At 41.3% G+C, this 71862-nt stretch overlaps 2 protein-coding genes across 2 annotated transcripts in view; both read left to right on the forward strand.

The window, feature by feature from the left end:
- The first annotated feature begins 5323 nt into the window (after positions 1–5323).
- Positions 5324–39366, forward strand: MOV10L1 (Mov10 like RNA helicase 1). The gene is made up of 26 exons (XM_009979304.2): positions 5324–5408; positions 9629–9813; positions 11622–11779; positions 12195–12307; positions 13163–13353; positions 15528–15668; positions 16552–16793; positions 16924–17119; positions 19084–19278; positions 19969–20083; positions 21563–21740; positions 22375–22445; positions 22820–22911; positions 23684–23742; positions 24286–24401; positions 27139–27169; positions 28346–28524; positions 29036–29182; positions 29837–29958; positions 30753–30852; positions 31316–31480; positions 33171–33344; positions 34125–34274; positions 35320–35427; positions 38375–38512; positions 39271–39366. Exons 3-26 carry the CDS (start codon positions 11725–11727, stop codon positions 39364–39366), a joined length of 3174 nt encoding a protein of 1057 aa, XP_009977606.2. The 5' UTR covers positions 5324–5408; positions 9629–9813; positions 11622–11724.
- A 25279-nt stretch (positions 39367–64645) lies between these two features.
- The window catches only part of PANX2 (pannexin 2), a 25674-nt gene continuing 18457 nt past the window's right edge, over positions 64646–71862 (forward strand). The window contains exon 1 of the mRNA XM_086610670.1: positions 64646–64871. Coding sequence (XP_086466796.1) covers positions 64646–64871 — 226 coding nt within the window. The remainder of the gene's footprint in view (positions 64872–71862) is intronic.

Raw genomic sequence — 71862 nt, forward strand, 5'->3', positions numbered from 1 at the left:
CACAAAGGCAGATAAATAATAATAATGGAAATGTAAATGATGAAGAAAGACCAAAAATACAATTTAGTTCCTTTATATACTCAGAAAAGTGCTCAACTAGGTTTTCGCCTACCTAAGACAAAATAAATAAAAGCAGTATTTAGCAATAAGCTGTATTTGCATTTCAAAATATGTAAGCATTCTAACAACTTACTTGCATACAATAAGCAAATTACACCCTACAGCCACAGTTCATAATAATACAGTATAAATATCAACAAAATGAAAGTTTGTGTATCTATGATACTTCAATAGACTTTTATTTCAAGATCTAAGAACAAATTTTGGAGGTGTTTAGTTCAAGGACAACTCTATAACCAAAGCTTTTTTCTGTTGTCTTTTTTTTAAAAAAAACCTCTAGGATAGAAAATACATTTAAGCATGTTTAGATATTAACTATATTAACTTCCATTTGATTTTAACACTTCTTATCAGGTATCTAAAATGAAAGAGTTCACTATGAGTTCAATGAAGTCATATGCTCACAATAACTCAGCTACAGCAAACTTTTTCTAATTTACCCAATTTCAACCATTTTTCTTGTTCACTTAGCTCTTTTTTGTTGATGTCACTGCTTGCCAATCTGTTCAAATACCTTGAGGAGTATCTTATATTAGAATTAAGTTACTGCAGATTTTTCAACAGTTAAAAACCTTCATGCTTACCTTCAGCTGAAAAGTTAACTGTCAGTTTAAAACAGCCTTGTGAACACAGCTGCCTGTACACTTTGTGATATTCTCACCGTTCAGTGAGTCATGCCGTCTTTGAAAAGTTCTCCCTTACACTTTGGCTTTCAACAACATCTATTCAGATGTGGAACAAAAGCACAGCAAAAACTTCGGTTAAGCCAGGGAACAGGGAAATGCCTCCTGAATTTTAATTAACAGAACACACTAGAAAATGACTGTACTACATTCCCATAGGGCTGCTTCCAAATCAGACTAACAAATTAAAAAAGTTTCAAGTCTCTTCTATTTGAGTACTACCCCTTACTTGGCATCTTAAATAAAACCTTCCTCACAGTTTACCACTTTTAGTTATTATAATAGCCAGTGATTACAATATTCAACAATCTAGTTCTTGTTTCAAAACAGCAGAAACTACTTACAATGCAGTATTCTCCTAGAATGCACTATACATAAAATAAAGTATCCCAACAAGTTGGGAATTTATAAAGTTAGAGGTTAGAAATCTATCAAGAATATTAGCTTCACTGTAGAATTCTTCTTTATCTTTTTCTGCTAACCCTAGTCTTCTACAGTGTTCACACACACCCTGCACACTTCAATCGTGCTGACATTCATACTTACAGAACACTATGATGACTAAACAACATATTTTAAATCTAGCAGGCAGCAGTGACATGCAATGGCCAGCATACATTGGATCCAGTCCTCCTGCTTATTAGGCAATGAAAAAAAAAAAAGCAAGCTTTTATCTTGAAGATGTTGGCACCCTGACAGCTACAGCAATGACAGGGTCTTTTGTATAAACTTTAAACACTGTTGTAACCAAGACACAATTAAATCTTCAGTTCTCTGAAGGGCATCACCTTTAAAGTATGCTAGAAAAACTTTAGAGCAGCACTGCTTCTCAATTTGTAGGGACTGTAGATTTTGCTGTTCTCATAATGCCAGCCAATACTGAAAGAATATTAAAATGTTACAGTTGTTTTAGTAGACGGAAACATGGAAGTTAATACACCAGACACAGCATTAGACACAGCTGTAAACCGTGTTAGAAAAGGGAAAAGAAAGAGCCTGCGTAGCCAAGCGAACTGTCTTAAGCAATTAAGCCCTTCTGTTCCTCTGTTCATGGAAGAAACACTATGCAAACATTTCCATTATCTGTAACTTTTCAACAATTATGATTTAATGGAAAATGAGCAATACTTACTTCACATCTTTTTCAGTGAATGCTAGGTGCTGGTTCACTCTAACACAAATTACCATAGATATAAAACAGGATCATATTTTATACCTTTTGACCAATTTAGGAGATCAACTTATTTTTCACACAATATTGGTGAGATACTCAGGTATTTACTTGATCTAAACTCTTTGAAAAAAAAGAATTTATAAAAGTCCTGCGCCACTGAACAGAGCAGGGCTCAAACCCTAGAAGTTTCTGTTCACAATTCCAAGTGTTTCAGCAACTATTGTACCTGAAAGCTCCCTCTCTCAAGCGTGGCACTACAGTGTTTTCTCCGATTATGGTGAAATTCTTTCTGCCCTCTTTCCTGTGCACTTCCTTAAGGGCTAAAAATTTGCAATTTTCCTTTTTTTTGCACAGAGGTTCACCACACAATTACCATACCCTCTGCATTGGGCATCGGTGCCAACAAAAATACTTAAACTTCACAGTTCAGTTTCTGCTCTAAAAATTATCTGAGGCCCTTGTTTTAGGTTCCTTTAATTTCATATTCCTGATTCCATAAAAGTCTTGGGTCACTTTTGTGTATACGCAACCATAAGACAAGATCTGGTAGCCAGAGCAAAAGTCACAGGCCAAGACCTTAAAATTCTAGGTAAAGTAGAAAGGTGCTGTTCAAAGAGATTCCTCCCAATTCTAAAGGGTGCATAGGAAACCTACACAAAGACTGCAGGAAACAAAACAATGCCAACAGAACATTACTGGTTTCTGAAAACGATTTACAAATTAAGTGGCTTTATTCTAAGCTAGGCCAAAAGATGTCAAGGGATGACAATCAAATCCAACCAAATCATCACTTACTTCCACCACTGAAAATGACCACTGAACATGTTCACGCTGCCTGAAGCAGCTATAGCAGATACAAGGTCATTTGCCAGAGTTGTGCCATGCGAGAATCCTCCACAGTAACCGCCAAATGTGAAAAACAGATTGACAATTACAGCTGATCTGCCAAGGGACAACACGATAAAAAAGTACATAAACTTGTCATAGTCCTACTTTTGCATCAGTAATTAATAAAAAAGCATTCTGTCCTGGAACAGTTTCCCTAGCACTGAACCCAGGCTCATGCCATGTTCCCAAACACAAAAGCAAAAATATACAGCACCTGAAGCTCTGGTGAAATTTATTTTTACCATGCTGACCAACCCTCCCTTTTTCTGATGAGTTTTTATTCGCTACACTACATATGCATTCTCTTACACAATATTTAATTACACTACTTTAGCTCTTTACCTGTGTTCCTTGTTCAATATTTTCAGCTCTTATAAAATCAGCTCTTTGAAGCATGTTCTTTCTCTGGAGCTGATTTCTCAACCCTTGTTTCCCAGCTGATGTCTTGGGGCATGTACTGAACCAAGAGCATAATGTAGGCCAAACAGCTTCAAAGGGATGTCTTGCTCTCCTAGTATAATATAAACTTACTTGGATTTAGTCCTTCACGTGAATCATCATCTGGAGAGTTTAAACAGGTTCGATCCGTACATTATTATCCATTGTATGCTATTAAAATACAAAATACTTCTAGTTTTATGGATGTCATAAACACATCATGCTAGCATTTTAAAGGACATTCAGATTGAATACTGGTCTTTTCTATCAAGGTCATTTTCTTAATAAGGTTCCTGAGAAGCACAACAGTGAGAACACTGTTATAAACTACAGGATCTTCAGACAGGAATTTGTGCATGTGTAACTACTCCTCCCCTCCAGAAAAACAATTTCTTCACCTGTCACAGTTTTCCCAACCAACACTCCTTTGCCTGAACTCCACAGGAATCTTAGTGAAAGAAAACGGTAGTTAAAATGCTTTAAATCAACATATCTAAAGGTGGAGGCTGTCACTCCCTCACCACTTTTCTAAAAAGATCACTGACTACAGACACTCATACAGGTTTCTCCTCTCAACAGCGTCACCTCAGTTACTTCAGAGCAAGACACCGAAACCTGAGTGTAATTACTGGCAACCAAAATTTCTTCTGGTCTAGGAACAGTATAGAACTCTATAAAACAATCTGCAATGCGCTCCTAGCCCTCTTTGCCTAAATAATGCTGAACTAACCATACGAGTGGAAAATAAAAGGTTGCCAAAGACAACTGCTAGTTTAGTCTCAGGATCTAATCACAGACTATGCTGACTATGCTGCCTTTCTGCAACAGCCAGCCACTAAGTAGTTTCCCACAGAAGTATACACTCTGCTGCCCAGCTTCCTGAAACTGTCTCCTGTAACAGTCTTACACTGCAGTTCCCATTGAAATTACTGGGATACTGAGATCATCAACTCAAAAAATACACTTTATGAAACACTATTTGATAAACAAAATTTAAAGGAGGTTTATAGAAGATACCTAAAGTGCATTGCAGGAAGAGAACTGGTAAAAATACCAACTACGGAAATGATAAGCAACAGTCAGTAAAACTTTCTTTCCTCTAAAGCCACAGCAGCTCCTACATTGATGATATTAAGACAAAAATGCAATTTTTTGTGTTAACCAAGTTTATAATTTTCTATAGTTTATTCTATCATTTTGAAACTGGCTACTTCTGAAATTCAGTTCAACAAAATGCCATCTGCACGTCCACACTCTTTCATACACTCCATTTTACCACACCGGACAGACTCCCATGTCCGACCAGCGCCACAAAAGCACAGTGAGGGCCCTCAGACCCGGTGAGACGGCAGCCTGCCCGCCGGGTTTGCCCGCTCAGGAACCCTCGCTTACAGAAACCCAGAAAATCGGTCATACAGTACGACTGCAATTCCAGACAGCAGCATCAGCAACCAAGAGGCTGCACGCACCCCCGTGCTTCAGGCTTTTCGTGGTAACCACACGTCGCACCATCTTTAATGTCTCCGGAACCCCGCCACCCTGAAACCCTACTGAGCGACGTCCTCTCACCCTCCTTTCTGCCAGCGGTCCCACCACTTGGCCCTACCAGGAGAGGCGTCGGCGCCTCCCCCGCGAGGCCCTGTGCCGCCTGTGCAGCGGGGGTGACAACACCCCTCCCCTCCCCGGCTCCACAGACATCCTCCCCTCTGCCTCTGAGTCGGGAGCAAAGGCGCCTCAGAGAGCCGTCTACCTCCGGGCGGGGCGGACCGGAGCGATAGGCAAGCCGCCCCCTCACAGCGGGGTGAGCGCACGGACAGCACCTCCGCTCATACGAGCCACCCCTGAGGGAAGGCGCGAAGCAGCCAGCGGAGCGGGAAGGGGGCGGTCACCGCGGCGTCACGTGACCGAGAGCGAGCAGCGTGATTGGCCGGCAGCGCCACGAGGGCTTGAAGCGCGGCCGTAGGAGGGAGCGCTGGGGCTGCCTGGGAGAGAGGGTGGGTTTGCTGTGAGGCGGTCCGGCATGCTCGGCCTCTTTTCTAAGGCGCTCTCCTACTTCTGGAGACGTGCAGGTGACGAGGAAGGAGGTGACAGATGGGCGGCCTCAGGTAGGAGTTCCTTGGACCCATTGTGCTGTTGTGGTGCTGGATGCAGGGCCTGTGTGCAGCTTCAGAGCCTTGAGGGACTTTGTGGTCTCATCCCCCGTGTGAGTGGGGCTGAGTCAAAACCTGTTGCCTTAAGAAAGGAAATCAGGAAAAGATGGCAAGCGTTTGGTGGATGCTTTGGGCTTTCCTTTGTGCTACTGTCTTAATAAATAAACCTTCTTCATCTTTCTTGGGCTGTAGAATGGAGATGAAAGTGTAGCTTTGATGTTTTGAGGCTCCAAAATGGTGTACACTTAAGATACTTCTAGTAGCATTACTCAATATAGCAAAAAGTGCCTTTTCGTGATGATGAATACAGAAAGCAAAAGGACTACCTACTGTATTAATAGTATTGATTGTGAGTGTAACATACTATTAGGTATGTTAGAAATCTAAACTAGCATGCTTCAGTCCAGCTTTAAGCCTGAAGTTATAGTGCAGAGCTGCTTACTGAAAGTTTGTGTGATATGTAAGTAGATACTACCTTGTATCCAAAAGACTTGAAATTCCTAGATCTCTGGAGAAACAGCACCACATCTCAGTTTGGGGTGTATTAACTAGAATATTATATAAACAAATTGGAAGAGTTAATGTATATAGTTCATTTACTTTTTCTACTTTTTCAGTATAGCAATCTTAAATGTGTTGAATTCCCCATACAAACATTGCTGAGAACTTCCTTTTGCTATGGGAAATTTTAAAAATACTTGTTGGCCCAGTGCTTTTGGGAGAAGCTGTTTAGCTTACAGGTATTTTCTTTATCTCAAGTTTTTCAAGGTATTTGAAAAAAAAAATTTAAAAAATATATATTTCCAAGTGTGGCATTCTGTACCTGAAATGGAATTAAACTGACCTGGCTGGAACTCAGGGGGAAGAAAAAAGTTTATGACCTTTGGAAGAAGGGCAAGCAACTCAGGAGGACTACAAGAATGATGTGAGGTTATGCAGGGAGGAAATTAGAAAGGCTAAAGCCTAGCTAGAAATTAGTCTTGTTACTGCCGTAAAAGACAATAAGAAAGTGTTTCTATAAATACATTAGCAACAAAAGGAGGGCTAAGAAGAATCTCTATCCTTTATTGGATGCAGGAGGAAGCATTGTGACAAAGGATGAGGAAAAGATTGAGGTACTTAATGCCTTCTTTGCCTTAGTCTTTAATAGTAATAGCAGTTGTTCTCTGAGTATCCAGCCGCCTGAGCTGGAAGACAGGGATGAGGAGCAGAATGAAGCCCCTATAATTCAAGGAGAAACAGTTAGTAACCTGCTATACCACTTACACAAAAGTCTGTAGGGCCAGATGAGATCCACCCAAGGGTACTGAAGGATCTGGTGAAAATGCTCACCAAGCCACTTTCCATCATTTATCAGCAATCTTGGCTTACTGGGAAGGTCTCAGTGGACTGGAGGTTAGCAAATGTGATGGCTTTCTATAAGAAGAGTCAGAAGGGAGATGTGGGGAGCTACAGGTCTTTTGGTCTGACCTCAGTGCCGGGGTAGATTATGGAGCAGATCATCTTAAGTGCCATCACACGGCACATACAGGGAAACCAGGCAATCAGGCCCAGTCAGCATGGGTTTATGAAAGGCAGGTCCTGCTTGACTAACCTGATGTCCTGTGACAGGTGACTTGTTGTCGTGGTTTAGCCCAGCCAGCAGCTAGGCTGCACACTGCTGCTGCTCTCACTCCTCCCCCTTGGTGGGGTGGGGAGGAGAAAATCAGGAGGAAAGAGCAAAACTGGTGGGTTGGGATAAGGGCGATTTAATAGGCCAAAACAAGAAGGGATAATAACTGCAATAATACCAGTACAGGAACAATACAAAATGAGTGCTACAACTGTTCACCACTCAGAACCCAGAACTCAGCCCTCTCCTGACCTGTGATGTGAATGCCCCTCCCCCAGCTAGCTCCCCTGATATATATACTCTGAGCATGATGTCATATGATATCAAATAATAGCCCCCTCGACAGTCTGGGTCAGCTGCCTTTGCTGTGTCCCCTCTCAGCTTCCTGTGAAAAACTTAACTCTTTCCCGGCCAAAACCAGGACAGCTGCTTAATGGATGAGGGAGAGTCTGTGAATGTTGTCCACCTAGACTTTAGTGGGGGCTTTGACACTCCCACAGCATTCCCCTGGAGAAACTGGCTGCTCATGGCTTGGATGGCTGTACTCTTCACTGAGTAAAAAAACTGGCTGGATGGCCAGGACCAAAGAGTTGTGGTGAATGGAGTTAGTTGGCTGCTGGTCACAAGTGGTGTTCCCCAGGGCTCAGTATTGGGGCCAGTTCTGTTTACTATCTTTATCAGTCTTCTAGACAGGGGATCAAGAGCACCCTCAGTAAGTTTGCAGATGACGCAATGTTGAGTGGGAGTGTTGATCTACTTGAGGGTAGGAATGTTCTATAGAGTGATCTGGACAGGCTGGATCGATAAGCTGAGGCCAACTGCGTGATGTTCAACAAGGCTAAGTGCTGGGTCCTGCACTTGGGTCACATCAGTCCCATGCAATGCTGCAGGCTTGGAAGAGTGGCTGGAAAGCTGCCCAGCAGAAGAGGACCTGGGGATGTTGGTTGACAGCTGGCTGAATAGGAGCCAGCAGTGTGCCCAAGTGGCCAAGAAGGCCAAGAGCATCCCGGCTTCTACCAGAAATAGCGTGGCCAGCAGGACTAGGGAAGTGATCGTCCGCCTGTACTTGGCACGTGTGAGGCTGCACCTTGAATAGTGTGTTCAGTTTCAGGCCCCTCACTGCAAGAAGGACATTGAGGTGCTGGAGCATGTCCAAAGAAGGGCTGTGAAGCTGGCGAAGGGTGTAGAGCACAAGTCTTATGAGGAGGAGTTGGGGGAACTGGGCTTGTTTAGCCTGGAGAAAAGGAGGCTGAAGGAAGACCATATCACTCTCTACAACTACCTGAAAGGAGGTTGTAGCGAGGTGGTTGTCAGTCTCATTTGCCAAGTAACAAGCAATAGAATAAGAGGAAATGGCCTCAGGTTGTGCTAGGGGAGGTTTAAATTGGATATTAGGAAAAATTTCTTTGCTGAAAGGACTGTCAAGCACAGGCTGCCCAGGGAAGTGGTTGAGTCACTGTACCTGGAGGTCTTTAAAAGACATGTGGGTGTGGTCCTTATGGACATGGTTTAGTGGTGGACTTGGTAGCATTAGGTTAACAGTTGTACTTGATGATCTTAGTGATCTTTTCTAGCCTAAATGATTCTATGATTGTACATACAAATGGGAGGGACAAGAGGCAGGAAAGCAGCCCCACGGAAAGAAATCTGGGGGCTTGGGTTGATGGCAAGTTAAATATGAGTCAACAGTGTGCACTGGCAGCCAAAAGGGCCAGCTGTGTCCTGGGATGCATCAAGTACAGCATAGCTAGCCAGCTAGGGGAGGTGATTGTCCAACTCTACACTGCGCTGGTGCAGCCTCACCTCCAGTATTGTGTGCAGTTTTGAGCACCTCAATATAAGAAGAACATCAGAGTGTCCAGAGGAGGGTGATCAAGGTGGTGGAAGGTCTTGAGATCAAGACTTAGGAGAAGTGGCTGAGGTCACTTGGCTTATTCACCTTGGAGGAGAGAAGGCTGAGGGGTGACCTCATCACAGTATACAACTTCCTCCGCAGTGGAGGGGGAGGTGCTGGTCTCGTCTCTCTGGTGACCAGTGATAGAACATGAGGAAATAGAATGAAGCTGCGTCAGGGGAAGTTCAGATTGGATGTTAGGAGAAGGTTCTCCACTGAGAGGGTGGTCCGTCACTGGAACACGCTCCCCAGGGAAGTGGCCACGGCATCATGCCTTCCAGAGTTTGAGGAATGTCTGGACAAGGCTTTTAGTCATATGGGTTAGCTTTAGGTAGTCTTGTGAGGAGCAGGGACTTGGACTCAGTGATCCTTATGGGTCCCTTCAAACTCAAGATATTCTATGATTTTTTTCATGCAGCTTAAAGAATGCTGTTTTTACAATGTACTTTGTATTTAACGAGCTTTCTTAATTGGTCGAAACCATAACTTGCCATAAGACTTCAGGACTTAAATGTGAAACTAATTAGTTGGCAACTGTTGGTATTTTTAGTTGAACAATAGAATGAATTTTTGATAGAAGGAATCACTTTTAGTAGCTTTTATTGCTTATTGCATAGTTCTGTAATAAAGTGATTTGTTTTTATGCTAACACTTTTCCTCTGGATGTAGGTGATAAAGAATTAAAAACTGTACAAGGAGTAGTGACAAGATTTTGCCATGATTATGGGATGATAGATGATATGATAATCTTCACAAAGGATGCTGTTACAAAAAATATGCTGCTGACCATTGGGCAGGAAGTTACTGCCACTGTTGAAGAGGATAAAACATCGGGTGGCCTGAAGGCCATCAGGGTAAGAGGTGGAAATAAATAGTAGTCTCGCTTTCTCTGTAAATATCTTGAGACTTTCTTTTCGAAGTTACTATAGTTTTAGCCTCCTGAAGCCTACAAAATAGGAGAAATTGCCCACCCTTCACCTAATGGGGATAAGTTGGTTTGGTTTTTTATTTTTATCTTATTCCATCTTCTTTAAAATGTTCCTTTAATACTGGTTCTTTGAATATAGGTCTAGATGTAGTGAATATGAAACTATTGGTTGAGATAATGGCATCAGAATTTGTTTATTCATGCTTCGTTGAAATATGTGTGTTTAAATTTTTGTGAGCTACAAAGTCAATTTTATGTTATTGTTATATGAATGGATAAGAAATTAAAAACAGGGGCTGCAAGCTTACTCTTTTTGCACAGAAGTGGATAAGAACATAAATTTCAAAACTTCCTGTTGTAAAAGATCAGTAACTTAATGTCATGGAGAGTTACAGAAATGGAAATTTCGGTGTCTTTCTTTCTTAACACTGTATTTGTAAACCTGCTTCAAGCTTGATTATACATTGTCACAACTTTAAAGTACTGTAATTTTTTTTAATCATATAGGCTGAACTATGTGATAATCTAGCTGAGAAGCTGAGTTGAGAGGCCCTTCCCCGTTTACATATTATGTAAATGTAACTGGCGCTTCAAAGACTGACAGCAGTGCAGAAGCAGCTGATAACAGTGATACAGAACTCATCTTCTTGACTTGTATCTGCTTGGCTTAGCTCATCATACTCTTAAGTAAAGCACTAGATTAGTGTACTTCATCTATTAAACTCACCCTGACCAGAAGTCCAAGTCAAAGTTTAAGCTGCTTGTACAGAGCAAACCAGTTTAACTAGTTTAAAAGTTAACTTTGAGTTTTCTAGTAAATGTGTGTTTTATAATTAAGCATCTTACTAGCTCATGCCATCTGTAAAGAATGTGATCAGCAAACCTAGTGGCTTCAGGGATCCTGTTTAAGATACAGGATGGCAATGATTACCCAAAGTATTCTAATGTATGTAGTAATCTTATTAGTAAAGTTCTGATATGCACATTTAATAAAAGTGTAAGTTACTAGATTGAAGAATTTGTCATTACTGTGTTAAATTAGCTAAGGATACATAAATTGGGGAGAGGAGATCAAAATCCTACATCGATTAGTATATAGTGTTTCTGATTCATCATGCCTTTCTTTTATGTGCTGTTCTGATTTTGGTACTTCAGAGGCATTTTGTTCAGTTGCTGTTTAAGCAAGTAAACTGACGTTTGAAGTGGTGATAGGGAGAGTTTGTAACAAGCAGCTCTTTGGGGTTTTTTTATTCAAATTATTAAAGGAGGACTATGGGGCAGTCTGAAATACATATAGTGCTTATAAATAGCATCTTGAAAAATTTTTTACTTTCTGAAATAGTGATGTTCTAGTTCCACTTTTGTACAATCAGATTGCTGGGGCCGGTCCTCTTGTCAATATGAAGAAAATTCTTAAGTAGACCTAAAGAAAGGGAAGCATGAGAAAGATTTGTCAAATCAACGTGTAGTTATAGTAGTTGTCAGTGTTGCAGCAGACGACTTAAGAGTAGTTTGTAGCTGTTCATTTTTGTGCACAAAAAACATGAGTAGTGAACAGTAACTGTGAGTATAGAATATATATATTCTATATATATAAAATATATATATAATATATATATATAGCGCTTGACTTCCAAAAGCAGTTGAAATTCTGATATTTATTTTAGGAATATATGTTTAACATATAATTGTAAATATCAGCTGTTTGAATGTTGGAGTTTTTTGTGTTAATAGGTAGACGCCATCCAGAATACATGGAGAGACTCCAATCCTACTTGTGATGCTTCTGAACCAAATATGAAAATATTAATTGGCAGTATTACCTCTCTCTCTAAGGATGGTGGCTATATTAATCAGAATACTTTTTTTTGCGATGGAAGATGTTTGCGAAGGTGTGTAGGGGCTTTCTGGTTTCCTCTTCCTCATTTTTTTTAATCTGTACAATAGAAATATCTTCTGATAAACTTGCAGTCCACATACCAAGTAAGTTCTAATAGAGCATATGTAGTGAAACAAACATAGGGATTTGGGTGAAGAAAACTACTTGTTTCTTCTCACTGAGCATAATTTTCATGTGGTCATGTAAACAAGTTACATGTAAGTGAATGTATTTTTCCACTAGTGTCTCTCATGTAGTTTGTCATAACCTACTGGGAGAAGAAGCACGAGGAGAAGTTTGGATTCAGTGGATCTGAATAATGCATTGTTCTGGCTGGTCATTTTATTTAACTTAAACTAGTTCTGTATGGGAGTAATGCAAGTGTCATCAGTAGCAATTAAACTTGAGGAATGTTCTGTTTTACATAGGCTTCAAACCTTGTGAAGGTGACTATGTGCAAGCGAAATATTTTATTAACCCAACAACATGGAGCAGTGAAGCAGTTGCTGTAACGCCTTTGAGATATAAGCAAGTAGACAAGGTAAATGTTCTGCACATTGTTTTTGGCAAGAGGAATCTTGTGTGATGTGAAGTTTTGAAGGTGGTTTTAAGTTGCTAATATCAGTACATCTTCTATAACACATCTTTAATTAAAAGATAAAACATATCAACTAATCTATTTATAGGATTATTTCTAAGATAGCAAAGCTTTTTGAGAAAGCATACACATTTTGGTTAGAACAGGAAGAGTAACTTATTTACTGGCTATCAGTTGTTGATTTGGATGCTTACTGTTATTTTAGTTACATTGGTTGTAATGAGGATGTGTGGGTTTTCAGACTTTTTTTAAGAAGTAATGACTGTGGAATTTATTATTCTTATTTTAATTTATCTCAGTGTTGTAACTTAAAAACAACTGTTGTCCCTTTTTTTTTTCATTTTAATGAAAATATTTTTCTCTCTAGGAGTACATGTATTAGATTTATGGTTTATTCTATTTGCCTTAACTGTATATATTGACTAATACTTGCATGTCAAGCATAGGAAACAAACTTCTTGTCTTGTGACTGCTAGTATTGAAGTATACATTAGACAAGTTGGCAAGCCACAAGACAGATAATCATGATTAAGTCAAATGTAGGTATTGTAGTACACACTTAAGTGGAACCTAGTGCTTATCTGAAGTAGTTGTGTTTCTTTACACTTCTAAATCTAAAGACAAACACAGTGATTCTAGGTTAGAGCTGTATGTTTACCTCCCGGGGATAACAGAAATGTTGGAATGCCGCTCTGTTAATACTAGAATGACTGTTGCAGGAAAAAAATATGCAATGGTAGTATGCCTGTTACTTGATATTATCCTCTTAAGCTAACACTAAATAACAAACTTTTACAGGTTCGGATTTCCAGCATTTGTGGAAGAAGAGGTACAGTAGATGAGAGTATATTTTTCACTTTGGATTCATTGAGACTTCCTGATGGCTATTCACCTTGTAGAGATGATTTAGTGAACACGGTTGTGGTGGAGAGCAATCAATCGTGTTACGTTTGGAGAGCTCTCTGCTTGGTGCCAGTCAACCAGGATAGGTAATATTCATTCTTTCATTCTCCTTCCACTTAGTAACAACTAGAGATGGATTATAATTATGCAGCTTAAATTTTCTTGTATCTGTTAAGCAAGAAATACTGGGAATTCTTCACTAGCTGACTAGAAGGCACGATAGATCATTGGGAAAATCAGAGTGGGATGTGATTTGGCTCTTGGTTTTTCTTCCTTTCCAGAAGGTGGAGACACAGAAGAGTAGCAGAACTTCTTACTTACTTACTTACTTCTTACTTACTTACTTACTTCTCTCTTCTTACTAGAGAAGCAGAACTAGTAGCAGCCGAGTTCAGGGTATTGCTAGGCAAGGAAGGAGTTTTGCATGGTTTTGTTAGAAAAGCGCCAAGCTCATGCTCTTACCTTGTGTTTCCTCTAATCTGTGCTCTTCTAGTGAGGACTTTATTGTTTGAAAACCATACTCAGCAAGACTGATGTAAAATGGATGTTTCTTTAATCTATTTTGCTTAAGATGTAGTGATTCTTCAGATATCTGTCCTAAATGGAATAGTTTAGTGATGCGAATAATAGAGATTTGTTGGGCTTGCAAATATCAAGCTGAGAGGTTCTGCAGGTACTTTAGATGGTGTGTGTGATGTGAGAAAGATCTGGACAGCTTGCAGAAAAGGTTGGAAAATGTTGATGATGTTCAGTATGGAGAAGAAGCAAAGTTTTGTGAAATAATCAACTACACAAATGTAGAATGGGCAACAACTAGTCAGTAGCAGTTCTGCAGCAGCAATCCAGAGAGTGTCTGTCCTCTGAAAAACCCAAATACCACCCAAATAGATATAAACAGTGCTATTACCTGTAAAATGTGTCAAATCTGTCACTCTCAGTGCTAACAAGGCCTTGGTAGGATTACTGAATCTGATTCTGCAGGCCAAAAGTAAGCTGTCAACCAATTGGAAAGTCCAAAGGAGAGCAAAAAGGACGTTCTGATACCCCTCAAACGTAGTCTTTGGGACAACTTGCCTTGTTCCATCTTTAGGAAATATAGCTAAGGGTGGTACATATGTCTTCAAAGGAGCTATAAAAAACGGAACAAGCTGTTATCACTGGAGATAATGGATATAATACGTTTTAAATTGTACCTAGATGAAGCTTGGAAGTGTTTACATCACTTTGCACAACAGTAGAATTTGTTCACTTTTTTCAGTTGGACCCTTTTTTAGTGATGGATTTTATACACAAAATTATTACTAAAGCAGGTTATGAAAGTAGACCTTAGGGTTGATTTCTCAGTTTTAGTGTATTTCCTACTGTTCCAAGAAATTGAGGCAGCTTAAGCTGCAATGGGAGACATCTAGTGGGCTTTGCTAGTAAATTGGTGTAGCTGATAAAGACCAGCTGCAGTCATTTTCTACTTTATTATATTAGATAACTAAGGAATACTTAGGTTGTGTAAGTATTGTCAAGATTATTAAAATATTTCCAAGTTATTTTCATGCCACTCTAAGTGAATAATTTCTTAATTGTAGAATAGAAACAATTTTTTTAAAGGCTTCTACAGGTAGCTGACACTGAGTTTAGAGCTCTGGTCACTGTCTCAGACAGGGAAGAGCATGTGACTTTGGTTTCACAGGCATTTTTCATCTCTAGTATGTGTGATAGTAGTTTTTAAGATGGCTTTTTGTTTTTCAGCTTTTTTTAATTTCTTCTTCAGTTTGCTGCTTTCAGATTGTAGCAGTAAGCAGAAGACATAAGTGCTTGGGGTACATGTTGAAACACTTCCAGTCTAGTTATTTTATCTCTTAAGCTCCAGTGCTAATCGGGACTCTTGCTGAGGGGCTGCTCTGTGTTACGTCTTGGTTCAGCGCCCAAAGAGATCTGTAACAGCTTCGATCACTGTTTCATTCAGCTCTTCACCAAAGATTAGCTAGCTTCTTGATCATTTTAGTCTTGCATACGAAGTTTTATGCTAGTTTATTGTGCTGCTGACAGAAGGCTTGTGTTTTTTTATTTGCTGCTTAAGTTAGTAAAGGTAATCTAATTGTCCTGGAAGTATTAAGTAGCTGAGAAAAAGTGAATGCTCTCACCTGCTTCTTCCCAAATACTGTGACTATGCTGTGGTATAGTGATTCTTAAACTTGTGCCAAATCAAAGATATTTGCTGAATCTAGTTGGGTTTCAAAATAGCTAGCTAAAGTTATTTTTACAGACAATCTCACTCTAATGGAGTCAATCTGGATGAGCCTTATGAAGACTTAATGAAAGACAAAGGAGAGTTGGAAGTATCAAGAATGACTGATTTTGGAACTCTGAAGCAGGGGGAATCTAAAAGAATGACCATTTGGATAGAGTAAGCCTTTCTGATTGTTCTAAGCTTGCTTTCGTCCCATCACTCCATGGTCTGTAAACCTGTCTTTTGTACCAAAGCTTCTCATAGTTGAGCCTTGTGGTTTGTTGTCTTCAAGTAACCCTCAAATACTGTGGATTTAAAGATAATTTCTCATTGAATTTAAAGTCTTTAGAATAGTCTTTTTATTGAGCGTCTATCTTGCAGATGGTGCTTTGAGACTCCCCAGTCCTATGTCTCTTATCAATCCTTATAAAATCCTTTCTGGAATGAGAATTGAAGTAATTGCTTTCACTTGTAAGTGTGTTTCATTTGAACTGCAAATGTGCTGTTGTCTTCAAAATTTTAGAACAAGAGAACTGATACATACTTATGTATTAAAAGCAGACCAGATTTTTTTCTAATTTTTTTTTTTAAACTTGAATGCTGAAGAGCTATGTTGGTGTATCCTTGAGGGTTTTTTGTTTTGATGGTTTTCTCTTTTGTTTTTTGTGTTTTGTTTTTTTGTTTGCTCCCCCCTCCCCCCTCATCTGGGCATAGAGACTCAGATGAAGTCACACCTGAGTACCCTCTATTTGTTGCTATGTGCTCTTTCCTAAGATTAGTTACCCAATGATAAAGTTTAAGTTACCATAGGTTTTTTTATACACAATATTTCTATATGCTTCGTATGGTAGTTGACATGATCTGGAAATATTAACATTTAGCAGAGGTTCTAGTCTTTATGAGTTAGAAGCAGCAGTGCAATTTCTTTCTGATAGCAGTTATGAAATAATGGTGAACAAACCTGCTACAGACTGTTGTATTTGACTTGAGGTAGAATTAAGCTTCCTAAGAACATAAACTGTGCATTTAATTATGTAATTAATCACATAACTACTTCTAGGAATAAAGGGAATATACCACAGTCCTTAATCAGCTGCAGATTAGCTGGATGGGTGAAAGACAAGCAATTCAGTTTTCAAATTCCTCAAAAATGTGAGAATAGTCCAGAAGGATATCTGTCATCTTTTCCAATAAATCAAGAAAACCTCTCAAAAGCTGCAATTAATTCATATAACGACAGTGGAGGAACAACATATGAGTCATTGAATAATGCATCCATTATGAAGAATGGAGTCATTCCAGGTACAGTGAAATGTTAACATTTGAATACTGAGTGTTAACTCCTCAGAAGGCCTGTAGGTTTGTTTGAGAAGACTTGCCTATGCTAGCAATATCAACTGTGGTAACAATTATTATAATGTGTTTGCTACAGAAGGAATTAAATCTCAGGATACAAATTCATTAAGGACAGAAGAACACTTCTGCTTGGTGAAAGATGAACATCTACACAATGGAGAAAATAAGCAAAGAGATGATGTGGAACAACCAATAGAGCATGTCAATATTACTGGAGAAATTGTCATACCACCAGGTGGAAAAACATTCATAGTGATCAGATGCACAGCTGTGTAAGTATTTCTTTCCATTGGTTCTGACCAATACAATGGAAACAAGTCATAAAAATTGACTTAATGTTTCCCTTATTCTGGGCATAGTTCTTTTTTTGGCGTAAAGCTAAAGTAAGCCAGTATGTATTAGCAAATGATGTGGAGACCTATATTAGACCTTGAAAGTAGTTAGTATTTTAATGCTTGAGTCTGATTTTTGTAGAAAGAAAATGGTATTAGTAAATGAAGAAATATAGTAGGAGTACATAACTTTCCTAAAAAAAATTTAAAAAAACCCCACTACAGTAAGATGAAGATAATACATATGGCTGGTTATATTTTTTTTCAGAAAATCCATTGCTCTATGAGCACTAGAGCTAATGTAGATTTCCTCGGAACTTTTGTGTTATGTCTGATACGTTTCTTCCAGTCTTGGTACCCTGACATCATGTTCATGTTGCTGCATGCCTCAGTCTCAAGCTTCCCTGTCCTGTGATATTAAATGCAGGTTATGTATGCTGAAATAAAAAAACTTTCTTCCTTGGAGGTGTAATTTGTAGAGGAAGTGGCTTGCGGATCTTAGAAATCCCTTGAAAAAAAAAATACTTTGAACAAAATATTTTGTGAATTTAGTTAAGAATAAAAAGTGGCTTTGTGTGAGCTCTTTCAGAATTCAAGTAGGAATCTCATGCTGGAAAGCTCACTTTCATGTACTTTTCACTTACTTCCAGCTGTAGCTCTACAAATGTGTACCACAACCATTGGTTCTTATGATCATTCTCTAAAAGTTGGACAGGGAAAAACAAGGTTAGATGGTCTCATTCATCTTAGTAACACTGCATTAACTTTCACACTACTTCTGCTACCATTTAAATAGTGAGGCAAGGGGCAGAAATTTTCGTGGGTGGATGACTTAGCTGCAGTTTGAAAGATAAGCTGCAGACATGGCCTGCTTTTGTGGAGAAAGACGTGTAGAGAGAACGATTTATATTTCATTGGTGATCTGTAAATGCCACAAAGCCTGAGAATCTTCTAATAATAGAGAACAATCCACATAAAACTCTGTGGGAGGCTGCCACTTGAAAGTTAACAAGTGCTTGCTGGCCACTTCAGAGACCGTAGAGGCTGCAAATTTAGCTTATAAATGTGGACAGTGCAGTGTCTACACTGAGTTTGTGTATCAGAGAAAACCAGGCTATAATTTTAACCTGATCAGGTAGTGTTGGCATGAGAAAGTGGTAATCCTGCCAAAGAGAAAGTAATCTGAAATCCTTCTGAGATGCTTTTGTTTCAGGCACGTAGTAACAGTGTTGGACTGTGTAGTTAGTGCTGAGAGGAGAATTGGGCTCTGTGTAGCGCTGAGATGAGTTCATTAAGGGATTTCAGAGCAGATAGTGTGTGTTACATCTTCTGTGTTAAGTTCCTTAGAAATCAGTCTGAAGAAACTGTTCGCTCAGATCTTTCCCCTCTGTCACTCCCCAGGCACCACTTACCACATATAAAGCATGTTTTTCAGAAGTAGAGGATCTCTCCCACTTTCTCCACTTGATGTGTTTAGTTAGAGTTCAGTTCTGAGTAGCCTTAGCAAGATGGAGCAAAGCTGTTGCTGTGAACAGTGAACGGATATGCTTTGGGTTCCTCTGATGGAAATGTTTGGCTAGTCTTTTTCAGTAACAGTAATTCCAGGATGTCCTTGTGACAGAAATATTAGTTCTGTACCTAGTGTGTTGAGGGAAGGGGTTTTGCTCTTTATCCAAGCTTTTGATGAAATTAGGGGTTTGAGATTTTTATTATTTTTTATTGTTATTTTTTGTTACATGGATTGAGCTCGGGATGGGGAGTAGGGTAATTCCTCACACTTAAGTTAACCATTCTCATATGTTACTGAAATGAGAATCTAGAATTTTATTTTAAAGAATACTTAGGCTGGGGAAAATAAAGCATGAACTTGATGGTTTAAGAACATAACTTCTGCTTACTTGAAGGAATCCTGGGTACAGTAAAGAACTCCTGTTGCTTGGTTTTTCTGATTTTACTATTGGACGCTATATTGAAGCCACTGTAACAAATGAAGAAGAATTACTAATAGCACCTGTGGAACCATATTCTCCAAGAAAGGCTGAAATTATTCCAGAACCTCAGCCAAGGAAGACAACAGTGGCTGTCCCTAAATGCAGAAGGTACTGTGAATTAGAGCAAAAAATAACACTTACCTAATGCTGCTTTATTTGGTATTGCTACATCTAGTCTATAGTGCTGACAAAGAAAATGTGAAACTGGAAGAGTCTGTACATATTTATATATGTATGTTGTAAACAAGATAATTGTAGACATTACTGATAGAAGTAGTTGGTTTAGTAATAAACTGCTTGGTTTCTGTGCAGATTTGCCAAACAGGAGTTCTTTCTACTATATAATGTAATAAACACTGTTGCATAGTAATCTACAAGTAGCAAGTAAAATTAAGGAAAAAAAGATGGGAAATTGAAAATAGTTTTCCGAGGGGGTTAGCTTCTTAACTCCTCAAGGAACTTTGACATCTATATCTGATAAGTGTTTTCTGTCTTTCATTCAGAACTTTTCCTTTGAAAATAAGCAAAGCTCCCATTGTAGTATTTGCTTAGTTATAAAAAATATCCGTGAACTGAAAAATCAAACACATGAGGTTTTCAAATAATCTGTAACCGAAACACTTACCTTTCTTCCCAGTATAGCAAACTTCTCAATTGTTGTTTTGAAGGAATCATTGGGTCTGTCGTGTGTGTGTGTATATTTTGGTTTTATAGCCTTGATGATGTGGCATATTAATTGGCTATTTTTCACGTATATACTTTGAGAAAGCTAAATTGTGTCCTACGTTTTTCTTTTAGAAATCACAGAAAGCAGTTGCCAAGCTTTTTGCCCCATTATGTCATACCAAATGAGTTAAGAAAATGTGTGGAGCAGAAGTTAGACGTACTGACCTTTCAGCCCCTCCTAGCAGAGGTATGCAAGTGTAGGTTTATATAAGAAAATATATTTTATGGAAGTGTGTTGGTTCAAGCTGGCCTTAATTTAGCAAAACTGTGTAACCTTAGTGTAGTAGAAGATGATGTAATGCTGTTACCAAGTAGACTTAAGACTTTAGTCTGTATCCTGTAAGCTCCCTGGGTTTCAGTATGTCACAGAATCCAAGCTTACAAAAGGGTAAATGTGAAAAACTGAAAAGAGAGTAAAAGTATCCTGGGGATGGGGGATATTACAGAAGCTGAACAAAGATTCCTCTTCACTCTCAGGCATCATTGGAAAGGGTTTTTTGAGGTGTCAGAACAGTAGTCCAGCAGTTGTTTCATAGCAAATGAAAGCAGAAATTCCTAAGTTATTGCAATAACAGAGGATTGTTTTCTGGTTGTTCAAAACTTTTTTTTTAAAATCATCAAATTTAATTCACTACGGCTTTTTCAAATTCTTCCTGCAAGTATACAAGTATAGTGATTTCAGAATACGTACCAAAAAAACCCCTAAATCTGAAGTCTAACAAGAATATTAGTGATTTCTTCTCCAAAACTCTGTCCTAATTTCTGATAGAGCATTACTGCAATGCACTTGGTTTTCTTCCTAACTTTTTAAGGATTTATAAACTGGGGCTAATACTTAATTTTTCAAAAATGTAAAAGGCTATATCGTCTGCTTTCTAAATAGCTCACACAAAACCTGAGATCACAGCATTAAGATAGCAGGTTAGTGTTTCTCTCTCAAAAAGAAGATAAAACTCTAGTGGTTGAAATAATTTTATACTGAAAGCCTGCCATTAATGGTAACTCTTTTAAAGCACACCTTAAGTTCTGTCTGGTACTGGTGGCTGTTTTAAGTCTGCTCCAGAAAGCACTGCTCATTCACCTTGTCTTTGAGTGAGAAGATAGCAAACAGAGCATTCTATGTTTTCTTTCATTCTTCTGGCTGCATTCAGACATGGTCTAGATAGAGCTTTGTGCTGTTGGGAGAATAGCTCTTCAGTCAGATGCATTAAGCTCTGAGGGGAAAAAGTTCAGTTTCTTTCAGCTTGCCATAAGTTGTATAATTGTCAGCCAGGGCCAAGACTGATATGACTGACTCTCTTTGCCTGTCTCTGCCCAGTGTACTTAGACTTTATGCTTTCTGGGATTGCTAAGCATAAATTCACTTTATGGACTGCACCCGAATTCAGATGTTGAAACTGCCATTGTAGTAGGGAGAAACTTGGTTAACTCTTTAGCTGACTGGCTATTGTATCTGAGGTCCAAGGACTATATTGATTCTGCTTTGACTACTGGAGGAGTTGAAAATATTAGCAGGTGTATAGATACATGTATTTCGGTGCCTCAATTGACAACACAGTTGCTGTGCAATCTCTCTTAAGAGGTGTTTTGTATAATGTTAAGAATAGTGGGTTTCATATCTTAGCATGGAAGTTACAACAATAATGTATATTGGTTTATTTTTCAGCGCCTTAATCTAGATAATTATAAAGCAAACTTTTCTACTCTCTTGTGGCTTGAAGAGATCCATGCAGAAGCAGAGATAAAAGACTTTAACATGAGTGGGGTTACTTTGAAAAGGAATGGGAACTTGTTAGTATTGGAAGTACCAGGAGTGGAAGAGGGCAGACCTCACCTGATTGCAGGTAGTAATTGTAATGTGAAATAAAGCCAAATAGCATGTTGATCAATATTTTCAGTGCAATACAGACTCAGCTGCTTATTCATTTGTTTAAAGAAGTCTTTCACACATTTGAGCACAAAGTTATCAATCTACGCTACTGAACAGGTGAATTGCACTTAGTGTCATAGGGTGAGTCTTACAGTGACTGCTGTCTGAAGCAGCACCGCATGTGTCTGTTCTTATGCATGTTCCAATACTTCAGGATTTTTCATTTACAAAAATTGGTGGAGCTTTCAGCAAAAATAAACTGTGCAATTACAACTTAAGACAATGAGTGTATCAAAAGCTAGGAAAGTAACTGAAATTTAATTCAGAACCTCAAATAATATAATAAACAAGATACTGTTTTCAGGAGGTGTTGTCTGATGGCATCAGTATTGGATGCCTTTTAAAATGTAATATAGAACATTACATATCAATATGGCATTTCAGAACAGATACTCATGGATACAACAACTTTGTGGAAGTTAGTTAATATCTAACATCCAGCAAATTCCTCATTTAACCATGCAAAAGAGGAAGAAATTAAGTGCTGCAGTGAGAATTATGCTATTCTTTGTAATAGTATGTTGCCTTTTAACTTTGTTTACAACTAGGTGATAAGGTGATACTGAAAAGTCAGGTCTACTCTGAGCATATCATAGAGTACGTTGCGTATATTACTGAGGTAAGTGAGATGTATTTCCTGTTGAAAATACTGTAGTCCACAGGTTTCAAAGGGGAAGCTGGCAATTCATGGAGTTAGACTAGTTTAACTTGACTTCTGGGAAGCTAAAGTTTCTTTATCTACATTGAGTGGTGATTTTGTATTTTTATTGTATTTCTTGAAGACTTTGACTTCCCTATTCTTTCTAGATGATGATCTTTACCTGCTCTGAAAGCATTCATAACATAATCTAGATATGCAATATGTTGATAGTGGGTAAATCTCGGTGTTCCTTTTGGAGGTGATGGGCGAGTTCAGTGTTTTGAGATGCTTCTTTGTGTTTGAAGTACTAAACCTTCATCAGTAAACTGACTTTTTTTTCCTCTTCACAATAGATATGTAATGAAGATGTTACTCTTAAATGTAATGCAGACTTTGAACGGTCTTACAACTTGGAACCCATGGATGTGGAATTTGTTCATTGCAGGTATTTTTATAAGTTTTCAAAAAGCTGCATTTAATGTTTCCTCTAGTAAAGTGACTTTTAAAATATACATGGCTGTCAGTTGGTTATTTTGGTGGATACAGATAGGAGAAGGACATAATTAAGATCTTGCCAATTCTTTCACCCTTTTCCCTCAACACACATTTGCCTCTACATTCATTGGTAAAAGACTGCAACTGCAGTCCTGATGTACAAAGAATTCTTGTTTTAAGCCTCTCTAAACGATTGCACCAGTGCCAGGCAGTGAAATGGTGAGGGGGGAGTGTTTTGGTTTGGGGTTTTTTGGTTTTGGTTTTATTTAAGAAAAAAATACACCAGTATGGCTGCAAGACTATGCAAAAAAAAAAAAAAAAATTGCTGATATTAACCACCCTTCTTTTTATACTTTTGATTTATTCGTGGGATGTTACTATCTGTACAGAGTTGCTTAACCTTCTCTGTAAAATCAGCTTTGCAGAGAACTACCTTGAAAGACTATCTAAGTCTGGAACATCAGGCCATCTTTGTCACACTGAAGAGCTGGAAAACATATGTATCAATGTTATTCATAGCAAAGCTGTTGCTTGACACTCTGCAGCATGTTTCTTGATAGATGCTTTTTTAAAAAAACAAAAAGTGTTTTTCTGTAAAGCCTCTGTTCTTAGATGCACTAGTGCATAGTAAAAAATACCGGATACCCTGTAGGTGTGTGCTGTTGTAGTTTATGTAAATGTAGGCTCTTAGTTTAATCTGCAAATTTGTATTCTGATAACAGGATTAGTAGCAGGCGATGCCACTTGGCAGTTGAGCAAGCTATCTACCTGGGTGAAAAAGGTACACTTCGCTTAACTTAAGCTGTCTAGAGGAGTTTGTGGGGGTCTTGTGTTTTATATTGCTTTTACATCAGGGCATACTGAGAAGAATGTTTTGTAGTTTGTTCTTAGATGAGTTTTCTGTAACTTTTTTTTTTCTATTAAAAAAACCCACAAAAACCTGTCTGAATCTAGAGTAGATGTCATCAGAATGATTTCATCTGTTGACCATCACAGGGGAGAGGAGTGGAAGCAAACTGCTGAGAACTGTTTGAACCAATAAGAACCGCAGAAATCATACTGTTATAACAATAGGAAGTGAAATGTCAGCGTTTTGTGTTACCTTAGAACTTAGTAGAAAGCACTGATTTCCTATTTTACAGTTGAGTAGAACAATCTATATGAATTTCACACAGGTTTTTGCTACTTTTATGTTAGTTCTGATAAACCAGTTTTGGCAACTTGGAGCAAGCTGATACATCAGCAGTAATATTAATCAGTGAAATGTGCAAAGTTTTTTGTGTGGCTTTCAAACCTCTCTGCTTTTTCTCCTCTAAATTTGAAGTGTTATTTCCAGAAAGGCTTGTCTTACAGTCACCGCAAGCTATCAAGACCCAGAGTACTACTGAGTATTGCGTTGTTGATGATGGCCTTGAACAATGTTCCCAGCGGGAAAGTAAGGTGGTATCTATTCTCTAAATGTTCCTTAAAATGCTGAATACCATTCAGATTGCTAACATACCTACTGTATAGCTGTTATTCGAAAGGAATTGCATAATGGAATGTCAAAGAATCAAAGTTGTATTCTGTGGCTTTCTGAAGACCGAAGTTTTTGTTTGCTGCCTGGGGACAGGGGATTTTATGATAACTGATACTATAAAGCTAACACTCCCATTTCAAAGGGAAAGTGCTTGTAGAAAAAACTGTACGATTATAATTGGGATTGTCAGATTTGCCTGAGACTAGTTTTCGTAGCTACTGTTACGTAGATGCTTAAATCCTGTCACTGTGGCAGGGAATAATCTTATTGTAGGAGGCAATCATACTGTTCTGAGTAGATTTACCCAGGCTTCTTAACTGCCAGTTAAATGATGTGAAGAAAATATAGAAATCTTTCTTAAAAAGGACTTAAGAAGGTTATCTAGTCCTCCTTTCTATTTGAAGCAAGACTGTCACCAGCACTAAATCAAGCCATCTTGGGGGCAGGTAGGAGATGTTTCTTTAGTTCTGTCTAGAGGTTCCACAGCCTCTGCGTAACCTGTGCTTCACCACCTTTCCCCTCAAGATATTTTCCTAATTACCAGTATGAATCTTCCACCTGCAACTTGTCAATGTGGTGCCTAGTTTGTATCATATGTTACTACAAAGAAGAGTTTTTCCTTTCTTTTTGGAAATCTGATTTAAGCCATCATGGGACTGCCTCTTCACCTCCTCATGGCCAAACTAAAAATCCAAGCTCTCTCAGCCTCTCTAGTTCATAACAAGAACATGATATTAGCTCGTATACAGTTCTAGCATCCACAGTAACCCAGGATCCTGAAAAGGACCTGAGGAGTACTGCTCAGCCAGTGTGTTCTTGGCCTGTCTTGGTTCACAGAGCTATTCAGTCCCAGGTGTGGAGCTTTCCACTTCTCCTTACTGAATTTCATGAGTTTTCTGTTGGCTCTGTGGACAAGTTTCTTATGGTCCCTGTGAACTGAAGATGCACCATCAGCATTTGAGGTATGACTCTTGATTTTTGTGTTGTCTGCGAATTTGTAGAGGGTGTTATTTAGTCTTATCCTAGTCATTGATGAAGATATTGAATAATATCGCTCCCAGCAACAACCCTGAGTTGCTTAGTTTTTGACCAGCTTCCAGCTGAGTATCAAACACTATTGATTAATACTTTTTGAGCCCAATAGTTCAGTCAATTTCCAGCTCGTCTAACTGTCTGATCTAGGTGATGTGTCCCCAGGCCACTAATAACTGTTCAAGCAGTGCTTTTATATTTTGCTTGTCCTTCTTTCTGCTTGTAATAAGCTTTTTATAAATTCATCAAGAAGATACAAGCTTAGCTAAGCAGGCCTTCTGTTGAAATTCCCAACAATCTTGTGCAACAGGATGGTTTGTTTATGATCTCTCAATAAGCAACTTTTGGCTCTCCTGGGAACCTTTTTCTCCACATAGTAGTTTCCCAGACGACTTTGCCTGGTGATTCCTTACAGAAACTGAGGTTTGCTCTAGAAGGGCCAGAGTTCTGACTCTGCTGCTTTGCCTTCTTAGCCTTCCTCCAATCTTTCAGTCTCTGCAGCAAAAGCTAGTGTATGGACACATGCTCTTTGCTGTATACAAGCAGCAATTCTAGTAGAGTGTTATTTCTGATCAGTATGTCAGCCGTTTACGTTAGGAATCTGTCACCAACTCACTCTGTAGATGTTTCTGGGATAAATTGCGACAGATGTGTGAATGATTGAAATGTCAAGGAAGATGCACAACCTGTGATCAGGACACTGATGCCAATTGTTTGTCAGAAGTCTCATCCGTGTTGTCTTCCTTCTGGCGGGGATTTGTTACAGACCACCAGACAACATTGCTGCTGTTCTATTCTCTGCTGGTAACAACTCAGACGCATCTCTGGTTTTTGCAATTTAATAACGTACAGTCAAGGAGCTTCTGCACATAAATCCAGAGCTGTGCTCTGAGAGCAGCAGCACGACTAGTTAATGTTCTGCAAGATGCCTGCTTCTACTGGGGCCTTTCTATTTGACTAAAAGGATGGTGGAGAACATCACCTGGACTCCTTATGTTTACCCTAGAGCTATATGATCCTCCCCTTGATCTGTTCAAGGTGTCACTAGTACCCACATGGGTAAGCATCAAAGAGAGTAGTCAGAAGGACTAGATGAGCCTTGCAGTCTTTCCATGACTTCATGGCTCTGGGGAAGCAGCAAACATCTCTGGATGATATCTATCCTGTACAAGAAAGAGTAATCAACCTCGAACGCCCATCACTTCACTTGATGCATCTGGTCCAGAACCTTGCAGAGACCACATTCCCTACAAGCAGTTTTTGCCCATGCTGCAATCTGAAAGAGGTATTACCTTGCTTAGTGGTATAGAATGTGAATGTTAGCTTTTGTGGGACGAAACGAGTTATTCAGCCATGGCTTCAAAATCCTCATCTGAGCCTGCAGAGTATTTTTGAGATTAATGTTAACATAAGCCATACTTTTAGCAATCTTACGCTTAAGGTGGGAATTGGTAGCACCTGCTTCTACTACTCTTGTATTTCGGTCTTCACAGTAGATACTTTATTTAATGGAATAATGCTATTTAATGGGAGAAATTAAAACTTAGCAACTTCAAAGTGTTAGTGAAGATAGCTGTCTGTCATCTTAAGGTTATAAATGCATTTATCTTCACTTGCTGTTTTCAGGTCAAAAAACTGCAGAACAAACAGGCAAAGTGCATGGCATCAAGGGAGGTGAAAATAACAGATGCGATGAGAGTAGCTGCACAAACAAGCCAACTTGGTACACTTTAATACTTTATATTCAAGTATAGGCAGTTCAGGATTGCAATCACTTTGGTAAATCAGGGCTGAGTAAGATACCTTTTAGGTGTCCTCATGCTCTATCTTTTAGAGACAAATTCGCGAACAGTACTAGCAGGAAGTTTCATTGGAGTCTTTCTGTGGATTACTTGAACGTCTCCAGTTCATAGAATCGCAGAATAGTTAGAAGGGACCTTAAAGATCATTTAGTTCCAACCCCCCTGCCATGGCCAAGACAGCTTCCCCTAGACCAGGTTGCTCAAAGTCCCATCCAACCTGGCCTTGAACACTACCAGGGAGGGGGCAACAAACATCTAGTGATATATTTTGTACTCCGTAAATTATGATGTCCCAGTCACTTCCTGAAAAATTTTTGGTTATGTTCAAACTCTCCAATTTGTTACTGGGATGCTGTGTCTCATCTTCGGGATAGCTACTTTTCCAAAGATGCTAAAACTTTAGAAGAGCTTTCAGAAAGCCCAAATAATTCCTATGCTTTTCTGGAAAGTATGACTTGAAACATCTGTGTACTTCATTGACAGAAAGGGTGATTTTATCACTTTGTAGCAATAAGATGCCTAAATAAATATGGAATGGATTCCCTAGAATGCACTTCTGTCCAAAGATTAGTAAGAATCTGCTGTGGAAAGCTGAAGCTAGACTAGTTCAGAGAGGATTAAGAAAAAAACTTCAGTAGTTGTGACTTAATACTGGATATCTAGTACTGGTACTATCCCTAAAGTACCAGTTACTGAAAGCTACTGAAATTTTGCTGTTCTAGGACAAAAGAAAAAAATGAGCTTGGTGCTAAAATTACTGAATAAAGTTTTTACAGATTGTTGGGTTACATAATCATAGTCCTTCTCTGGCCTTCAGTTTTAGTAAAGATCCAATACCCTTCTGAAATATTAATGACTTATTTTCTACATGCTGTTCTAGGAAATCAGAACTTTTTAGAAATTCTTTAGTTGTTACCACATAAGGAAAATGAAATTTTTTTTGAAGCATAATGTGAATTAAAATTGCTTTAATCTACGTGTATTAGAAAATACTTATGTGGAGTTTTAATATATGCTTATTTTGATTATAGTTGGTGAAACTGTGACACTTAAACAAAGAGCTGGTGAATTTTTCAATCCTATGCTGAATGAGCAACAGAAACTGGCAGTGAAAAGGATACTGAGTGGCGAATGTCGTCCAACACCTTATGTTCTCTTTGGACCACCAGGAACTGGAAAAACATTAACAGTAATTGAAGCTATTTTACAGGTAGTGGTGGATTAGTCATCTCTAATCTTCTTAGTTTTGGAAGACTTACAGTAATTCTGTTAAGTACCATCATATTTTTTTTTTTTTTCCAAGGAGTTTTCAAAATACTCTTAAGATCATTTTCTATAGCTTTGTGAAAAAGGAAAAAAATCTTTATGGAATTTAACAGAATTCCTGAATGACTTATTTTCAAGTTGCCTTGTCTTTGTCTTTAAAGCTTTAGTGAACAGTATCTGACTTGTGATTCCAGTAGTGCGTGATATGCTCATGAAGCACAGGTATACATTAATATGAAAGCCATGAATTAATTCTGCTGTTGGTACACTCTGTTTGAGAGTACTTAGTCATGGCTGTCAAAATTAGCATTCCTGAACTGCAAGAGAATGGATGGATATAACATGTATGCAAAACTCTTCTCGATTCTGTATTCGGTGAAATAAAAAGAGCATGTTTTGAGCTATTGCTGCTTCTCTAAATAACCTTTTCTTCATGTCCGTCTTCTTTAATGTAGATACATTATACTCTACCACATAGTCGAATTTTGGTTTGTGCGCCATCAAATGCTGCAACAGATCTGATTTGCTTGCGGCTGCATCAAAGCAGTCTGCTAAAACCAGGAGCTATGGTCCGAGTTAATGCCAGCCTCAGATCAGCAGAGGTAAATATTATAGATACCTGCCAGTTAATATTTCCATTTTAATATCTTGATCTTAAAATACTGATGTAGTAATGTAACTGTCCGTGGTTATTAGGCTGATTAGACTTGCTTGGAATGCAACGTATGAACATATTACTTCAGGTTTTCCAGAAGATTAACTAGAAAATGTTGATAACAGTCCTTAATTTAATCATGTGAGTGTGAGTGCTTAACTCCACAAGCAGCACATACGTATCGGTGGGATTTTTTAATGTGGTAAGGTGCTTTGACTTACAAAGCTATCCTGAAATCTGTTACTGAAGTCAAGCCTTTGCCTCCAAATTTAGACTGCTTACACAGAAAAGTAAGCAAATAGAATTGTAATCTTTATATAGTACACACACATTGTGTGTGCATTTTATATATATGTATATGAAACATCCATATGTTCCATTTTGATCCTTACAATAAAGAAAACACAGGTGCCTTGGATATGTACTACTTTGTTTAGGCAAATTAATGAAGAATTCATTTTGGTGTATGAATGGGTCTAAATCTAAATGTTTTGCTCAGCTTCTAAAATAATTTTCAGTGGCCTTTTTTATTCAAATTAAAACATTTAGGTTTAGAGCGGCATTTTGTTTTACAAAATATTTTGTTGTTGTTTTTCTGCAGCAAATTGATGACATGGTGAAACCTTACTGCAAAGATGGTGATGATATTTGGAAAGCATCATGGTTCAGGATAGTAATTACCACATGCAACAGTGCAGGAATGTTTTATCAAACAGAAATACGGTAGAGTACTATAGATGGGAATGTCACTGAGATAGCTGGAAGTTACAAACCCACAACTTTTAGATACCCTCTATACTGTAACTCGAGCTATTTTAAGACAATTAATTGCTTGTGCCTTTATTTTGAAATCTTTTCCCTAGCAAACCATTTGATTTTAGTAATGTTTCAGCAGAGACTTGCTCTATGGTAAATGCAATAATTATCTTGAATAATGTTAAAGATTTTTGATAAAATAAGTTCTACTTCACTACCAGTGGGAGCCTTGGAAATTGTCTTGCTGTTGACAGTCATTTTGGCTCAAAGTGATTGTCACACAAAGTTATTCTATTTGGTTTTTGTCACATCACCTTTACAAACCGTAGACAACCACCATGTCAAGTGCTGTTAATTAAAGATTCCTCTGGTTTTGGTTTTAATTTTGAAAAAGGACACTCTGAAGCCTAAATGGGTCGAAACAGTTTGGTTTGGTAGAAACAAAGCCTGGCAATTGTCATTGCTATACAAGTGCATTGTCTAATTAAATAGCTGAAGGAAACTGAGAACAAGGAAAGCTTTTTTAAGTGCCTTAAGTGTTGTGTATATCAGAGTAAGTAAGCAAAATCAAAGATGACAAATTAAAGTTACTGGGTTGTTTTTTCTATATTTCATGTTGAAAATACCCATCTTTGCTCCGTGTGGAGTTGCCTGGCACACTTGACAAGGAAGTCGGCAGAATTGCTGAGGTCAACCACAGGGTGGCAGAATGAACTAACCTGAAAACTACCCTGTTTTGGGTTCATGTTGTTCAATTCTAGGCTTGGGCACTTCACTCATGTGATTGTGGATGAGGCAGGACAAGCAACTGAACCAGAGAGCCTGATTCCTATTGGGTTGATTTCAGAAGCTAATGGACAGGTAGTTCTCTTAGCATCATTGACTGAAAGGAAAAAAGTTTTGGTTTACTGTTTTTGGTTTTGTGTATGATGTAAAATGCAAGCAGCCATTTCCTAGTGATGAGTATGGAAATCTGAGTACTTGTAATAAATCTTATTCATGCACAATGTTCATTTCTCACACATAAATGAGTAGTTTTAAATTTAAAACAAGTCTTACTTTGGTAGGATGGGATTCAGTGTGTGTGTAAGATGTCAAAATAAAAATATGCTTTCTTAGTTTAAGACAACAATGTATTTCTGTCCTGGGCCTAACACTTATTCATAAACAGATTAGGTGTTTGGAGGAAAGCAGAATACTTGATATAAATTGACCTTTGAATTCTGAAGTGTGGGGAAAAAAAAAAAAAAAAACCTAAACTAAACAAACAAAAACCAAACCTGTTTTAATACAAGATGGATTTTTTTTTTAATTACATATACAGATAATTCTTGTTGGAGATCCAAAGCAGTTGGGGCCAGTAATAAAATCTAAACTTGCACTGACTTTTGGATTAAATGTGTCATTGCTGGAAAGACTGACATCAAGAGAGCTATATCTGAGAGATGAGGATGCCTTTAGTGCCTGTGGAGCATATAATCCTTTGCTGGTGAGTAAAACTACAATTTGAATTAATTTTTTTCATCTAAATCAAAAAAGGAGAAACTGGTTCTTGCTGTTTCCACCTTTTTGCCCCTGATGCTTAGTGATAAGTCTAGCTTGAGCATTAGTTCTCTAGGAAAGCTTGATTATTTTGAATATATACTCTGAATTGCAAGGCTCCTGAGCCCTCCAGTGTGTTAAAACCCTTCTTTGAAGGAATTCTCTGTTCTTAAGCAGAATTCTAAATAGCGTCTTAAAATTCCCTTCCATCTCTATTGTCCCCGTTTACCATAACTTAATTTTCTGCAAATGAACAAGTACAGCTTATATTTGTAACATAAAAAGACAAAGCCTCCTCTTTAAACATAATGATTAATTTTGCAAACATCATGTTTCAGGAAGGGGAAAAAAGAAACTGTTCCTGTTTCTTCATTACCTCTTCCTCTGAAGGATAGCTTTCCAAAACTCTTGTATGGTGAAATACCTAAAGTCTATGTTAAGTGGCAGAGGTAGCATAGTACATAAATGAGCACAGCTGCTTTAAATTATTGTCTGAATCTGAAATATAGGGCTAAAGTTAAATTTACTAAGATGCTTTCCCATTCTCATGGTAATACACTTTGAAAAATTAAACTCAGAGCAAAAGGCGACTAGATGACCATGAAAGCAGAGGAGAGAGGAAATCTGATGGCAGACTTAAGGGGGAAAGTGGGGGTGTTTGGCCCTAGGCTTTAGGTTGGCTTCAGCCTGCTGAAAAACCTGTTACGCTTTCTCCTAAAATCTGTTATGGCAAACTTTCATTGTTGTGTTCCTTATATAATTATAGAATGGTTTGGGTTGGAAGGGGCCTTAAAGATCATGTAGTTCCAACTCCCCTGCCATGGGCAGGGACACCTTCCACTAGATCAGGTTGCTGAAAGCCTCGTCCAACCTGGACCTGAATACTTCCAGGGATGCGACATCCACAACTTCTCTGGGCAACCTGTTTCAGTGCTTCACCACTCTCACAGTGACAAATTTCTTCCTTACGTCTAATCTAAATCTGCTCTCTTTCAGTTGAAATGCTTAAGGAGAATTTGCATAGAGAGAGAGCAGGAAGTGTGAGGGCTTTAAGGATACCTTTGGTCCTGAGTATCATCTTCGTCTTTTTACAGGACATAGGCTTTTTCTGAGCCTGGTTATTACTGACTGGAATGCTTCCTTAAGGCCATTCTTTCATTTAAAACCACATTCATTCATTTAAAACCAAATATATTTCTCTTTTCGAAGGCCAGCTTTTATGGGCTGTTCTGATGCTCCCTTTCTGCCCATCAAGACTTCCTCCAAAAAAAACAGATTATATCCGTGGAAACCCCATGCAAAGAATCTGACTCTCTTAAAAAAAAAAAAAGTGCCTATAGATGAAATATTTTAAGAAACTGGAGAATGACTAGTTCATCTATCACATATATTCAGTTCGTTTTTTCTTTTTCTTTGGAGGGGAAAGAGGTGGTCCTTTAAAAACCTGCTTTTGTTTAGTATTTACTTGTAGAAGATCACACCTGTGGGTTTTTGCCTTTAATACAGCTCTTGAGCAGCTTTAGGAAAGCGAAATGCTAGAAGATGGCAAAGTAGTTATCTGCTTGAGAGCTGTGTACTATGAAGTCTGATGAATAATTATCTGTTTCAGTTGCGGATTTTGGTTTTTGTCTTTGCAGATCACAAAACTCGTGAAGAACTACAGGTCACATTCTGCATTGCTTGCCTTGCCATCCAAATTGTTTTATCATAAGGAGCTAGAAGTTTGTGCAGATGCTTCAGTAGTAAATTCTTTGTTGCACTGGGGAAAATTGCCCAGGAAGGGATTTCCATTAATTTTTCATGGAGTAAGGGTATGTAAAATGCTCATGTAGCGAAAGGAGGCCTGATAGAAGTTTGCTGATGTTGTAGATGAGTCGTCTTTGGAATGAATTCTAGGAAGGATATGAAAAAAGGATAAACTTTCTGTTGCAGATAATGTGACTTCCTGACCATTCGGTTTTAGAAACAACTACTGAAGTCAAATGTTTGCTAAGAACTTGAGCAGCTGCCCATTGAAGTGCATTGTGGAGACATTTTGATGTCTCCACAAATTTAAATTCATAGCAGAATGACCAAGATGGAGTTACAGTCAGCTGCCTTTAGATTACTTTTGATGAGTTTGCTACGTTAGAATGAATACAAGCCTCTAAAGCTAGAGGATTATTAAGGCTTAAGTAGGCAGGGGAAAAAAATACACTTTGGGGGGAAAAAAAAAATAATTTTTCTTTGGTCTTCCAAGAAGTTAGTAAAAAGTGATAATATCCACTGCTTGTAGAGGCTTGGTTTTGAGCGCTTCTACCTTGTATAAAAGCAAGATACCAACTTAGTAACACATGTTATTCTGAGTTGAGATTTAACTTTTTTGTTGCACTCTGATATTATTGTTGTCCTATAAATTCTCTGGCTTTAAAAAAAAAAATATTAGGTGATACTTGTTCATTGGATAAGGTGTTTAGCAAAGAAGATAAATTCTGTGTAACACTACATCATTTTTTTTTTGCATTTAGGATGTATAAGAATAATCTATTAATAAATATGTAGTCACTTCTGCACCTGGTCTTCATCATCTCATTTCCTTTCCCCTAATACAGGGCAGTGAAACACGTGAAGGTCACAGTCCTTCATGGTTTAATCCGACTGAAGCCGTTCAAGTAATGCGGTACTGTTGCCACCTTGTTAAAAGTGAAAACGCTGCCGTGCCAGTGACTGACATTGGAGTGATTACACCATATCGGAAACAGGTATAATAACTGATGTCTGAGAGCTCCAAAGTTGCTGTGTTTCATCTGGGAGTTTTACATTGTGGCTGTGGTTTGTTAAAGCGTGGAAGCATATCCCAAATCTTCACTGTTGTGTGTCATATTACGCGGTGTATTGTCAGTCATTAATGATGGAAAGCTAAACCTGGAGAAAGACAGCAGTAATGGCATTGTACACGTTTTTGTTTTGGGGTGGTTTTTTTAGTTTTAAAAGTCAGGAAATTATTAAGGAGAGATCTACTTGCAGGTTTGGTGACAGAATCAGATTTTTCAGTTGTTGCAAGTAAAGAGTACAAGTCAAGAATTTATTATCCAACAGCTGGAACAGCAATCTGATTCTGTCACTCTCTGCACTGAGGAGTGGAACAAAAGGGAAATGTAGTGAAGTACGTGGCATGTCACCTTGTTATGGCTTTGAGGAAATTAGAGGAATGGGGACTTAGCTGTCCTGTACTCAGACTTGAAGTTTGTGCTGCTATTTAAACCTGTAGAGAATGTTGAATGTTAACTTCAAATGTGGTGCTTTATTTTAAAAACTACTTATATTCAAGTCTGTTAAGTATGTGATGTCTGCTTTCATTTTAAAACAAAGATTAAATCTCCTTTCATTTCCAGAGGCTGCTCTGGGCAATGTGCATGTTAGTTTTTCCTGGTGTTCACATCTCAGTATTCATGGCCTTGCATGCATGGGTTGGGGAAACATGGTTAGGTGTGTGGAAAAGAGAGTTTGTGGATCTAATGGTTCTTCTCATTAAAGTCTGGATTATTAAAAATTAATTAATTTCTGCTTAAACAGTGATAGTGAGTACTTCACTTTCTAAGTTGTGTAGAAAATGTGATACTTCTCAGGAAAAATTAATTATTTTATTTTAAAACCTTACTAGTGGATGACGGCTAAGCTTGGTGTAGGCATTCCCTGTGACATTTCTGTGTTAAATCACATACTTGGATATGCAGTATGTTTTCAGTTTTTAAGTAATCCACTCAAATGTGAAAATAAATTCCTTCCAACTTTTTTTTTTGGCAGGTGGAAAAAATTAGATTTCTTCTGAGAAGTATTGATTTGGCAGACATTAAAGTTGGCACAGTAGAAGAGTTTCAAGGGCAGGAATACATGGTTATCATCTTATCAACAGTATGTATATTTGTTGTGGTCCTGTGGAGAGTTTTTGTATGTGTCTTAATTCTCTGTTTCCATTTTGATATAGAGGTTTTAAATTAAAAATTAAAAGCTATATTTTTTGTCAGTCCGTCACAGTATTTGAAAACAGAGCTTATTTTTAAGTGCATGGAAATGGCGTCTGTGATTTTTTGAAGTAAACCTTAAATCTTTGTAGATATTCATGCTGAATTTACTTCAGTCTCATGCGGATAATGTAGCTTTTACTTAAGTGTCCATAGGGAGAATGGAAACTGGATGTGTTATAATATTAGAGCACTGTGTAAATCACAGTATTAAAAAGTAATTGCTATTTGACTTATAAAAGGTGATGTAGGTTCTTAAATTCTTTTTCACCTTCAGTTTGATAATCATCACTTAATGGTACATAGCTGACGACCTCCCAGACACCAACGCTGACTGTGCCTAGAAGCTGAATACCCTTTATCACTATTTATTTATTTATCTATTTATTTTGCATTGGTAGGAGAGCACTTGATAGTCTTTCATCTTGATGGTGCACTTCAAGTGCTGTGCTGATTGTGTTATAGGGATGTTGGTAAAGGTCTTTTCTAGGTGCTAGCTCTTTGAATCTGAAGCTATCAAATGCTTTGGAGAAAGGATCTGGGGAAATGAAAAATCCATGCTATGTTTCTGCTTTAGCAGTACGCTAGTCACAGGCCAACATTTTAACAGTATATCACCTCCTTGGTTCAGAGTTGGTTTTGGTTGGCTGCATCTATGTAAGTATGAAGGTATAGAGGCATAAACTGCATCACTAGAGATTTTCAGATAAGGATGAAAATGCAGAGGTATTTGGTTTTGCTCTTTGCAATAAATCGGTCTTTCAGAAAAGTGCTGACAAAAAGGAGTGTTCAGGTAATGTGGGAAGAAGTTGCATGTGTTTGGGAAGATGATGTTTGGATTTGTTGAGCCCATCCCTTTCATTTGACAAAGGGGGGAAAGAGAATATGGTGCCAGAGTACTGGGAGGGAGTTGCTGTTATTATTTGGAAGCTGGCAGCCTTTGTCTCTCACCTTCTTCCGCAAACTTGGTGACCAATATGCTTCAGCAGATGTCTGTTTTCTCTGAAAGTGCACGTTATCTGCAGATGGCAGACAAAGATATAGTCGTAGCTGTCAATCAGTTGACTGGGATGTGGAAGTCCTGTCTGTAGCAGCTGAGACATTGGGCTTCAGAAGACTCTGAGGTTGAGCTGAGGTTAGATGCAGGCATATGCCAGTTCTCTCTCCCTCCATGCTAGGTTATTACTCCACTAGGTACACATATCCCTGGTATTTGAATTCGCATGAAAGCCCCATAAAGGGAAAAGTACAGCAGCTTCTTTATGTCCTACTTTTATGTCCTTTGTCTTCTCAGGCGTGTAAGATTCTTGCCTGGGGCTCTTGACAGGAGACTTTTGTGCTTCTAGGGAGAAATCAATGCGGGGTTGAAAAGCAGCTAAATCAGCTGATAGCTGCTGAGGCTTTTTGCAGACAGCTTCTTGCTACCAGGATACATGATACCAATCCCTTGTCTTCTGAGTCAGCGTCTATCAAATGCACGCTGTTTGATGCACACTGAACTCTTGGACAGAAGTAAAAATCTGTGCTGGATCAGTGGAAAAGACAGTTGGGAAACTTTAGAGAAAGTCTAACTTAATACTTTGAACATCAGGAAGCAATACCAGTTCAGTGTATGTGATTGTGTTTGAGGGTTTAGACTTTCTTCTGGTGGGCATTACGAGCCCTACATAGCTGTGTTTCAACAGTGTGGAATTCAGTTTAGAATACAAAAACATTCTGCCTATGCTTGCTTTTTTTCCAAATGGTGATGTGGTTTTGGTGCAGTAAGTCTCTAAAGTAAAAGATTTAAGTGTTTGAAACACGGAGTTCCTGACGTGTTTGTGACCTGGGATCCCTCAGGGCTGTTCAAGAATGTACAGTGCAGGCAGAGCCTGTGTAAGTCTGAGTAATGGCATGTGAGGCAAACTGATCACAGGAGGAAGTATAGAACAGGAATGTGTAGCTGAAGGTATGACCGGTACTGGACTACTTTTAACAAGAGTACGTAGGATTTCCAGGAGAGAGGAGGATAAAACGGCTATGTAAACAACCAAAGCACTGGAAAGCAAGGTGAATGTGGGGTGGAGGAACAGTTGTTTTTGAGGAGTTCTTTCATGTCTTGGGGGAAGAGTTTGCGGCACTTTCTTGCTTGTTTTTTTTCCCTGACGGTGGTCTTACTATGCTTACTCTCTTTGTTCTGTGTCATACCATAGCTTTTCAATCCAGCATTGTATCTCTCTCTTAAAGTAGTTCTAGGTATGTACTATGCTCCTGTTCATAAGAACTCATTATTTAGGTCGTGAAAACTTTCTTTTACCAAAGATGGGTTCAAATATAGATGAAATAGATAAAGGTGAAAATTTAACGAGCACAAGTTATAGCACACTAGTTGCTTTGGCTGTGTTGTCTAAGCTAAGTCAAAGCACACTGATGAGGCTACTGAAGAAGGCTTGCAGGAGGACACACTCTGAATTGTCAGTCAACTGTAGGAATTAGAAAACCAGCAGCTCTAGCATTTCTTCTACTGAAAAGATAGTCACTGGTTTTTAGGAAGCAGTGTTGGTATCTCATGTTTCGAATTACATTGGTGAGTCCTAATGCTAAAATAAAAACTAGTACACCAGTCTTTTGAAATGGCTGAAGTTGCAGGAGCAGCCTGTTGGAGAACAGACCTTCTGTGGGAAAGCCAGAGATAGGAAATAGCTAATTGAAATTTGGATTATGAAGCTAACTTGTGCATTGCTGACACTGAGCTGTGGATTGCTGCAGTAAGCAAGTATTATGCTGAAGTTACACTATGGCTGGGTAAGTTGCTTTCTCCCTATTCTGTTTCTAAAATTATCCATAATTAATTTTAGGTGCGATCTCATGAAGGCTTCTTTGATGAGGACAAATACTGCTTGGGCTTTCTCTGTAACCCAAGGAGATTTAATGTAGCAATTACTAGAGCAAAAGCATTGCAGATTGTCGTGGGAAATCCTCACGTTCTTGTGAAGGTAAGTTTTGGGTTTATATCTTTCAATTTCATGTGGTATTTGCCACAGTGAATGAATGATTTGAGGGGTTAATCTGGTGTGAGGCAACATCAGATTATGTTGAGAACTGGTACGCTTGTCCTCAGTCTGCATTTGGGAATATCTGAACTCCATAGGTTCCTGTAAGTGTGGACAGTTCAGGCACCCACACAGTAGTCTTCTAAGCACATGGGAAATTGTAATGCTGATCTGTGCATGCAGGCTTCTACCTCCTTTCTCTCCAGAAGAGGTCAGAACCTCAATGCTGGAGTTCTTCAGCAACCTGCAAGTCCCGTAAGCATGTTCTGAATAGCCTTATGCAATCAGATTCTTCACAAAATGCAGTTGCTTCACTTTTTAAATGGAGGGAGATAGAAGTGGTTGTTCCCAGTTCATGTAACAGACTGCCAGGGATGGTCTCCTTGTGAACCCATGCATGGTCCTTCCATAGAAATAAGGTGAGTTTTTCTTCATCTGATAAGATGTTATGTCCAACTCTCCAGATGAAAAGAAAAGCAATACACCAGAAAGGGTCTGAATAGAGTTTAATCTCCCCGCACCTACGTGCAACAAGTGTAACTCAGAGCAGCTGTAGGTATCTTCTTCCCATGTTACACCATGCTTGCACCATTTGTAGAGTTCTGTTTCTGGAAAAGGTCCTATTAAGTCTCCTGCATTCATGTGCCATGTTAATTTGCTTGAAAATTCACTTTAAATTAAACATTAATCTTCTCTTGTAGGATTCCTGTTTTTGTGCACTGTTAGAGTACAGTTTAATGAATAGAGTTTATGTAGGTTGTGACCTGCCTCCGGAGCTGGAATGCCTGCAGAAGTGAGTGTCTGGTCTTTACTTTAACCTTGCTAGATATGGATCAGTTTACAATATTTTTAAAGCTAGTATCATTTGAAAAATTGATAAATACAACAACCTGTGATACCATAGAAGAATTTGATTTTGCATTCTTAAGTACTATAAACATAATAACATGTAACGTGACCATATTTTTCTCCCACCCCATAAGAAGAGCCTGAGCATTAAATATTAAATACAAGCTGTTGTTTACTTTGTGATTTTACATAACCCTAAATGATGCCTTATGTATTTGATGACCATAAGGATGTGGGGGGAGGAGGAGGTGCAAGGGAAATGTTTAAGGTGACTTGACTATAATTAAAGAAATATCTTTGAAGATTGATGTAAACATGTCCCTTCTAGTAACACATATACGTTGTTAAATGGGTATTATCTACTAGATTGAAGTATCTTTTTTTCTTTAAAAAAAAAAAATTGCTATTCATGTAAAAATATGCAAAATTTTTATCTTACTGCCTTTAATTGACAGGTGTGACTAGTCAAGATGCATTCAGTCCTCATTTGTTTTGAAACTAAGGATACTTAACAGAAATTTGATCCTGAGCAAATCTAGCAGCTTTTGTCCTGAGGGAAAGGTACATGTTCTGAAAATGTTGGAAGTTTCTCTAAACAAGATTTTTCATACATTTAAGAAGTGAAAAAGTTGAATTTTAACTGTATAAAATATTAGTGGCAACTTATTTGTTTTTCTGTTTAAAATGTACATGACTTTATGCATAGCATAACATGCCTGAATCTGTAGCAGTATGCGTGAATCCTCCAAGCTTCAGAATAAAAATATTGGTGAACCCTTAACGTTAGCTTTTCCTTATTCTATAACTTTTTCAGCTTCTCAGTTTTCTCAGACTTGTAATGCCTCTGAAAACAGGACTGTCCCAAGAACATATATTTATCTTGTAATTTTGTTCCAGGAGTGTTACAGTAATATAGTCACAATGTGAACTGGAATGATACATGAATATCTCCACTGATGTTGAGTATCTTAGGTCAAGCATACTTAAAAACCTTACTTTTCCAGTTTTTGAAGCCTTTGAATATACAGCTGAGATTACACAGGATTTTCTTGGTTTTCCACTGCAGTCCAGCTACCTGCTGCGTTGTGTGTCAGAACAATGCTTCAAATTACGGGTTTTCTTTTTCTTTTTTTTACCCATGTTTTGCGTTTCCACAAATACACTGTAGAATAAAGTATCTTGTTTTGACAAAATTAAAAATAACTGATGGGTTAGCAGTACTCCTGCTGGCAGCTTCATTAGGCACTGTGCTGTCCCCTTAAACAGTGTTTTTTCTCTTTTTCTTGTCCTCCCCTTAGTGATAAATCTTGCCACACGACGTTTTAGGTATAGTTGGACAACTAGCCACTGTGTTTAGGAACTGCCAGTACAACAAGGTGGCTTTCTGTAACAGACAAAAGTATTTTAGATAGGACTATAGCCTACAGAGGAACACATGGAGGAGGAAAAAAGATAGCAAGCTTTTGTTTGCTCGTTTGTAGTCCACTCATATCACTTCCGTTCCTGGGTATGCACTGAACTTCTGTCCTCTGCAACGCACAGTATGTAGATACTGCAGCTTTCTAAGACAGCAAACATGGTGAAACATCAAAGCCAGATACTGTGTAAGGGTGCGCTGTACTGTGAGCTGTGGTGTGGAGAACCCAGAATTACCTCTCACCTGAACTACGCTCTGTGTGTCCAGTCTGAGTCACAGCTGCATTGAGCAGCGCTCTTGACTGTTCAGCCCAGCTCTTTGGCGTGGTATTACGACCAGCCAGAATAGATGATTTGTGGTGTTGCAGTATGATGCTGAAAATACTGGCATCAATGATGCCATGCTCATATTCTACGTCAAACTCAGGAAGTTGTTTAACTAAAACTCTGTCCTGCTGAAAGACCTCTTGCTTCACGATTATGTTATGACATGCCACATCTCACAAACCACTGTTCAGATCTGCTGCTGCCAACTTTCCTCTGTCAGTGAGCTCATGCTCTCTTCAGAGAACAGTGAAGAGACTGTAATGGAGATGGATGATGCTTACTTTGTTGCAAGATATAATCCAGAACTTCTGATTGGTATTTGCATGACTCCTACATGGCAAAGTAGCAGAGGATTGATTATATTGTGATACGTAATAGCTACAAGTTAATAATCTTCTAACTGTAATAGTTTTGCGTGTTGACATCAATTTCTACAAAGATTAAATACTTGATTTATTTTTGAATGTTAGGCTTTTATTACTTGGCAAAAGTCAAATGATAAATCCTTATTATCATACATGGTGTTTATTTTTCTGTAAGACTTCTGAGTTTAAAGGGCGAGTACTCATTTTTGGGGGCAGGAGGGAGAAGAAATCTTTCATCCAAGGACTACATTTTGCTAGTGGAGAAACTCATATACTCTTTTCACTGATAGCTGCCCTTACTGTAACTCATATCATCCACAACTAAAATGTGGAAACCTTTTCCCTGAGTTACTAAGAATAGCCTCTGACAATGGAAGAAAGTGCTTCCAGAGAAGCACTTACGTCTCGTTGAGATGTAACATAGCAAGCTTGCGCTCTCTTTATGTTGAAGAGTGGGAAGAAGGGGTATTTCTGTTTCTGTTGTTGAGCATTTAAAAGTACAGTTTTTTTCTAACCCCTTCACCTCACCCTGTGGTGCTGCTTATTCATGACTTAGAAGCTGTACTGTACAATATGAAACAACTTTGTCTTCCTCCTCCTCTTGCAGTGTTTCTCATCTCTGTCTGTCTACCCAGCTGCTACTAAAAACTTTGCTTGAAGAGAGACCTAACCACCAGAATTGTACAGGGTTAAACAGTGTTTGCAACTTTAGAACAGTTTCTTCTGCCAGCTTGATGCACAGGCAGAGCTGCTCCTTCCAGAGGTGTTAGCTTCCATATTCTAGTCATCTCTTTCATGAAGACATATGGCCTGATGAGCTGGCATGAAGAAAAGGAGAGAAAACAGTTTGAGTTTCCACTGTTGATTAAAATCATCTTTCATTTTTACTGTGACAAAAACTTATATAAGTTTCTTTTGGGATCAGTGAAAAAGGAGGATCAGCCACTGCGTGCTAAAGTAGCAATGACAGTCAGTTGAGAGTCAGCCTCTTTCTTTTAGAGACAGTCAGTAAACTCTTACTTTTCATGAAAACCATGTTCCAGTTACTCAGTTCTGTTTACAGGAACAGTCTTTCCAAAAAAGAAAAAAAAAAAAAAAAAAAAAAGGAAAAACAAAAAAAAACACCTCTTTGTCATGGCTGTTTCTGATTTAGTAATTCCTGCCCAGGGCCGTGCTGATCAGGCCTCACGGATATGCTATGTGTATTTTTCCAGATAATGTGGGGTGGGAGCCCTGTTAATTCTTTCTATCCTTCTGAAAATCATTAGTCTATACCTGAAAGGAGAAAAAAAAATGAGGCTGTAGTTACAACTTGTATTCAATACCTTGTGTGATGGTGGTTTTTCCGTAGGGCCCATTATCCCAGTACGGACATTAGATCAATGCGGAAAGAAATAGAATTCAGACTGTGGGGCCAACTGCACCTGCTGTGTTCTGTCTTCTGCAGCCTTGATTTGACAATGTTATGAAAGTTTAGTAGACTTTTCCCCTTTAAATAAAATAGCTTCAAGGTGTCAAGGAGTATTGTGCTGCACATTTTGGAGCTCGGATAACAGAATAATGAGAATTCGAAATCTTAATAAGAAACAGACTCTTAGAAAAAGCAATATTGTTTTTTTGCAACTAACAAAAGAGAACATCAGCATTCATTCACAGATTCAGAAAGAATTAATTTGTCTCAGTTTTACTAGGCTTGGTAAAATTTATATACTCTGATTATTTAAACAATTGGCTTTTTTTTTTTAATAGTAATGGTAAGGAAAATGCAGTACGCCTCTAAGCTGTGAGGAAGGGCGTTCTTCCAGCACATGGTGAAGAGTGGGAGTGTAAAATAATCTTTTTAAGCTGCTTAAATTTCCATGCAGCTTTAAGCGTTGTTTTGTCTCATTATCTCTTTAAAGATATTTCAGTACAGGTTTCTTGGGAATTGCTCAACAAGAGCAAAAGGAAGCACTTCCATTGCAGTGTCTTGCAGGAGCACAGTAAGAGAGGAGGGAATGTGCTGTAGGACAGAAATCAAACTGCAGACTGTGGAATGAAGAACTCTATGTAAATAGAGGACAAAGTGCTGTTGAAATGTTAAATTTGGAAAGGCTTGGAATTTGTCCAGAAGGCACAAATCAATAGTTCTAGTCTAGAACTAATGGTTCTTTTAAGGAATGCTAATGTCAAGGAGGAAAAAATTAGGAGCGAGAAGAGACTATAGGTAACTAAATAATGCAGTCAACAAAGGGAAAATGGGGAAACAATTTGTAGTTTAAATATATATATGTATACATGCACAAAACCAAACAAAATCCCCCACAAGAACTGGTCACTTTTCTAATCTTTAGTTGTTTCTCTTCAATGCTCTTCATATATGACTTCTCTTCCTCTTGCCTGACTGGAAGGTGCAGATAATGTGGAAGTGCTAGAGCTGAATAGAAGATTCCTCTCTGTTATCTGGTGTGGACACAGCTGGTAATGTAAACACCTGAGAGTTGTTTCATATAGATTGTCTAGGCTACCTCTCTAGCTGATGGAAAGAAATTACTCTGGAGAGTGGTTTACTTCATCCTAAAACGTGTCTAGAATACGTGAATGAATCCCCAAAGGTGCCTGTCCCTCTCCACTGACTGGAGAGGGAGGCTGGAAGCTGAGGCAAGCTAAATTCTGAATAACTGAAGCTAGCTGAGGGGACACCTGCCCCAGCTGCCTGCGTCATCTTTTCCTAGAAGCACAGGAAGCAGCTCTTCTCCTGTAAGTTAATGAAGAGCCATGTAGCTTAGAGGGGATATGACAGCATTTGGGAAAATGACGCAAATAGAATCTTAATGCTCTTGCTGAGGAAGTAAAGGTTGCTGCTGTAGAGGTAAACTGGTTTACATCTGTGGAATACAGTAGCACAAAATGAAATGCTTCAGTGATCGCTGCTGTAAAGCTGCATTAGTAGAAGAATAATTCTGAGTCGTGAGGGCAGAGCTCGGTGCATCTGAATGCGAGGAACTATGTTGACATGAGGTGTTACATACAACTGATATCAAACTAGTCTCAATACCAACAACGATCACATGGAGAATAAAATAAGACCTATTTAAGTAGTCTTCCTAGGTTTGTGAATAAATATAAATTTACACAGCCTGGTCCCAAAGACCTTGGTTTATTGATAAATGGGGAGAGTTACTCATTATGACAGCACTCCTCAAACACCACCCACACTGCATGAGACTTGCATGAATTACCTTAGATCACTTTAGAATGAATGAATAGTTAAAAGTGTTTGCAATGCAGAATAAACATGGGAGCTCAGCAGCTGTTCAAATATACCTTTCCTAAAGGGAAATAACATTCCCATGTAGACAAGCACTGGACAGAACTTGGGTCCTTTTTTGTTTGCTTTTAGTACACTATGATATGGTAGAATTCAGTTACCATCTTCAAGGAAAATACTGCTGCTTTTCTTTTTACACTCTGGAGTATGCACAATGTAAAAGGTAAAAGTATGTAAATACTGTGGTTCACCGTTCACTCCTTGTAGTTCTTTCAGCTGGGAAAAAAGTGCATCTAAGCAGCATGAAAACTCTAAGGAAGGTGAGAAGTAGCAGAAGTTCAGAGTAGGAAGGACAGCAGAGCTGAATAATAGAGATGAATAATAGAACATTTCCATGTGCACTCTCCTTAAGGAGAGGTACCCGGCAGCAGTGTTGAATCTGCACAGGGGTATCTGAAGGTGCAGCTGATGCTCTTCTAGCCGGTGGCTGAGGGAGCAGGGTGGGTGGGTAGTGCGTGGTGGCTTCTCGGTTCTTTCATAAAACCATACAGGTGATAATGCAGGGAGGAGGCCCATGAAACATATCCTGTGTGTCAGGTTTTAACATGCCTGGGCACATCTTCAGTGGCATACAGTAAAGGTAGGGTCCCAAAAACCACTGTGCTTCAATAAAAGCTGGGCTATTTGCCTTTTTGTGCACAGACAGCTCTCCCTTAATGCACCTTTTAGTACAATGATGCTTAGCAGAAGCGTGTGTTTTCATAAGAAATCTATGTATTCCTACTAGTATGTCTCAAAAGCAACAAAACGTGTTCCTGTATGAACACCAGGAAGATGATCCCTGTCACTGTCAGCCTGGTGGGTGATCACTATCACAGTATTTGAGTGTTTTTAGAGGGGTCATAGCAACCAGAAGAGCAGCCCTGCTAGTGTGAGAGGTGAACGGGAAGCAGGGTTGTGCCTAGTAGGGAGACTTTTTAAGCAACCACATGTACCGTGTTGACCATGAACAAAACAAAAAAAAGGAAAAGCCCTAATGCTGCAACCTTAGTTATTTCTGTTGGTCCCCTTCAGCAGGGTGGCCCTGGGCCGAGGCGGGTGTCCCTCAGGGTGAGGGAGAGGGTGGTTGGGCAGCAGCCCGCAGCATGGCCGGCAGAGCAGCCGGTGCCAGCAAGGTGCAGTTACTGCTGCGCTTCAGGCTCAGCCCTCGGCACAGAGCGGGTGCAACCAGGCCGTCTGAATATTGCATGTTGTCAGCTGGTGGCAGTTTGCTGAAAATTTTTTTGGGGGGAAGTCTCCTGGTGGTTTCCATTCTCATGCTAACAGCCATGCCCTGGGGCAATGCAGAGGACAAGATAGTGAGGACAGAAGGGTAGTGAAAATTTCCCTTTTGGCTTCCCTTAAATTAACGAGCAAACAGCACAGATGGGATATGTGAGGCAGAAGAAATCCAGCATAAACATTTCCTATAGAGTGCCTAAAATGAAGACATTCTTTGCGCGGAACAGGACAGTGACCAAAAGACATTTTCGCAGCTATTGTTTCTTTTTTGGGGAGAGCTCTCTGAAGACTGTTCAGTCTTGCTGTAGAAAAGGACAGTAACTATCAGCCCTGTAACCCTCCAGATGTGTATTTCCATCCTTGAAATAGCATGCTGGTTTTCCCAGGCGCCCCACCGCTGCCACCGGCCCGGCAGCCCATGCTGGAAGGGGCAGGCGCTGGCATGGGCAGAGCCAGTCCAGTTCAGCGCGTGCTGTGCTGCTCTCCTGCCAGGGGGTGATGCAATTCATGTGACCTCTCCAAATTTCTGTAGTCTTGAGGCTGTGATGGAGTTGCCCGGCTGAAGACCTGATGTTTGTCAGATGTGGTGATTTTTAAGTTCAGCCCCAAGGAAATGCTAATAATTGGCTAGTAAATAGCGTGCAATTAACTTTCTCAGGCTGTTCATTAATTTTAATTAAGCCACCACCCATTTTTAAAAGTAACTTGTTTGCCAGTCTTCAGTCAGATTTCTTCATCCAGTATGCTACTATCAAGCTTTTATTCTAATTGTGTTGTACTACATACCACTAACTAGGTACTAAGTCATCCCAAGTACTTTCCAGGTGAGTGTTACCATCTCACTTGCACAGAAAATGTTAACTGAAATATTATCCCTTTGTACTTCAGCATGTCCTGAAATTATGTCTTAAAAATGACATGTCTTGAAATTATGTCTTAAAAATGCTATAAGCATATGTGGTCCTTACAGTCCACAGAAAAAATCTAGCAAGAGAAAATTTAAAAAATAGATTTTTTTAAAAAGTGACTCATTGCAGAAGTACACGGGAAAGAAACAGCTTACCAAAAAAAAAAACAGAATTAGTTTTTTACATTATTAAAAATAGAAATAAAAATAAATTAATTACAGGCAGATTAATGCTGCTGTTTGTAAATTGCTGTGTAATCTTTATCCAGATTAAACTGCAGATCTGCCTGGGATTGAAGTTAACGAGATTTGGTCTGGACTCTAAAGCCAATCTTTACTGTCCTGCTGCCTGCTTGTGGAGATATCCTGAAATAAAATAAGTTAGCATTGCTTCCTCGGCATGAGAAGAAGCGTTAACAGTTCCAGAGAGCTTTCCCTTCTGGTTTTCACTCTCATGTCCTAGTGTCTGTGTACAGCCAGGCAAGAGCAGAGTGCTACCGTTAGCCACAAGATGTTAAGGAAGGGCTAACACTAAAGGAACGAGCATCAGCCTTGCATACACCATACCTGAAGATAAGGTAGGGAACAGTCTGGTGACAGTGGCTGAAACTGCACATTAATGTGGTCTCAAACACGCTCCTTTTATAAATGATGTTTCAGACATTTTAAGAGTAAATTATTCAAAGAGCCAACTGGAAATCAACTCTTACCTCACGCAGTACGTACGTTTAGAGACAATTAAGTGCTTTAAAAGTACGTTCTCTCTTTTCTTTTGTTAGTCCCCAGTGCATCAAGCTCATCCTTGTTTCCTACAACGTAAAATTATGTTTGAGATCCTGGAGCAACTATGTTGCAAAAATGTCTATATTAATAATTCCTTGTGCTCCTGTTGTAAAAGGAATTTTCCATTTCCAAGTGTTTATAATGGGAGGTTTTGCACTGGACTTGCGACTGGAAACCGGTAGCAAGCCCTGCCTTGTAATCCACAAGCCTGAAGTAGCAGGTATCTTCGTTCAGACGAAATTCCAAATAAAATTGGCGTCAGCAAGTCTTCGGCTGAATGACAAAACCACTCTTGAAGGCATTATCTGATACAATCTGAAGATAGGGCCTAGACACAAAGAAGTAAATTCACTCATGTGAGCAATGCCATTGAAATTCAGGCATTGTCCTAGACAGTGCTGAGCACTCCGTGCACAAACAATAATGTAATTTAAGCTTGTGAGTAACTCCATGAACTTCACAGACTTTTTGAACAGGCTTGGAGAAGCAAAGGGAAACTGTACATGTGTTTATTTCAATAGTTTCAACTTTTTTTTTCCATATCTCCTTTTTGTGGAATAGGTTAGGGATGTATGCAGAAAGCTTCCATGTTTGAGGAAGACGTTGACTCAGCATCCTGAATGTCTGAATGTAAATGTAGACAACTAATGGTATGTTAAAAGTGTGAATTAGCCCACAAATTCCATGCAGTCAGACCTGTGGGGCTGTTGGTTTACTTAACTCGTTTTAAAGACTGGGAACTGTAGAACTGGTTAAGAACACGAGAAATTAAATCATCCCAGTTTCCAGTTAAAGGTTATCCCAAACGTTAACTTTTTAAAAATATCTGTGTACTGTTTGCCTCTGGAAAGTCAGGCTCTTAATGAGCATTTTTGATGCTTGGAAAAGCAACTGCTTTATGTAGTGCAGATACAGGCTCTGTATAAGGACATCATCCACTCTTCACTGACTTCCTTTACTAAAGGAAGGAATCCCATTAAAAGCTCAGGAGGTAATATAATTTTTTAAAAAAATAAAACTTTCAGGAAGCGCATTGTCTTTACATCAGTGTGTATTTGCACGCACTGGGGCTGAAAACCTTTAAATTATGACCTTCAGTCAAGTACTTACCAAATCTCTTTCTCCCCTTTTAACAGAATATTACAGATTTCATGCAAATTTTTGCACAGCTGCCCGAGTATTTTGTGGTAGGTGTATGCAGTGTAATAATCAACTAAAACGTGAGCGGTTCCATTAGCGCAGAGAGAAGGAGACAGGTACCTGAGCAATTCCTCCACCTCACGGACATCATCTGTGTCAGCAGTGCCCGAGGAGGTACAGACCTCCCTCTCTCTCCCTAACAGAGTAAGAAATTACCCCTCGCCCTCTGCAGTGCCTCAGACTGATCAAATCCATTGCATTTAAACAAACCGCGCAGCCTGCTTTAATTCCCACTGCCAGCAGTTTCATGCCATGTGTTCTAGACTTCGGTAGAGTTACTCCTGCTTTCCATTGGGTGATGCAGAGCAAGGTTTACACAGGCACCTTGTTTCTTTCTTCACATAATAGTCAGATTTTTGCAGGTTTAATCAGGATAACTGTTAAAGATTGTTGCCACTATGACATTCCTTTAACATTTTTTTCCAGTTTTAATTTATTTTACTAATCCAAAATGTAGTAAAAATACATTATTTTCCTAATTTTCCTTTTGCGGCTTTAGGATCATGACGAATGACAACAGCCCACAGACATTAAGCTGAATGCCTGAAGAGCAGCATCAGATTTTCTGCGGGTAGTACCGGTCTTGCTTGAATTGACTGTTTTTTACTTGGCTTTTTCTTCTAATGTGAAAGTGCCATTATATACTGATTTAGTTCTGCTCCAGCAAAAGTTTTATTGAATAACCTAAGTCTATAAGCTTTTTCCATCAAATATCTGTGCTGTTTTGTCATGTATCTAGCAGCTTGTGAATGAGAAGTTATTCATGCGCTGTAATTTGCTGTATCAAAAAGTTAACAAGTAGGTATTTAATATCTTATAAATGCCTTCAAAAAGTCTATTGCATCAAGTAATTACTTCAGAGTTTATCAACCAAATTTGTAATTTTGTCCAAATGTATTTGATACAATTTGCTTCAGATGTGGATTTCTGGGTTCCTGATGTAACACCTGGCCTTCTCTTGGTCTTCTCAGCAAAATACATCAGTTACAAGAAGCTGCAGAGACATTACGGCACTGTGCAGAGCGGGAAGGCCTTTGGTTCCCGCCAGCAGAAAATATTACATGATCTGACGTGAGCAGAGTTAGAAAGAAGCCACATCCACTCCATAGCCTTCACACCAGGGCAGTATCTGCCCTTACCTTGTGGATTTGCATTAGTTGTGATACTGTATACAGCATGTTCTCTACAGTTTCTCCTCCGGGCAGTCTACATGGCCTGTAGTTCCCCATGTCATGGCACCTGCCCATTTTAATTATGAGTAAAATGGTAGTTTTTTTCCAGACTAGACAGAACTTCTTCAGGGTTCAAGCAGTTAAGTTCAAAATTATTCAGATTATTTTTTAATTAACTCATTAATAATCTGTCTGCAGATTAACCACTTCCCTTCATGTCATCTTTTTTTTTACATAACTAGTTATATTTAACAAGCTACAGTAGATGATGACAGAATATAAAGTATCTCCCCTTTACTGCAATATATTAATTTTATCTTCCTGGTACTTTCCAAAGAAAATGCTAATTTAGTGTAACCTCATTTTCTGCATCATGACTGACAGCTTTACCCTCCCTGCCTGCTATCTGATCTGTTCGGCTGTTAGGGTTTCATCTGTTCCACATTTATGTAAGGAACTCCACCACTTGTCTTTATCCCCACAAACAAGAGGAGTTTGATCAACAACTTATTCTATGATTCTAATATTGGAGACCTCCATGTTATTACACCCAGATTACAGCAGCGCCCAGCAAGAGCTTGGCCAGACTGGAGCCTGCTTGTGCTAAATGCTGTACAAATGCAAACCCTTTGCAAACACGTGTGCAGTGGCTTAGCCTTACTAATGTGAGTATTTCCACTTTTTTTAGTATGGCTGACTGCGTAGGACAATAAAATTAAGAAAGTGTGTCAGAGTTTAGAGAACCGAGGACGCAACCAGCAGCACGAGCAGGTTTGCCAAAACTAACAGAACAGTACATGAATTAACAATGTTTTGCCTGAGGCTACATCAGTTACATTTATAGGATTACAAGCAAAACCTGTTACGTTGACAGATGAGAATACAGCTCTTCAGGAGATGTGCTGCATGTAATCTTACCCTAATAGCTCTTAGGGGTGACATCACTTAGAAAGCAAAATGTTTGCAGACAGGAATGCAGGGACGTGATTTTAGCAGCTATACAGCGCTTACACCACAGTAGCTCTCAAAGGCATATTTTCTTTCTGGGTTTGGGCATCTTTCCAGATGTAACAGAGACATGAAATGCTACCTATGTAACGTAAGGTTATAAAATAGGTTTAGCTTGGAAGTGACCTCTGGAGATCATCTAGTCCATCCCCCCTGCTCTGAGCCCATCCAGCAGGGTCAGCTTGCTCAAGGCCATGCACAATTGGGTTTTTAATAGCTCCAAGGATGGAGACTCCGCAACTTCTTCCAGTGTTTGACCACCATTATGGTAATTTTTTTTCTTACACCTAATTAGAATTTCTATTGTTCACACTTGTGTCCTTTTCTTCTCAATAGGAAGGTGAAGAGAAAAATGTTTCTTCAATAAGCTTCTGAAATAAGAAAAATAAAATAAAGCCAAATAAAAAAAAAAAATTTGTCTGAAGCAAGCAGAAATTCCTTACAACGTATCTGGGAGAATCTGTTTGCAGTTTTGTCCTTTATTGGATAACTGATAATTACTAACTATCTCTGGAACAAGACAGAATTAGTATGACTCCAAACCTTTATCAGTTTAGTTTGCCTTGTGATAATTTTAGGCCTAAAATTTGCTTGGATACCATTTTAACATTAAGTTAATAGTCAACAGAACTTCTCAGAGGATGTAAATTATAGAAAGTATGGTTTTTATTCAGGTTTTGAACTGTAGTTTTACTTAGTTGAATGGTGCAAGACGCTAGGATACTGCAGAGAGAGAGCCCAAAAATCTAGATAACACAGACGCAGAGAGCAAAAATGACAGTCACACTAATGACTCTGCATGGCATTGCCCAGCACTCCAGATTCCTGAGGAACTAGTTCCTGTCCCTCCTCAGCCCAGGCAGGTTTCTTGCCTTTGTCCCACACTACCCCTGAGCTACTAAGCCCTGTGGAGAGCTGGGACGAGGCTACTGAATGGACTATGAGGACTTTGCTGTTTGTCGCTTACTTCTAAACGTTGGGCAGTTTGGCTGGAGCAATGGTTCAGACCCAGCTGCTGGACATCCTGAAGAAAAGACTGTTGGACACATGCAGATCAGATCTGCATCTGGGGACGCTGTGAGTTTGCAGATGCAAACACCATGCTGCAGTGCACAGACAGCCTGCTGGCACACAGCAAACCTGACTTATTCAGGATATACAAGACTGCGCAGGCGATAGGTGAAGTGCGGACACGGACTCCACAACTTAGAAAGTTGTAAAGTAGGTATGTTTATTGCAGCGCTGGGTGCACGGGGGATCGCTCCACCACAAACGTGCACACCTGCTGTAGCAGTTTTCTTGTATTTATACAGACACGCTCATAACCCCCCTCCCCAAAAGGGCAGTCTCTCTCTCTCTCTCTCTCTCTCTCTCTCTCTCTCTCTCTCTCTCGGGAGATCATTTCCATAGTCCTCGCCTCAGGATCCGCCTCAGGCACCTCCTTGACACGCCTCCTGGTGGTCGTGGGCAGGGGTCTTTGGGATGAAGGCCGCAGGTCTTCCTTGCTATGTGTTTTTCACTTCTTCCCTAAATCTCTAAAATTCTTGTTTTGGCTGGGCCCGTAGAGCCAAACCGTTTCCCTGGCCTTGAGTGGACACCTGGCTGTCTCCTACTTGTTATTGCTTGAAGACAAATGTTAGTTCTTGTTAGTCCTTATCTCTCCTCTTTGTCTGTTTTTCTCCCTATGGGTCAGGAGTTACAACCTTGCCATCATTTATTTTGTCTCTCTTACCGACCTTCTTTCTGGATAGCATTCCACAGCCGGGATTAGTATTTGATAACTTCTAACATTTCACAGAGCTACTTCACAGAGCTATGTATTCCAGAGTTTTATGCAGTTTTGTGTCTACTCTTATACCTATCCATAGAAATAATAGTTAATATAGTTTTATACCTGTACCTATCTATAGAAATAGTAGCTAATATAGTTTTATACCTATACCTATCTATAGAAATAGTAGCTAATATAGTTTTATACCTATACCTATCCCCCTATCATAGGCACGGTGGGCATGTAGGTGTGAGGAGTCTCATCTGTGCCAGATTTCATGCGCTTCTGTCAGGGAAGGCACAGGAACGCAGCAGTCCTGCCGCAGCGTCCAACACAGATGCTGCCTGCTGCTGCTGGACTCAAGCTGGTTCTGACGGGCAAAAACATGTTTTCACTCTGCTACATGAGGTAGTATCTCTGGCACCAATATTGATCATTGCTGCTGAGAATTGACTCTTTTTCTCACATATATTTGGATTCTAATTTTTTTGAGAAATGCTGCAAGAATTTTTCCCTTCTCAGCTCTTTACTTCAGTCACTTCTAAATCTCTGAGCTGAAACTAAGCCAAAATATTCATGTATAGGCTATAGTCAAAGCTCATTCAAAGGGGAAAAGACAATTATAAGTTCTTGAATAGTTCCTTAACTCATTCTCTTTGTTGCTGTATTATTATTGAAAACAGCTTTGTTATTAACTAAGCAAAACACTGGTTTTATTCAGAGTTTTTGTCCAATCTTCTTGTTCTGGAAATTTATGTTTTGGCATCCATGAGAAAATATGCCTATGTCTGGAAATAAATGCCAGGAAATCTCCATTTGTACATGCCCACTTGCAAACACTAGGCAGCAAAAGACACTAAAGGTCATATTCTGGTTCTGCATTACCTTTTCTGTGATATTTTCTTCTAACAATGAAGAATGGCACCAGCTGAAGTCTTCTGGACACTAAGTCCTTCTTCTATCTGGTTCAGCTTACACTGGAACATCTCTTGAACATCTGCCAAAAGATGTGGCAAAGGCTGCCTGACTCCTGTAACTCAATATACAAAAAATAATTGACCGTAGAGGCAGGCACATATTAGGAAGTATGCACACATCTGCCTGCACACGTGGATGCCAAGCTTGAGACAGATAAACTCCCTTCGCTGCCACACATGCTGTCTTGCCTAATAGGCTCCCATCAGCGGTTATCGGTGCTCATGCTGTGCCTAACGGTCTTATGGCAGTTTGTAGGGGCAAATCCACCCTTTCCGTTGGAATGTGGAGCTGTTCCCAGGAGGACACTTCCCGGCAGTGCATTGTGAGGTTGTTTTTTCTTAGCAGGCTCAAGGGCAGAAGTCGTGTTAATCTGCCAAGGCATATGGCTTTGCAGGGCCTGCACACTGGTTCTGTGTTTACTGGCAGTTGTGGTTTGGGACACTAGATCAGAGAGACGGTTCATAATTATGTGAAGGCATTGAGTATGGAGACTGAACACAGAGCGTATGATAAATCTGGCAAACGAGATGAATGCTGCGTTCTCATCCTTCAACACTTAAGGAGCAGCAGAACAAGACACAGCATGGTAGGTGGGCTTATACTGCCTTGCTGACATGGGATGACCAGTAATGGCTCCACAACGTCTGGAGGATGTCATGGCCATAAGGGAGGTACTCCAGTGTTTCAGGGCCATGGTACGTGACTGAAGAAATCCATTCAAGTACTGAAACAGGCTCTCAGCAGTTTTACTTTAGAGTCCAGCACATTTAGAAGATTCAGGGTAGGGTGGGCCTGTGCATGTGGAACACAAAAGCAAAATGGCACTGGCTTGAAAATCATCTGGATGTCAAGATCAAAAAAGCATGTACATGCAGCCATGACTTGCTTTTGTCACAGTCTGTAACTGGAAAACCAGAGGCGAATGTTTTTTTTGTGGAGCAGAGCCTACATACTGGTGGATCCCTTAACCAATGTGCCCTCACAAGAACTATAGACTTAAGGTTAAAGCAGGCAACAGAAATTAGGGATGCCATATGTGCTTAAATAATGCCATGCCTGCCAATTCTAATGCGTAATTACTCACTGCAAACGCATGTGCTGTTTTGTGGACTGTGAACTCTTTGTTAGACATGTCCTACTGATAGCTTACAGATTTTAAAGTGCTTCTTTTGCCTTTGGGGGTTTTGGGTTTTTTTTGAGCGCTCCTGGGATGAGGGCACTGTTAATCTTCATGGAGTGCTTTGTGCCTAATTAATTGTAAAGACTTAGGTAGCTGAGGGCCTTTATTTTCCTTTACAGAATAAAATATCAATTAAAATGTAAATCTTTGTGATTGCTGGCTTGGGGACATGGGGATCCCTATAATTGAACTGTGTAGATTACTCACTGTTTCCAAATACATTAATAATTATATGTTGGCACAGCTGCTCCTTCTCATTTCCTTACAAATAAATGGACAATACCAAGTGTTAAAAACAAACAATGACCTGTATTAATTTTGCCAATGTATACAAGAGAATTAGAGTAGTTGTGTGGTTAGAACAGCTGATTGATAGTAACAGTTAGCGGTCCCTATCAAAAAGACTGCAACCCCCATGAACAAAAACTGATGAAAAATGCAGGAGTTTCACCTACCTCCTTGCCTCTCCTTATTTCCTTTCCCTTTCACATCTTTACTTGGACAGGCGATGCAGGGCTGGCTAGAGACTACCTGGATGGGAACTGTTTCTCCCATTCACGTGCTTGAGCTGTCTCTCTGGAATCATCTTCACTCTGCAGCAGCAAAAATGGAAAGGCCACGTTAACTCCCTACCAAGCATCTGCAAAGGGATCTTTGCAGTGAAAGGCACATGCATCTCTCCAGAACAAGACAAAGAGGTCTGACCCATGCTGCGGGGAGAGGGGAGCTGTGTACTCATAACCCTGTATAGAATCACAGACCCACAAGAAAACATGATGGAAGTTGCTCAGGGTGGCTGTGAACTGGCGTAGCTGTCCATCATCTCAACTCTCTCCATGTTCTTGTTCCACAAACCTGTGTGAAGTTCTCTGCTCTGTTGATCCTGCATTTCCCTACCTCCTGGAACATGACATTCTCTGCCTCTGTGGCAGTATCCTCCACAGCTCTCTGTCTAAATTCCCTCCAGGGTGGCAGCAGCATGCTCAGCCTTCTGGCAGCACAGAACTCAGAGCTCTGCAGAACCACCCTGCTAGAATTCCTTAATAAACATGCAAAAGAAGGAATCCCTCCAGTACTACTTTTGCATGTCAAGACATAGGGTCAAAACCTTTCTTCATCTTAATACACCATTTATTTGAAGGCTGATGCATAGAAATAGAAATAGCAAGACAACAATAGAGCATAACTGAACGCTCTGAGCAACTGTAAAATTACGTTAGCGTTTTCCTCTATTTTTCATTAAAGAAAATTCTGACATCCTGTAGCAGAGGAGACAACATGACATCCCAGGGATTAGAGCACTTCCCTGGAAAGTGAAAAATCTGAACTTTAGGCCGTCTTCAGCCTGAAGAATTTGGATATGTGCTTCTCAATAAAATGCCTAATCACGCTACAAAATAGGCTGCCACAGTGGTGTTCTTCATCCGTCCTGCTGAAGCAGAGCCAACGTGCAGCAGAGAGTGCAAGATTAATGGGACCAGGGAGAGGGGATAAGCAACAGGGGACCCGTGTGTAGCACAGCGAGACGAGGGCTCCCAGCAATTCGTGAGTCCTGGAGAGTTTTGCTCCTTGCTCCAAATGATATTTACGTATTTTAGGTTGTGATCCTCAAACGAGCAGGACTAGCAGCAGAAGTCGGGACTCCTACCCCTCCACTTAGGGTTTAATTAAAAAAAAGCCATCATCATCTCATCTGTGCTTTCTTGTTCATTTGCCTTACGAGTTTACTTCAACTTTAAATGCTCCTTTCTACACTGAACTGGCATTATGACGGCCTTCCATGTGATACTTAATGCCACTGCCTGGCAGGATGAAGCCTTTACTGTGCAAGCTTCAGAGTGGAGTTTGAAAGAATGTTGCTGATTGCAGTCTGTATTGAGCAAAGCAGTTAAGCATGTCTTTCGCTTTCTTTTGTCAGAATTTGGCATTTTGAAGCAAGAGAATAAAACAAGAAACAACCTGTCTTCTGGCAACAGAAAGATCCAAGTATAAAGACACCATCAACTCAATACACAACACATTCATGTCTTTAGTCTGCTCTGAAGTAACACAAGCTGCCAAAATTAAATCCAAATTAATTTTTAAGATGCTGTTTTCTCCCGCCCCCCCCCCCCCCACGCCCCCTTAGTTTTAGTTTTTGTACTTCGGTGGGCTCTGTCTAAATGTCTCTTCAATCTCACGTTGACCATTTCAGCTCCAGGTCCCACGCTCTATCCTGCCCAACCTTTCTAACACTGCGTGCGTTTTGTGACACAAGCAATCCGTACGCAGCTGTAGTCTCTGCTACTGAAGCATTTCAGCACCGTGTCTCACTGTCCTCAGCTGCAGTATTAAGCCCCAACAAAACATCCACACTTGGACTCCATAGAGCCTTTTGGCTTGCACCACTGTAAGCTCTCTCGAGTCCACCATGATCAATGCCATAATGGCATTAGAATCAAAGCACTAGGTCAGCACTGCAGAGTCCCACGTCACAGGACACAAAAGTACTCCCTGTTTCATTTTCTTGGTTGTTGTGGAAAACTAGTTGGGAATTCCTCAGGAAATGAAACGGTTTTAGCTTTCTGCATATAAAATAGCTTTTAAAATAATGGTTATGGTATATTAGATGTCCGACTCTTCTCCATTAGATTGGAGACCTAAGATGTAACTGATCGACAGTTATTATGTTTATTATTAATCAACATGCCTCCAAGAGAATGATAATAACTTAACTGGCTAATGGACAAATGCCTAATATTGGCAGTACTCATTCAAAATTGTATCACTACAAACACAACAGTTGTGAGTTACAACTGTGTTGCCTGTTTCTAGTAGCAGTAATCACAACTATATTTCTATGAAGAAATCGTGTAAATTGCATGCGAGCTCTGTCATGTTATAACTCTATTGCCTTCCCTTCTCCACTCAGTACGAAGGGACAAGCCCATCCCCTCTCACCCCACCCTTGTGCACCAAGTCTGTTGGACGTAGATCTGATGCGAGTCCAGCGAGTTGTCCCAAAGGGTGTTGCCCAGCATCCTGGGAGGCTTGGGGCCACCGGTCAGCTTTATCGCTGTAGGTGTCCACACTTCTGTGACCAGAATATTCCTCCCTTCTTTGTTCTCCATCAGATTATATCTGATTCCTATTTTTTTATGGTTATTTAATGTTTTTTTCCTATTGCGTTATTTTAATTTCTAGTGTTTATTCCTTATTTTCCTGAACTCACCTTTTCATCAACCCTGCACCTCCGTTTCTCTGCCTAGAGTCCTCTCAGACAAACGGGACCTATTTAATGACCTGCCTGTAATTATTTTTTCCTCATTGGTCCCATTTCTGCTATATCCACACCCGTATTTCTAACACTGTTATCTAGGCAGTTTTGATCCAGCATGATATTACTCATGCTGTTATCTAGACAGTCCCAAGACTCCCTTCAGACCCTTTCATTCAAGCTGGTTACATTTCATCTCTACCACACACTTTTTGGACAGAATTATCTGACTTTAGCCTTGACTTGCCTTCTAACGCTGATTAAGCAAAGCAGTTTCTTGTTTCATGCAGAGACAGCTTGTGCACCAGAGCAACAGAATAACCCATTTTGTGCTCACACACTCTCTTAGCCCTTGAACAGTTTCAGCTGCCCTCCTGGTTGCCATGGCAAGTGCTAGCTGGTTTTGAAGCCGTGTTTGAGCGGGGCCACTTACTCGCAGTAGGGCCCTGCACATGGCAAGCAGAGGCTGCAGAAGTCACTAAGAGAAGGTCTTGCTACTTCAAAGCCCCACCACAGGCCTTTCTTAGCACAGGAGGACACAAGGAGGATGTGAAAAGGAAGGCAGAGATCAGTCTCCTACAGCCTGCACTGCTGACACAGTGGCAGATGATGGCAGTGGGAAAGAGCCCAGGCCACATCATGTCTTCCTGCAGCCACCCCGTCCTTTCTCTGCACAGCAGAGAGAAGATGAAGTAGAAGCAGCAGAAGGGTGACCTAGCAGTCGGCCAGCCCAGCACCCTGCTGTCACGGGACAGGCCTGCAGGGTCAGCACCATCTCCTGCCACCTGCACGAGCCTCTTCTGCTTGAACGTGTTACCAACACTCCATAGACAGGAAAGGGAAAGGGACCTGGAATCAGTACTCCTTCTCCAAGCATTTTAATGAGTCTGGTTGTATGACCACCTCATATCTTCTCACTTCCTCTGAATGGAAGAGAGCAAAATTTGCTTTTGATTGCTCACTTCTGCTTGAGAAATAATATAAAGCACAGGGAGCTGAAACTTTGAAGGTCCAATTGAATAGGAATCCCCAGGGAACTGTGGGACTGGGAGGACAAGAAACATAAACAATCCCAGAAGAGATGAAATAGCAAACAAGGAGACATGCATTGCTGCAAAAAACACTTCACCAATGTCAGCAACAGTACAACATCTTACTGTTAAGAGTCACTTTTTCTTGACAGGGAGTACAGAGCCTCCTCGTACTGCCGAAGCCTCATCTCGGTGCCAGCAGCCACAGCCAGACTGCATTGCCAGTTGCCACTTTTCACTATCATCTGGCATCTCTCTTCACTTTGCTGCCAAAACCCTCACCTCAGTGCTAAGGCTCACTGTCACAGCTCGCTGCCATCTGCCAGTTCCCATTGCCAGCCCCATGCAGTCTCATCTCACTGGGTGCACCTGCAGAGGCATGCCCGCTCTCACCAAAGGCACGACGGCAGCTCACGCAGACAGACAGCAGCACCTGCAGAGCTGCGGCGGCACTGACTGCAAACCCAGCCTGGTGAGAGCATCCGTGCAACCACGCGAGTCACTGGTCTGCGCAGGGGCTGTGCTGGCCCCTCGCCAGTGCGCAGTGAGCATGGCGGTTCTCGAGGTGGGCTGATGGGGTAAAGGCTACGGGGGTTCGAGTCACAGCCCCACAGCTGCTTGCTCCTTGATGATGTTATCAGGGAAGCCACATCCTTTCCACAAAGATATTCTGGGGGAGTGCATGAAGGAGTGATGGTAGCGTGCCAGGTGTTAAAACCACCAGATCAAAAGGCAGCAATTCCCAAGCGACTAGGAACTGACAAGGACAAGGACAGCATGCAGTCGCCCTTCGGGAAACGGCTAAGCTGGGACAAGCTGCAGTATAGGAGACAGTGAGTGGGATTCATGTGTAAACTCTGGACACCTACAATGTGGAAATGATTCATCTTATTTCGAAGAGGACATCTGCATTTGGTCACATGAACTGCGCCGTTACATTTAGTTATTTCTCCTCCTACGTGAATCAGGAATAGTACTCTGCAAAATCTAGCTCAGATGCCTTCACGTTTGAACAGATAAATCTCACCCTGCATCTAGAGAGAGTGTACCCTCTGCTTAGAAGGCAAATTCTGGAGGCTACAGGTCTCCCTGCCAGAATTTGCAATCAGTCCCTCACTTTTACTCACTTGCTTTTAAATTTCTGAACTTTCAGAACTTCAGAAAAGAAGATTTCAAAAAGCCACACTTGACCTTCAAGAACAAATATATTCTTTATGATAACCCAAAAGAGTTATTCAAACTCCCTAAAAATATTTTTTTTATCTTTTGCTAGAATTAAATTCATTCACATGGCTTTCCACTTTGATCTGCAAATCAATTTCTGACCTTACCAGCAGCTTGTGAAATATTTATTAGCACAGGATTATTATCACAGCCTGATTATTGTCTACATTATCCAGCAGCATACATACCAGCATGTTGTTGCTGAGAAACTTGGCCATGGTGTTTGTCTATAAATTATGACAGTAATTTTCTGTGTCCCAGTCTCTGCCCTGCTACAGGTTTCTGTTTACCCATGTTTTGGTTTGACTGTACTGTTCCATCTCGACTCTTTGGCTTGCTATACAGACATAATCTTGCCAAGCAAGATTACAAAATCAATATGATTAAATCAAATAATGGTATTATAATGAAACAAGCTTCAAAAGAGAAATTTAAATTATTCATGGGTGTCATATTTATTTTTTAAATGGAGTGTCTGATTTATGGTTATTTTCCTATGCCAGTAGGACTCCGTGCATATTAAATGTGGAACTAGATATAATTTAAGGGGAAGATATAATAGATGTCTACAAAAGCATATGTGACATGGAAAAGATGGATAGGGACTGATCCAAATACCTTCCCATAACCAGGGCACATCAAATTAATCTATGTTTGAAACAAACAGAACAAGGTGGTTTTGGTACAACAGGTTGTAAGCCTGTGGGATTCCTTAGCAGAAGATGCTGTGCATGCCAGAAATTTGCACAGTCTCAAGGGGAAAACAGAAAAAATACTCTGAGAAAAGACCTTTTGGGGGATATTGCACCATCACAAGCTCAGGAAATTCCCTGAACATAGCTGTAAGCTGGGACAGTGTTAGGGAAAAGGTAGCAACACAGGTTGCCTCATTTTTATGCTTCCTTAATTGTCCAGTTACAGCCACACTTGGAGATATAACACACGATTAGATGGATGCAGGATGACTGCTCCTATGTTCTTAAAGTTTGTAGATGTTTACACCGACCTTCCTCAGAAATGGTTACTAGAGGCTGGCATTATTTCCTCACAGGAAAACATGAGGAAGCACCTAGAGTCAGCATCTAGATAGCAGACACGTGGTAAGGGCTGAGGCAAGGGAAGACAGAAGGAGAAATACTGCAGGAAGCCTCTGAAAACAAAAAGCAAGGAGCTCGTTTTGAATTAAGTAACTGGTCAGGCAAAAGAGGATTCAAAAAGGAGATTAGTGAGGATCAGGAAAATAGTCTTTCAGCAACATTCTCAGTGAGCAGGACAAGATTGTCAACAGCAAAGTATGGTGAAATGACTATGATGTTGAAAGTCTGAGTAAAAGTTTTGCAGAAGATCAGCTGTACTCCCTCAGGCTATCAGTCCACCTTGCTCACTATCATCCCTCCGTCAGCAGCAACAACAAGTGCATAAGGACTTTCAGTTGTTAGAATGGAAAGCCTCCATGTTAGGGACTGATAAAATACACGCAAAGCCCAAATACAGCTATGGCACAAGAATTTGGTGCATCCATCCCTCAACGCAGGTTGAGGCTTGAGGCCTGACCCAGCAACTCTCCCCTCCTCTCCTCACATGTGGGAAAGACACACGCTGTACTCCATTCCCAAGCTCGCCGCACCCGGCTCCTCACCGCTCTGTCTTCGACCCTGGCCCACCTGCTCTCCTCCCTGGGATACAGCTGGTGACCAAGAACTCTCTGCTGCACTACAACGCCAATACCCACTGTATCTGGACAAGGGGGTGAAAAGATGGTGCCTCTCCTCCCAGTCTTCTGCCCATGAGGCAGATACGGCGTGTTGGTCCTTACAGAGGACCAGCAGAGCCACAGAGCCTACAGGGGGGTGAGGAGCAGGGAAAATGAAGTAAGGGATGGTGACAGCTTCGGCTTTAGGCTCTCCTGCCTTCTCATCCTCAGTACTCTTCAGAAGCATGTGGCACTGACAGCTTTGCATCTGCTGCCTGGGATCCTTCATCAGGACATCTCTCTTGCCTTGCTCATTACATCCCTGTCTGGATGGAAGGACCCCTGCCAAGAAGTATTATTTAAAGCTTGCACCCAATATGCAAACATGAATAACAAGCAGGACCATCATATTGTTCACAGTGACTGGGGAAAGGGAAATTTCAGGCAAAGATGAAAATCTCTGCCTTATTCATGCTGCTTTGCAGATGAACACCGCAAATCTTTGGAGAGAAATGTCAGCAATATTTGTTCAAGCGTATCTCTGGTTTTCATCTAAGTACTGCTAAATATAAAATCCATAAACAACTTGAGAAAGAGGAATGGTGACCTGGAGCTTTTGTCTGAATGCCATAGCTGCTGGCTATGATGCAGCACGTACGTCCTCCTTTGATTTTGTGTGGTCCAGCTTTTGCCCAGAGAGTGACAGCACATGCTCCGTTCCCAGCCGGTTCCAGAGATGGACAGCAAGGTCTGGTCCCCTCTGTGATGATACTGGCCTCAATCCCATTAGGCTGAGGCAAACTGAAAGCCATCCTCCGCATTTCTGGCAATCTCTCTAACCCTTAGGCTGCTTTATCAGGCGTGACTAACCCCACATGAGCTTTAAAAAGCAAGCAGCTGGAATTGCTTCTAATGGAAGCACCTAAATCTTGACGCGCCCGCGGGTTCAAGATCTCCAGGGCTCCCCCTCTCCCACATCACCGCCACCCCATTCTCACAAGCCACCGGGCTGCGGGAGGTGCCGCCGCAGCCGGGCCTGAGCGCGCCTGGCTGCGCTGCGGGGCGACCTAAGGAAGGAGAGAGGAGGGAAGCCGGGCCCTCCTCCTGCTGGGGTCACCCGACCCCGTCCCCTCCAGGTCCCCACCCTCCTCTTCCTCCTCCTCCCTCCGCCCGCCCCCGACCTCCTCAGCGGGCGGCGAGGGCCGCCGCGGCCGGCCGGCCCCGCGCGCCCCCGGAGCTGCGCCCGCGCATGCGCGCTGCCGCCGCGCCGTGGCTCCTGCGGGGCCGGGGCCGGGAAGGGGGACGGGGCCGGGGCCGGGCCGCCGCAACGTGTTGCGCGCCGCGGCCCCGCATGTGTCGTGCCCGTACCGGCTGCCAGCGGCCGCGCCGCTCCCGGCCGCCGGGCTGCGGCCGCTGCTGCCAGTTCAGCACGCTGCAGCTGTTCGCTTTAAAACCTTAAAGGACCTCTGCGTTTCTGCATTTCATTCCGGTGCTGCTCTCGCCGCCTCGTCCTCCACCTCCTCCCCACGGCTGCTGCAAGCGCTTCTTGGACTGCTCTGCACGTTACTGCTGCTTGGTGCGGGCGGGCATTTCCATGCAAGCGCCAGCCACCCGCTGCAATAACAAGCACCAACACATCATTCGCCTCCCGCTCCGAATCCGGAGCGATTTCATTACTCGTGGAGGTGCAGGGACGTTTTTTTCCGGCAGGAAGGTCCAGTGTAAGTTTATTGGGGGCTTCCGCTGTTTACAAGTCATCGCTTTTGCTCACCATCCCCTGGGAACCGAGGGAATCGAAGTTGCCAGGTAAATGCCCTCTTCCTTGTCTGCAGCACTTGAAGAGAAGCAGCTCCAATCTGTCGTGTTGCATGGCTGCTTCACCGCTATTGTACCGCATGAAATGCAAAGCGGAGGCAACGTTTAATTGCATAGCTGTCACCGGGCAGCTCTTGTCGTTGCCCGCCTCTCGTGACATTTCTCTGCGCGGCTCTGGGGAGAGGGAGGCTGCCGCGTACTGCACAGCTGCCGCTGCACTGCTGCTGGGCTTGCGGTTGCCCGGCTGCATCGTTATTCCGGCCCGTTTGCACCGCTCTGCCCAGGGCTGCGGGGGGCGGGCGGGGGGATGCTCCCGCCGGGCTGCCGGCGGGGGAGCTGCGCGTAGGGCCCGGCGGGAGGCCGGGGGTAGCGGCAGGCCCCGCAGGGGCAGCGTCCCGCCGCCCGAACGCGGTGCCGCTGCGGCGGAGTAGCGCGGCCGCGGCCCCGCCGTGACCGCTGTCGGTGTTGTCCCCGCAGGCCGGGCGGGTGCCGCCCGCAGCCAGCCCGCCGCAGCGCGCCGCCCGTCCCCGGGGAGGCCCGGCGGCGTGAGGCCGCCCGCCGCCGCCGCTTATGCAACACATCATCGATAACCACCCCGACATGGCCACCGCGCTGCTGGCGGGCGAGAAGCTGAAGGAGCTCATCCTGCCGGGGCAGCAGGATGACAAGGCGGGCGCGCTGGCGGCTCTGCTCCTCCAGCTGAAGCTGGAGCTGCCCTTCGACCGCGTGGTCACTATCGGCACCGTCCTCATCCCCATCCTCCTCGTCACCCTCGTCTTCACCAAGAACTTCGCCGGTAAGGGCAGCGGGACGCCGGCAGCGGGTGGGGCGGAGTGGGCAGGGCCGCACCCTGATGGCTGCTGAGCGGGACCGGTGGTGCCGTGAGGGCGGCTGCCACCCCGCGCAGCGGCGTCGTGGCGGCGGCCGCTCCCCGCTGATCGCCCCTGCGGAGGAGGCGGCCGCCGCTCCTCGCCTTCGCGCCACGGCAGGCGGGAGGAGCTGTGGCACAGCGGCGGCCGCTCCCTACGGCCCCCGGTGCTGAGGGGGCGGCTGCCGCCCCTCGCCGGGGCGGGCGGCTGAGCGCCTTTCCGCGCCGATGGGGAGGGGAGCGCCGCCGGGGCCGTCCCGGGTCTCTCGCCTGCAGGCAGCGATGGCGCGGGGGGTGCCCGCCGCCCTGCAGCGGCTGAGAGCTGGTGTGGGAGACAGGGCGCGATTTTGTGCTCCCTGAGGTGGGTGCTGGACAGGTCCCGAGCTGGACCCTGCCCGAGTTCAAGCCTTTGTCCTGGCACGAACTCAGGTACCTACAACATGAGTGTTTAACTGGCCTGCGGGGGAGAGGCAGATGCTTTCGTGGAGGCTGGTACAGTATATGGAGACACGTGCACGCTGTGCTTTGCCGCATTGTGATAGTGGAAGTCACTGGTGTCTGTTCCCGTTGAGGGCCTATGTCTTGCACACAGCCAGTAACAGTTTAAAAAGCCTGGTTTGATTGCCCATCACCACCAGCGCAGAGTCCTTCCAGCCTCGGGAGGTCCAGTTTTGAGGAGCCTTGAGAATTACTGACCCAGTAAACTTTTGTGACACCTTTTGGGCCCTTAGCGCGTACGTAAACGTTGTCTTACTTTCTGAAGTATGGGCTTGATGAGTGCAGCTGCCAGTGCCTGACTGCTTTTAAGGTCCTCTGGAGCTCCATGCTGAAGATGCACGTGAAGTTATTAGCACTTTAATATACAGGCTGACCTGACAGTTTGTATCTGTGTGGTCAGTGGGAATTGGCTGTATTCAGTCAAACGTACCAGAACCAGGCTCTTGCTGCGCATGCTACTTTGGGATTGACTTCCAGCGCTTACATATCCTTAATACTTGTTTTTATTATAACATAAATTACCTAGAAGAATAATTGCTTGCAAATGGAGTCTTGAGATTTTTCTTAATTCTAGTTAAAAGTTTTTCAGTCTACCTCAGTTTTTAAACATATATAGCTCAAGATCTTCAGCCACAGTTAATAAGAGCCTCATTTTTTGGATGTCATCTGGAGGTACCTCAGACCATATTTTCAGGGTGTGCTGAGCTTGCTAAACATGTGAAAACTGTTTCTTGATAGCAAATGGAAAGCAGGATTCAAGGTCACCTTTGGTGATCCTCTGTAGAATGCAAAAGTTTAGGGGTCCCTTCCTTTATTTGGTTTGTAGAGAAGTAAATTAACAAAAAGGCAATCTTACAGAAGCTCACAAGATTGTGTACCTATATATGTGCTTTCATATTGTTTGAAATGTACAGGTTTGAGCCTCAGTAGGCCTAAAGGTAACCTTGGGTGCCGGAAAGGTCATTCCCCTCACATGTGTTCCTTTACATTGTGCAAGTTTCCCAGCAGAAGTCCTTTGATGACTGACTGCTTGTGCAGACAGTAGTAACTTGTTCTACATGAGCAAATCCTCCAAGACTGCAGATTGTGGAGGAAGCCTCAAGTCCAGGAGACTCAGATTAATACAGTCGATGTCCCTCTGCAAGTCTGAACTGTGGTCCGCACAAGTATGTGGAAGAGAGAGGGTCTACTTAATTTCTGCATTTGAGTTTATTTTGTTCTGTGGAAGACTATTCTCCAGGCTGATGGTTGCATTGCAAATTTGTTTTTCAGGAGTACCAAAAGCTGTATCATTTGTGTCTACTTACGAACCATGTATGCTCATTTGACACAGTAAGATATAGGGCAGTAACCCATCATGTCCTGTCAGGAAGAAGCTTACAAGGCAACATAGAAAACACCCTTTGGAAAAATGTGGAACACCACTTTTCTGTCATATGATGTCATGTGTTTGTTCAGATGGTCTGCAGTTAGAAAAATAATACGAGAAAGAAAGAAAAAAATGAAAGATACAAGAGAACGTAATAGAAACACTGAGTGAGTCTGATGAAAATAGATTCCTTTTTGGAGTGGAGTTGAAGAGCTCAGGATTAGATTAGTGGATTCAGTTCTGCTTCCACAGAGTTCAAGAGCAAAACTCCTATTAATTTTAGAATCATAGAATAGTTTGGGTTGGAAGGAACCTTTAAAGGTCATCTAGTCCAACCCCCCTGGAGTGAGAAGGGGGGATCTTCAGCTAGATCAGCTTGCTCAGAGCCCTGTCCAACCTGACTTTGAATGTTTCCAGCAATGGGGCATCTACCACCTCTCTGGGCAACCTGTTCCAGTGTTTCACTGCCCTCTTTGTAAAAAATTTCTTCCTTATATCTAGTCTAAAGCTACTCTCTGTTAGTTTAAAACCATTACCCCTTGTCCTATCGCCACAGGCCCTGCTAAAAAAGTTCGTTCCCACCTTTCTTATAAGCCCCCTTTAAGAATTGAAAGGCCCTGATAAGGTCTCCCCAGAGCCCTCTCTTCTTCAGGCTGAACAACTCCAACTCTCAGCCTTTCTTCATAGGAGAGGTGTTCCGTCCTCTGGTCGTGTTTGTGGCCCTCGTCTGAACCCACTCCAGCTGATCCATGTCTTTCCTGTGCTAAGGACTCCAGAGCTGGACGCAGTACTGCAGGTGAGGTCTCACCAGAGCAGAGCAGAGGGGCAGAATCACCTCCCTCAACCTGCTGGCCACCCTTCTTTTGATGCAGCCCAGGATATGGTTGGCCTTCTGGGCTGTGAGTGCACACTGCTGGCTCATGTCCAACGTTTCATCCACCAGTACCTCAAGTCCCTCTCTGCAGGGCTGGTCTCAATCCCTTCATCCCCCAGCCTGTATTGATACCAAGGATTGCCTAACCCATGTGCAGGGCCTTGCACTTGGTCTTGTTGAACCTCATGAGGTTCACATGGGCCCACTTCTCGAGCTTGTCCAGGTCTTTCTGGATGGCATCCCGTCCCTTAGGCGTGTCTTCTGCACCACTCAGCTTGGTGTAATCTGCGAACTCACTGAGAGTGCACTCGATCTTACTGTCTGTGTTACTGATGAAGATATTAAGCAGTACTGGTCCCATTACGGACCCCTGAGGGACACCACTTGTCACTGATCTCCATCTGGACATTGAGCCATTGACCATTGCCCTCTGGATGCGACCAGCCAACCAATTCCTCATCCACGAGCAGTCCACCCATCAAATCCATATCTCTCCAATTTAGAGAGGAGGGTGTTGTGGGGGACCGTGTCAAAGGACATAGAGAAGTCCAGATAGATGACATCCATAGCTCTTCCTTTGTCCATGGATGTAGTCACTCTGTCACAGAAGACCACTAGGTTGGTCAGGCAGGACTTACTCTTGGTGAAGCCATGCTGGCTGTTTCGAATCACCCCCCTGTCCTCCCTGTGCCTTAGCATATCTTCTAGGAGGATCTGTTCCCTGATCTTCCCAGGCACAGAGGTGAAGCTGACAGTAGGTGGTTCCCAGGGTTGTTCTTTCTACCCTTTCTGAAAATGGATGCAATGTTTCCTTTCTTCCAGTCACCAGGGACTTCACCTGACTACCAGGGCTTTTCAAATATCGTGGAGAGTGGTTTGGCAACTACATCAGCCAGTCCCCTCAGGAGTCTGGGATGCATCTTATCATGTTGCATAGACTAATATATATTCGGGTTCCTCAGGTGGTCATGAACCTGATCTTCTTTTACAGTGGGAGGGACTTTGCTCTCTCAGTCCGTGTCTTGCAGTCCATCCACTTGAGAGGTGTGGGAAGAGAGGTTGCCAGTGAAGACTGAGGCAAAAAAGTTGTTGAGTACCTCAGCCTTCTCCTTATCCATGGTTACCAGTTTGCCAGTCTTGCTCATCACAGGGGGTACGCTTTCATTGACCTTCCTTTTCTGGCTGACATACTTGTAGAAAGCCTTCTTTTTACTCTTTGCATCCCTTGCCAAGTTCAGCTTTGTCCTCACCTTGGCCTTCCTGACCCCATCCCTATACAGCCAGGCAGTGTCCTTATAATCTTCTCAGGATACCTCTCCCTACTTCCACAGCCTCCGTATTTCCTTCTTGCCCTTTAGTTTGACGAGCAGGTCTCGACTCATTTATGCCAGTCTCTTGCCTTGCTTGCCAGATTTCTTGCACCTGGGGATTGCGCTTTATGGAAAGCATCCTTAAAGATCTGCCAGCTCTGTTCTGTTCCCTTTTTCCTGAGGACAGTTTCCCAAGGAGTCCTATTGACTAATTCCTTGAACAGCTAGAATTTTGTTTTCCTAAAGTTCAAGGTCCTGACTTTACTCTTTGCCTGATCCATATCCCACAGGACCGCAAACTCCACCAGAGCATGATCACTGCAGCCCAGGCTGCCTTCAGTCTTAACATCACTGATTAGCTCACGTGTTGGTGACTGACATGTCCAGTATCACATCCCCTCTGGTAGGGCTGTCCATTACCTGGCATAAGAAGTTATTCTCAGTGAATTCCAGGAGTCTCCTGGATTGCCTACAGCTCACTGTCCTACTTTTCCAACAGATGTCAGGGTGGCTGAAGTCCCCTAGCAGGACAAGAGCCTGCAAGCGCGATGCCTCCTGTAGCTGGAGTAAGGCGGCTTCGTTGACAGGCTCCCCTTGATGGGGTGGCCTGTAGTAGACGCCAGCCACAAGGTTTCCTTTGTTGCCTTCGTCTCTAATTCTTACACATAAGCTTTCAACCTGCTCATGGCTATTCTTCAGAGACAGATCTTCACGCTCTATCCATTTGTTGATGTAGAGGGCAACCCCTCTGTCCCTCCTTCCTCACCTGTCCCTTCTGAACAGCCTGTAGCCATGTAGCCACACTCTAGTCATGGGATTCTTCCTGCCAAGTTTCATTAATGGCAACCTGGTCATAGCTCTCTAGCAGCGTGGTGACTTACAACTGCTCCTATGTTGTTGCCCATGCTGCATGCATTGATGTAGAGGCACTTCAGCTGGGCTGTCGGCCATGTCAGCTTAATTCCTTTGAGGTATTTCACTGGTGTTTCCCTGTTGGCTCCTATTACCTCAGGAGCCCCTGGGTCATCTCCATAACTCTTCAATTGTGCTCCGTGTAGCCAGCACTTCTCAGAGCAACAGGCTGAGGGCCCTCGTTAGCACCTCTAACCTTGATGTGACATCCCACAGCTTGTCAGGGGCAAGCCTGATATGATTGCCCTCCCCCTTTGAGTCTAGTTTAAAGCTCTGTCAGTGAACCCTGCTGGCTTGTGAGCAAAGACCCTCTTCCCCTTTTGAGAAAGGTGAATCCCATCTGATGCCTGAATCAGGTGTTAATCTGTTACCAAAACTGTACGTACTCAGACTGCTTTACTAAGTCAAGCTTGTCCAGAGACACTGATGGTAATAACAATAGTCCAGCTGGATACATGCTTGTTCCCAATTCTGCAGTTTATATTATGTTTCACCTGTGCACTGCCATTGATCTTTAAAAAAAATCTGTCGTAATTTGCTTACTTTGGATACTGTTCCCTGTGTGGAATTTAAATAATATGTATGAAAAGGGCAAACTTTGCTGACAATTGAGAAAGATTCCTGCTGCCCCTTTGGTTGTGAATGTCATAGTAGCTTCCCAAACTTTGCTTTGGGCCCTTGTGCACATCAGTTATTGCTTCAGAATAGGAAATAAAAACTTGATGCTTGTTGTTAAACCTACTTCTGTTAATGATCTCCAGTACAAGCAGTGGAAAGCTGCTGTCATGCCACTAAACTGACAACAACCCTGTTTTCTGGATCTATTCCATATTATTTAATCAGTGTTGGTAAAGCTCTTGAAACAGTGGTGTTTTGCTCAAGTGTGTGCACTTGAGACATAAAAGCGTAGTCATCAAAAAGTAGTGGTTTCTCACAGAACTTTTTGCTCTAGATTGGAAGAGTCTGCATGGTTCATGTGTAGAGGAGATAAAAACCTTTGAGTCTGTGTGTGGGATCAAGTGTAGCTTAAAGAGTAGTCAAGAGCAACTCTACAGTCCGAGCAGCAAGGGTGTCCTTTCCCGGGGCTGTGCAGAAGATGCCCCATCATCGCGGGAAGTTTGGACGTCCCAGGGCAGCACTGGGCCTTCTGGGGCCAGCAGCTGCAGTGGAGCATGTGTGAAAGCAGAGTTCAGCCCCACAACACAGACAAAGAAAAAGTGTGTTGTTTATTTAAAAGATAATTAACAACCTTAAAAATCATTATGTCTGTAGTGTAATATATTGTATACTGTAGTTTGCCCGTGGGTGAAGATAAAGTTATTTAATTAATTATGTTGGTTTAGTGCCATGGGCAAAGTCATTGTTTAGGTTAATGCATTCGCTCTTCATGTAAATGATTTGTTTGTCCTCATTTTAGAGTGTTCTGATCTTTACATCACTTTTGAGAAATTAAATCACAAATTTCTGGTTTAGTAGCATAAAAGGCAAGACCTAATTGTTTATCAGATACTATGCTGATTTTCTGAATAAATCACAATCCAGCTGAATTTAATGTGTTACAAAAGGCTTTAAATTAGGTATTGCGCTTTTCTCCTATTACTTGCATCATAGAATGGTTTAGGTTGGAAGGCACCTTTGAAGATCATCTTGTCCAACCCTCTTACCACGGGCAGGGACACTTTCCACTAGACCAGGTTGCTCAAAGCCCTGTCCAACCTGGCCTTGAACACTTCCAGTGATGGAGCATCCACACCTTCCCTGGGCAACCTGTTCCAGTGCCTCACCACCTTAATCATAAAGAATTTCTTCTTTATGTCTCATCTAAGCATACTCTTAGTTTAAAACCATTGCCCCTTGTCTTGTCCCTACAGGCCCTGGTAAAAAGTCGCTCTCCATCTTTATTATAAGCCCCCTTTAAGTATTGAAAAGCTGCAGTAGGTTTGCCCTTTTCTTGCC

The sequence above is a fragment of the Tauraco erythrolophus genome, chromosome 4, assembly GCF_009769465.1.
Source record: "Tauraco erythrolophus isolate bTauEry1 chromosome 4, bTauEry1.pri, whole genome shotgun sequence".
Taxonomy (NCBI): Eukaryota; Metazoa; Chordata; class Aves; order Musophagiformes; family Musophagidae; genus Tauraco; species Tauraco erythrolophus.

Excerpts from the sequence above, each read along its gene's own strand:
- MOV10L1 (XM_009979304.2), top strand. The coding sequence starts at position 11,725 with ATGGTGGCTATATTAATCAGAATACTTTTTTTTGCGATGGAAGATGTT. Across the intron at positions 11,780-12,194 it reads GATGGAAGATGTTTGCGAAG|GCTTCAAACCTTGTGAAGGT; the intron begins GTGTGTAGGGGC and ends TGTTTTACATAG. Across the intron at positions 22,912-23,683 it reads GTGGAATTTGTTCATTGCAG|GATTAGTAGCAGGCGATGCC; the intron begins GTATTTTTATAA and ends TTCTGATAACAG.